The sequence below is a fragment of the Pagrus pagrus genome (genome assembly GCF_965226575.1).
Source record: "Pagrus pagrus genome assembly, chromosome: 9".
Classification (NCBI taxonomy): Eukaryota; Metazoa; Chordata; class Actinopteri; order Spariformes; family Sparidae; genus Pagrus; species Pagrus pagrus.
This window is the reverse complement of record NC_140193.1, coordinates 18,857,490-18,929,328: the sequence shown is the minus strand read 5'-3', so window position 1 is coordinate 18,929,328 and position 71,839 is coordinate 18,857,490. Positions and strand designations below refer to the sequence as shown.

Here is a 71,839-nt window from a genome sequence, read left to right as displayed (position 1 = left end):
ATTCAGTTTATTCAGTCATGAAAACAAAGAGAGCTTGTTTGTTTAGTTTGTTTCGGCATATAAATCAGTAAAGATCAATGAAGATCTTTCTCTTCTGATCAAAATGTATTCCCCAAATCTACATAGTGGCCCTTTAAAGGTAGAAACACTACGGCATCAAACACTGCATAGTTCATTGACTTACCTATGCGCCTCTGTGCTCCGAGAGGAGACGTGGAGCAGGAGAAAAAGAGCACCGACAAAGGTGAACGGTTGCATGTCTGTGACCGCGAGCAGCCGGAGAGCTTTGTTTCCCACGGGGGGCTGACTTTGGTTTGCTGAGAGCTTCGACTATTCCTCCTGGGGGCTTATACGCTCATTAAAGTGCTTAGACAGGAACGGGTCTTAGTTTCACAAAGCACACCGGATTTCATGTAATTTCAGAGCACAAAGTCAGAGTCTCCTTCAGGGAAAAAAAAATCTCTCTCTCTCTCTCTCTCTCTCTCTCTCTCTTTCTCTCTCTCTCTCACTCTTTTCACTTATACTCTACGTCCCATAATCTTGCTTCCTCTTCTTCTTCTCTGAAATTCCAGACACTTAAGTGACACACGGTGCATGGTGAGGGATAGGTTGCGACTTTTGGAGGTAGGAGTGGGTTTGCACAGGGGGTGGAGATTATGTTTAGGGGTGCTCCTCTCTTCGCTGAAACCCTATACAAGACCACATGGAAGTCTTCCTGTGGATCACTAGCTGGAAAAAGGAAAAATCATACTGTTGATGTCAAATGCAGTGTAGCCTATTGATCTTATTTTGAGTCTTTTCTGAGATAACATGAGCTTTACGTGCACATTTGTTGCTTGATGGTGGGCCCATGTTGTATTTTCTTGGGGGGGGGGATAATTAGGTATATCAGCTAATTGCTGAACTCAGACATGCTAAGGCCTGTCATTAGCAGCTCCGGTCGGCTTTGATGTCTTTCTCACAGGTAGCATATAAAGCTTTGCTCTCTCACACATGCTAACTCCAAGTTCAGCCGTAAAAACTTTTAATGAGTTTTCACGCTTTCAAAGTCAGCTCCAACATCTGGTCCTGGTCCTCTGTACCCTTACACAGGGACAGGTGATGTTGTGGGAGCTCTCATGTTTGTGCAGTATGACAGAGTCATTTAATATCATTTACACATTTACAGACTGCATGTCTGCCCACTGACGCATTGTTCAAGGAGGCTTAAAGGAAAAGTTCACCCACATATGTAAATTCAGTCATTACTGATGCTTATGCAGTTAGAAAGTCTGGTGAAGTTTCGTAGTCCACATAGCATTTCTGGAGCTTCACAGCAAAACAGGGTTGCAACAGAAGTAGCTGCAAAAAAACATAAAAAAGCTCCATAGAGCTCGTCCGGCTCCATCCAAGTCTCTGGAAGTATCGAGAATCTCATGGCTTCCAAATACATGGATTACGCTGAACATGCTGTGTGGAGCCATTTTATATTTTTTTCAGTTGTTTTTTTTACATTTTAAAACAAGTCCCCATCTACTTTAGTTGTTCAGGAGAATGCTGCAACACTATTTTGCTGTGAAGCTCCAAAATGTTTTATGGACTTTCAAAACGGCTTTCAGATGAGAAGGAAGTCTGCAGTTAAACACTGTAGTTGAGGTCAACATACAAGTCTGTGATTATTTAGCCAGACATTCATTACTCATGTCAGGAAGCACAAACTTTACAAAAGCTCGCTAAATGTTGGTTATATTTCATTTTGTTTACACAGCGTGAGGTCAAAGCAGATTAAGTCCGGACATTCCCATTGTTGCACCCATTTATTGAAAAGATAATACACATTTGAGTTTGCTGTGCCACATCAAATCAGTAAGGCATGGACCTGATTCTGGGCTCTCAAACACTCCTCAGCAGAGGTGGGGAGATACACAACAGCAATTAAGATGATCCTGAACTCATATCGGTGAATCCGCATGCAGCAGCTCCTCAGTGCTTATCCAGGAGGATGCTAAGGAGGTAGAAGTTTGGTTGCTGGGAAGAAAGCAGTGGTTGTAGCACTGCTGCATAGTAGTGGTAGTAGTGGACAGGGCCAATTAGTAAGATATTATGAAGTCTGTTAGGAGCTTAACTGATAGTTTAGTTGTCATGGCCACAATCCAAGTAGTTTTACTGGTTCCAAGTGGTTTGTCCACGAGGACCACCTAGTTGTTATGTTGTAGTTGAATACAGCATAATTGAAAGGTGTTTGGGACAAATTGAAAGGTGTTTTGAACATGTGACATCGGAAACCAAAACAATGTTTTCTTTAATTGTAAGTGTGGTGGATAAGCCTGGTCGGATAATTGTCTACTTTAAGAGGTGAATATGAAAAACACTTGAGTGCATTGAGAGGATAATTTTTAGATTTAGCTGACTTTTACAGGCCCTTTCCACTGCAGACATCTTAACTTGTCATAGCAGGAGAAACACAGGTGTTACTTATAACATTAATTTAGGCTCTGTTGTATTTAATGAGTCATGACAGTGGGCCAGCATGCACAAAAGCAGGACCCTGAAACTGAAGCAGCTGAATATAATTCAGCCATTATATGTTTATTATTTCACTCTGGTGCTTTACCTGCTGTGACCTCCCCCCGAAAAAATCTATTTTAGCAGGATCACCATGTATTTTTAAAGAAATGTAATCAAGAATTATTTCAACCAAAAGAAAAACAAAAACCGTCACCACGTAACAGAACGTTCAGTGTATTTTCTTCTGGACAGAAGCAATGTTCTTTAATACTCTGACTCTGATTATTCTTCCTCATGACAGATAGCGATTTATTTTGGTTCACAGTGAAATTTATAAAACGTGACAGAATGATAATCTAGGGAATGAAATAAGAACTGCTTTCTCACAAAACAATGCCCCGTTGTGTTGTTTTCTGTACAGTGTCAGGCTCCAATCTGTGATACTTCTTTAAACAATAAAGTAATTGTTCACATACACCACTGTACATGACATTATGTACAGCAACTACATTCTTGCATCAACTAGTACTTTTTTATAGTACTACATTTGATGCTATCTTGGGAAGAGTTCTTGTGCTATATAATAACGCACACAAATATATGCACACATTTTCCTGTGTGTCCCATTTCTAGTCTGCAACCTGAGTCTATATGACTGACATCTCAAGCATGTGGGCCATGCGTACTATCAGAGCTGTTTCCTTGGTGCTGCCATGTCAGGCTGTGTGGGCTCTGTGTTTGGGTCGGTGTCGGGTGAACCTGCTGGAGCCATTATTCTCACTGCAACAGCACCATCTTCTGTCCAGAAGGAAGCCCTGGCATTTGAGACCAAGGCTGTAACTTTAATCTAATGGGATTTCTATGTACCTTAGTCTTATGTGTATATATTTTAAACTAATGAAAACACATAAGGATTGTTTAATTTGTGTTAGTTATAAAGCATTCCACACTGTTGGTTTGTACAGTTGTTATACAGTATAAAAATTAGTTTTACAAAAGTCTGGACAAACAAATTTAGCTTTGTAGCACTAGTATTAAACTATACTACACTAGATGTGGCACCCGTCAACATGTTCACGGTCTGACCCATGACTATTTTGTTTTGCGGTTTTCAGCGGTGATTCACAATGAAAATGTTGGAAGTGGAATTCAGCAGAATGTTTCCTTACTTGTAAAGTCCTAGACAAATAATCAATTAAGATAATAGTTTTTGACCAAAAATAAACATAATACATTAAAACAGCCTAAAATTATCTCAAGCAGGTTGAAATGAATATTTAGTACTTAGTTCATCAACAGTAAATCTGATTTTTGACATATTGTCACAATGCACCACTAACTTTGATCTTAACACCAACTGTATGACACATTACTGTCCCACAAAATCACAAGAGGGTGGAGATGTGTTAATGATCAAAGTTTTCTAAGCAGCCACTTTACTCAAAGTTTACTCAGATTACTCAGTACTCATCAGGTGGACCACGGCCATCTTCAAACTCACCATTTATTTTGATCTCAACGACACACGTGAAGTTTAATGACTGCAACAGACCTACTGAGGGCCAGGGCCGTAAAATGTGAGGGGACAAACACCCACAACATGCCCACCTTCGAACTTGGCCTTCATTTTCATCTCAATTACACAACTAATAAGTATAAAGTAAAGTAAAGTACATGTAAATATACTGTATTATGATACTGTAGTATTAATTTAGCGTCTGATTTGCACCTAGTGTAAATAAATCATGTCTTAAAGTGATTGTTCAGGTCTTTTGATGGGGGTTGTATGGGGTGCTTATCCCTAGTCAGTGTATTACCTGCAGTGGATGACTGTCTGCTCTCCCCCTATGTGGAGAAGCAGCACGTAGCACCGACAGCAAGATGTATTTTAGCCACCTAAAAAAAGGCCCACCCATAAAGAATATATATCCTTTTAGGTGTACACTATATTTTGAACATTTTTGGCACTTTACACTGCCATCAGACAGCTGCACTTGTGCATAGGAATATGGGCTTGTGGACTGTGCGGTTGAGGGAATGTAGTGCCAAAGGAAAAGACTATCTGAAAATATAGTGTGCACTTAAACGGATATATATTTGTTTTAGGTGTGCCTTCTTTAAGTTGACTACAATACGTCTTGCTGTCGGTGCCGTTTATCAGTACAATGCTCTGCTTCCCTGTGCTACATGCTGACTCTTTACTTTTCTTCGATTCTCTTTTCTTCCAGGAGAGGGCAACACAGGTTAGCACTTGCCAACACATGTAAAGAGCCTGGAGATAGACAAAAGGCCATATGTTGCTGCTAAATACTTAGCTGCTTTGTCACCTGGAATGCAGATGTATTTAAACACTGCAGGTTTGGCTTGTGGTTAAATGGCTACAAAGATCTGAACAGAAACCTGAAAACCAGAAAACTGTTTGTGAGTGGAATTTGAGCAGTGGCGGTGCTTCGTCTTTTTTTCTCTCCCCAGAGGTCCCTGTCTGTCAGACTATCACAGACTTCTTTGTGTTCTGAGTGAGAGTACAGTTTCAGACACATTATAAAGAGAGGTGGTTATTGATGCATGAATGTTTCACTTTGCTGTTTCCTGTAGCTATTAACATGCAGTTCTGAACGGTAAAGGGTTTGATTCATCATGTTTTATTTACAGTATGTTTTAAATTTAGAAACAACTCACATTATTTCACGTATTGACTTTTGTTTCTTTCTCCCTTATGTTTTAAAACTGGCTGCAAGTAGTGCAGCACTTTGTTGAGGCAGCTTCAGGAAGTGTGCCTCCCCACTTCCTGGCATGCACTCAGGCCAATACTCTCCCTTCATTTAAATCGACTCCAGGCTTGCAGGCACAAGTCGATAAAGTTATAATTTGATAATGCAGCTGATACCGGGATTAGCAGACTCCAGTAACCCCGTTTTACCCTCACCCCCTCCACCCAGCTGCAAGATGCACGCGCCTCTTTAAAGAAGTCAGTGGCCCCTACGTGGGCACACATATTCATTCACTTAGAGGCCCTTACCGTGGCCCTTGGCACACTGAGCAAGGCTTTTACTATAAAAGGAGAGACATGGCTGTTGAGAAGTTATTTTGAAAGTGATGTGTGTACACAACCACATCCTGCCCTGAGTGGGAGACGAAATGAGCAATGAATGCTCTGCAGAGAACACTGACTGCAGTGAAAATGGGCCACTGCTCATCAGACACATTCGAACACTGCTATCTCATCTGACAGATGTTTATCTAACAGTCACATTTGAAAAGGCTATTATTGGTGCCCTCTAGCCATCTTGCTTCAAAGCTTCAATCTCCAAAATAAGACATTTTCTGTTCCATTACAGTTACTTGATCAATTGTGAAATACTTTTCGGGAAAGATCTGTGCAATAGAGCCGGGGGAGCTGCGACTTCCTCCTGCAATTATAGATGTGACCTTGAGAAAGTTTTTTTACTACAACTCTAACTGGAGTATCTGTCGTGCACACTCGAGGACAGAAAATCTACTTTTATACAGGGTAACATACAGATATTTATATTTCTCACATTAGGTGTCCAAAGAAGCCTCACCTCTGATACTTCAAGGTTCATTTGTGTGCTTTTGTCCTTTCCTTGACCCAAAAGAAAGCTCCTGTAATTTGGATTCAAGAGTCCAGGTGCTCCTCCTGGAACATCTGCTGCCCACACATTACACAATGACAGGCTGCTGCTAAGTGAGGTTGAACCCAATGCAACCAGAGAGTCATACCTTGGGGGATTCAGGCAGAGATCACAGAGACACTTTCACCCCTTAATGTGACGGGTGTGACAGGCTTAAACGCAGGCTTCGGCCTCAGCTGGACGCCTCCTCGCTCTCCTCACATTAATAATATAGCAGCGGCAGCAGACACAGTCGTGCCATGCTGTGAGGGTGGCTTGATGGGGAAGCACCAGACATCTCAAGAGGGTTGATGTGTGGCTCGCCGTTATTTATTAATGGGCTTGCCTGGTCAGAGGCATTACAGTGGCCTATTAAATCTGTCACAGTCGCAGCAAAGCTCCCATGCTGCCCACTCTGCTGCTGCTGCAGAGCTGATGATATTGCTTCACTGAATTATATCCGTTGTACCACAGTCTTCCTGTATTACAGCGGGAGACCAGCCTTTGTCTGATGCAATAATGCTGACTTTAAAATATTCTGATTGATGATTCATTCTCCTCAGTGGATCCTGACCAGACCTTAGACACCATCACAAATACTGTATACATAACATGTCTGTAGATGTTTCAGTGTGTTTGTTGACTTCCATTTCTTCAATTCTGTGGCTAGTTAATGGGGAACTTCCCCAGTGCACGCACCTGCCACATGACTAAATTTAAGTCCATGTCCCTTTTAAACAGCCTGTTTTGTTAACCTCCTTTGCAGATGAGCTTTAAAGGAGACATATTATGCTCATTTTTAGGGTTAATAATTTTATTTTGGGTTACTACTAGAATAGGTTTACATGCTTTAGTGCTCAAAAAACACATCAGTTTTCTCACACTGTCCAGTTCTGCAGCATTGTATCTCTGAAATACTCTGTTTTAGCTCCTCTCTCTTTAAGCCCCCCTCCTGAATACCCAGTCTGATCTGATTGGTCAGCTCACGCACGTATGAACCAACATCGCTAACAACAACAGAGCAGCTGTGCTAAATCAATTCTTCCGTGCCAAACTAGTTGCCTGCCACAATTTATGCAAACATGTGACATGGTGACGTAGTGTGATGTCACAAAGTCACAGAATTAAAGGCGTTTCAGGAGCAGTGTTTTCTGTTGGAGATAGGAGCTTCTGTTGGTGCAGACTTTGACCTGAAGGAAAGGGAAAAAAGCATAAAAGGTCTCCTTTAAATACCGTCGATGGCACGACTCACCAACTCAAAGCCTTGGCATTTGAAGACATGGGAATGAGACTCAACCGCCAACTATCTTTCTCCAGAATCACTTATTATACCTAACCTACCTAACATTTTTTAAACTTTTCTTTTCTCAGGTCCTAATCCTTTACTTTTTTGTCACTAATGCTCCTTCCTGCTTTAACCTTTATGTTTGCTGCATTCTCCTCATGCTACACATGCCAGGAGATCGTAGTTAAAGCCATCATTTGTTCAATTACCTCTGGGAACCGTCACAGGCTTTGTATATTCTCTCTTCCTAATGCAAAACAAACTTTTCCATGCTGCTATTATCAAAGCTATAATTAAGGAGCATGTTATTGTGATTATGAGGCCTCTTGCATAGTGATACAGTTTTATACTGTGGCTACAGTTTGCAACGTTCATTGATGTCTGCAGGGGTTCAATTTGCCATGTAACCTTTTTAAAGTAGTAAAACCCAAAGGTCAGAGTTTAAAAAACGTCCCTTTATTCTTCCTAAATGGTGATGTGCATGCTGGGTATAATTACACAACTATGTACTCTCTGAGCATTCTATACATCACCTTAGTGGAGTGAGCATGCATATGCGTGCCTAACAGGATAAGACATGCTGCAGTATCACTTTTAACCTTCACCGTGTGAGTGCACAAGAGTTTTAATGTCCCTGCTCTATTGCAGGGGTTATAGGCTCCAGAAATATAAATGTCTGTGCTGTTATTATAGACCTTTGTGGTCATCAGCACAATGAAAACAACCAGATTTCATTTCCTGTTTCTTGTTAGAATAAGCTTTGTAGCCTTAGCTGCAGGGATACACAAAGACAGGGATAAAAAAAAGAAAAGCTCTAGTAATGAACTGTGGTTTGTATACAATATATTAGTAAGCTGTGAGGTATGAGCAGATTGTATGTTTTGGTGTTATATACATACACAATTATGTAACTTAAAGGGACAGTTCACCCCAAAATCAAAAATACATATTTTTGTTTTACATGTATTGCTATTTATCTGTATAGATTATATTGGTGTAGGTGACGAGAAATGCAACAGCGACAAAGACAGGAAGGAGAAAAGTCACAACAAGACACATAAGGATGTAATCTACAAAATTAAACAGAAAATGTCTAAACCAAACCATGATACTATCAAATTGAGTGGAACTAGATGTGAACTCTTTCGACCAAACTACACCATATGGCTGCACAGAAGTGAGCATGTATCTACTCATGGTGGCGAGGCTCATGCTCATGACAGTGATGGATCTAAACATGCATATAGGCATACTCCTGAGCTAAGCTGTACTGCAAGCTAGCTTAGTTGGTCTATAAGCCAGCCTCTCGTCCATGAGCAGAGGCACACTTCCTCCTGTTCAGTGATACGGTTGATGGGTGTACTTTGGGGGAAAGGAAATAATCCCTACATGAAACTGTTCACAACAAGGTCTGTGGATTATCCTGAGTAACCGGGTCATAATTTCTGGAAAGATTTTCAAATATAATTCTTTGTTGCTTTGAGCACCACAAGCTGAGTGCCATCTAGTTCCATTGTATTCCACAGAAGGCAGTTTTTCTGGATTTTTTGGGGGTGAACTGTTTCTTTAACATGCATTTCTGTTTGGCTCATATTTGCATAATGTTTCAGATGTGAGCAGACAAGAATAAGTCTTGTATGTGACACCTACATGTTCCTCTGTAGCCGTGCACAGCATGAAGCAGAAACAGCCTGCCGCAAAAGGAAGAGAGAAAATGTCAGAAATAGCAGAAGTCGGAAGTTACGGTTCAAAAAAACAGAAACAGGCTTTGTCTCGATGGCTTCCACGGACCCACTTTGAGCTGTTCACACACACACACACACACACACACACACACACACACACACACACACACACAACCACACACAATCTCCAAGTGCTTATCCACATTAATTAAGGGGAGATCAAACCATTCTCAGACCTGATCTAAATGCCATAGCCTTAGTCGGCTTGTTTCACAACAAGCTCTCTAGACAACTGCAAACACTGAACAACCACAGACCACATTAGATGTAACTGGAGTTTGCCTGCTTTTATGAAGATATCACAAACGAAAACATGGCTGCAGGCGTTTGCGAAGGATACACGCTGTATGTGGCCAGGCCTATTGGAGCAGTGATAGCTAAGCACATTCCTCAGACGGTTTTCATCAAGCTGTCTCAATCCAGGTTTTGTGTCTACTTTCAGTTAACTTTGCTCTAGACCATTGCATAGTATTGAATAACAGCAGTATTGCACATGCTTGCACAACACAAACAACAAACAAAGAACCTGCTTAACGCATAGTCATACATGTTACCTAAAATAAGTTTTGTCAGCATCGCAAGTTCTCAAATTACACAAATAGACTCCTGCACCACAGTTTCGAACATCAGAAGTACAATGGGCGCTTCTTCTGGTTCACTTACACATTAAGCATGCTGTTCTGTACATTGTGCAACTGGTACACAATGTTCTTTACCTCTGCTGACATTTCAGCCAGTTCATACTGATGATCATATGACAAGCCGTGTAAAATCCTGGCAAACAAAGCAACACCCCGCTGACATCTTTGTAAGTTACTTAAAGTCTCTACAAACACTTCTTTATTTACCTGCAGCTTATCTGATCTGATCTGATGACACTTATCTGCATCTTCAGTTCAATTTATGAGCAACACGATGAACAAGTTCCTCTTCCTTGACATTGCAAATTCAGCAATGAGGAATCAGATCAGCAAAATCTTAAGTTTTATTCAAATACTATTTTAGTCTGTATATGCTGTAAGGCCTCCAGTATAGTTACTTTGTTAGTTTTGCTTCTACAGTATGGCCCTGCAGCTTTTTAACCACATCCTGTTACACACCTTTGAAACTTCTGCGTTCCGAGCTCACACAAACATGCTCATGTATCATACAGAAACTCTGTAAATCGGTGAGATGTGAAGGAAATTTACCAGATACAGACACATTATAACGAGACCGGTGTACTAAGGAGTGATAATAATCTGTTTTTAATGCCATCTTAAAGTTCCCATGAAGTCAAAATCCCTTTTTGAATGTTTTTTGTTGTTTTTTTTTATGTTTTTTTTTTTTGTTTGTTTTACATATCTTGCACCATATCTCACCTGTACATCAGTATCAGGCCCAACAGTGGCAAAGCTGCCAAGCTGTTTTGTAGGTATTCTTAATGGTATTTTAGAGTTTGTAACTTCCTGGAAACACACAATGCGCATTATGGATGTATAAAAAGAAGAAGGACGCTAGAGGAGTGTGTTTCTCGTGACCAGACTTCATGGATTACTGCACAAAAATACAACTTTATAACTTTATTCAGTGATTTGGGTGAAACTGGCTCATGTTTTATGCAGACAATATCTGCTGGTTTTCCCTCTGCTGCCCTCGAGTTGCTCTGTCTGTTAGCTTGTTGCTAAAGTAACTGCTAACAAACGTACTAATAAGCAGCAGCTACTCATTAAGCGCCTACACCAGGGCTGTACGTGGCCTCCTAGAACGAAGACAGAAGCCACTTACAGTACTGAGGTGATGTATGGATTTTCCTGGTAGACAGATAGCTTTGTTGCTAAAGTAAACGCTAACTGCTACTAAATGTAGTTAGCTGCTGTTAGCCCAGTAAGCTATCCTTGTTGACACAGCCCCGGGTTGCCAGGAGCCAAACCTGGCAAGAAAACCACCTCAGTACTATATTCACTTTGCCCAGTTTGCTGTTCTGTCCTGGTTCAGCTGTGTGTTAGGGGGTGGGGTGGGGCCTAATGTACATTCTTACAAAACTTTACCTAGCACATTGTAAGAGCTCAAAAATGTCTTAAACATCATCTCAGCGAGCAGATAATCCTGTGCAGACAGGGTAATAAGCAGTCTAGAGAGCCGTACTGCAAGTTAGAGAGACATCAATGTGACTGCGCAAGTGGGAGGAGGAGAGGTTGACACATTGTCGAGCTCTGAGGATTTGTCAAGAGCATTTTCCTGCTCTGGTATGATGATGTGTACACATGGTCTTAACTGCAGGGCAACATCATTAGCAGAGCTTTGGTTCTTTGTGACCAATAACAACAATCACAACAATGATGTATCAAAGCCCTGTCCTATTATTCATGGGAAATACTGGCAGAGGTCTGTCATGTGATTACTAAGACAATATATGACAGTGAAAAACAAAACTGGAGTGTTGTTTTTATGAGATGCTGCAGAGGTCTGACTCAACGTGTGATGTTCTTGTCACTGCTTCAAGCTCAACTTTAGTCTACACTACTGGACAGACAGAGACACTTCCTGAAGAGGAAACCGCTTTGTTTCCTCTGACTAAAAGTTGTGACTGTGACTATGACAAAGCATCATCCACACAAACTAATGTGGTAAACAAAGGGTAGATCAAAAAAGACACCACAGAGGAGACAGCTGCACAAGATGAAAGCCATAAAATGCATCTGCCTATTTACTTAATAACTGGATGTCCCTGCAGAGGACGTTCATTCATGTATATGATCGTGTGCAGCCCGCAATGCCAAATCAAAGGACCATTTACTCAGCATCTGCGACAGAAGGACAAAGCCTGAAATTACTGCATATGCACCTCAGCGTTTTTTGAGTTCTGCCTTTCAAGCATTTCTCTCAGCTTGAACTAATGTCAAGACAAGGATATTCATTGTGCAGATTTATCACAGGACTGATTTTTATAGTTCTGTCTAAAAATGTATCTAAACGTGAATCAGTCACTCCGCTGATGAATATGACTTGAAAGCTCATCTCAAGAGTCTACTTCTCTCTAAATCTGTTGTCAGTCTTGGCTGCAGATGTCAGATACTTCACTCAGCTGCCAGCCTTAAGGCAGCATGTCCGAGTATCTGCTCTTTCTCCAAACTTTTTCTGCACAACGACCTAAAACACTCACTTCCAGTGCTAATATCACATGATTACTGCCACACTGTCCCCCCCCTTCAAACACATGCACACTGGCCTCTCACTTCACACTTATTCTTCTCACTTCCTGTCTCTTTTTTACACATGATCACTGTTATCGTTCCAGCTCAGACCTTCATTTTGTTCTTTGTATTCAGTGTGTGCGACACAGGTTGTAGCACTGAAGTTATTCCAACTTGCGCAATGTAGGGTGACGTATACCGTTTACTTCCTCTCAACGCTACAGCAGCATTACCTTGGCCTCCAACCTTAGTGATCACAGTGCTTTTTCCATCTTCAGTTAGTAACTTCACTTTTAACACTTAGCTTGTAATAACAGTACTTACCATTTGTTTTTGTATATAGTGCTTTAGTATTTTTGATCATTTTTATACTCTACACTAGTGAGGTTAGCCAGCCAGCTAGCCTAGCTGCTGAAATGAAGAAAAGCACAGTCATGGTCATAAGCACTTACTGCTTGCTTTTGCAAGACAGTGTACGTCAGTCACTTTAATTTTGGCCAGCTGGTGAGCCATCTTGGTGTCTTTATGAGGTTATAATGAGAAAAATGTATTGATATAACAAGATGTTTTTCTTCCTATAACAATTAACTATTTATTTCATTACAACGTGAAATGTTTAAGCTTATAACGTGATAACTTACTGTTCTACCATAACATTTCACATTATGACTGAACTCTGTTTAAAATATCCATGACTGTAAATGTTGTTAGCTTGTTAGCTGAGTTAGCCGTGCAGCTAGCCAGACTACCAGGGGATAGTTGTGCCGTTTTTTGTCACATTCATCACATCCATCACATTTTTAGATACTGATCCACTTTTCTTTTTCTGGTGTGGCATTATGCTTCTATAATAAACACATAGTAACCTAAAGTTAGCAAAGCTATGAAATCCATCTAACGTTAGTGCTACACTGAGTGACTAGCTAACACTGCTAACTGTTATCTGAGAAAAAACAATACTGTTACAAAGTTCTTATTCAAAGCTAACTTTGAAAATGAAGTAACTAACTTCAGGATGAAAAAAGCACTGTGATCACTAAGGTTGGAGATGAGATGATACCAGAGACGGTACTTTGGAGTTGACAGGAAGTAAACAGATTGTGCAGGTTGTAAAACGGATGTAGGCCACTCTACAAGTAGAGAAATCTCCCTGCTCATACGTACATACACAATGTACATGAGTCTGTCGTGCTGAAAAGGGGGGTATTTGGGTTGCCAGCCTCACAGCTGGTGAGCTAGTGAGCTCACCAGGGTGACTCTTGCAGCTGAGGGGTTGCATGCACATGTCACATTGAATCACGCTATGCTGCGTCTCCGTCATAGCGCTCGGGCCACATCTGCCCAGCTAAGCAGACTGCAGAAAAATCAACGGCAGCGAGGCAAAGAAGGAGCCAGCTCTTTCTTCTTGGAATACGTTGTCTTTGTGTAACTGTGGTTTGGTTGTTGACGTCTGTCTGATGTCACAGTGTAGAGAACAAATTAAAACATTTACTGCACAAGGGAGATAAAAAACAGTTGAATAAAAGAATAAAAGATAAAGTTTTTTAAAATGTATTTATTCTTTTCATTTTTGAGTTTGTTTTAAGACTACTCAAATATTTCAGGTAGGTGTGCTACAAAGGAATTTTGATTCCTGACCTCAGTGTTTCTAAAATCCAGGCCACTCACCAGCATGTAGTTTCACTAGTTGTGCTCTTTCCTCTTTTTCACTTCAGTTTGTCTGTGTCTCACATATGTTGTCACATGCCTTTCAAGTTTTTCTGCTTTGCATCATTATGAAGTAAATGCTGCTTGCACAATGTAATGGATGTAGATTAATGAAACCATCTGCTTTTACGTTGGTCACCGAGGGAAAGGAAGGATAACTGTCGATCCATTTTAAATATATTATAGACCAAGTGATTGAATAAACTTGTGTTTTGTCCATTTGTTCTTGTTATTTGCGACTCTGAGGAAAACGGAAATGCTCCAGTTGTCTTTTCAACTGCGGAGACAACAATAAGGCCACTTGGAAATGCTAGGGGGGGAAAGTAAAACTTATCCGTTGCCACTTTAAGTCAGGTAGTTCTTATGTTTCACATTATGACCTATGAGCCTTTTTGGCTACCTCCCTTGTCATGTAATTCTGTAGGACCTACACCATGAAATGCAAGGTGCATTCTCCACTAAGTAGGTATTTACTCTTCACTACTCTGAGTAAAGGTTAACAGCCCTCGGAGAATTAGAAACAGGTCAGGCTACTCTGCCTTTGTGTTTGCTCTTTTAATCAGGTTTCAAATGGCCGTCTTAGATTTTAAACAGCTGCAAAGATTTTCCATTTTCTATTAAAATCTGCACAAGATAAATATTTGTGTGTCTCTGCGAACTGATCAGATTGTAAATATCTCCCCTCTGCCACAAATCTCAAGTATTGCACAAGGCACGTTTCTGGGAGTTTCTTTGTCACACATAGCAACCATTATGGTGTGTCACTGGATTGGCCGGCTCACACCCTCAGCTTTTGTGTCTACCTATCACACAATAGCTGCACTGCTTTTTCCCACCGTGGCTATGATAAAGAAGACAAAGATGAATTGTCCTTTCCTCGGTGCGCTCTGAAACGAGAACATAAAGACGCTGAAATTCCTCAAACAGATGAATGAACATATTTGTCCCAGCTCCAGCTTCTTACCACACCCATGATTAATGGTGAAAATGGAGTAAAACTTGGATACAAGGAAAGATTTTATCACCACATAATATTTAACCCCGTGAATACATGATAATGTGCATTTGATAAACTCCAAAGCAGTTTTTTTCTGCTTTTGTACTATGACCGACCTATATATGTTCATGAAAGTCTTGTCTTGTATTATTCCTCTTCTTCATGTAAATATTCCTGAATACTCTGTTATTCTGCTATTATTCTGTTCTGTTTCTCTATGCCAGTGAACAAAACAAATAACTAGACACACCCATTTGATGTGATGAATTATGTATATCTTGTCCTATGTTGTATTTTTAGGAAAAAGAGGTTCTCCTCCTAGGGTGAACTGTAGTTTTCTGGCAGACAGACACACAACAAGAAAAAAAGTCAAGAAATACTCGAGATAGTGCTCGATGTCAGCTAAAAATGGAAACCTGTGAATCCTCCTTTTCCTGTTGCACATTTACAAGCATGTCACAAATGTCATTTTATGTGATTTTACACACAACAGTGCACTCTTGGCTGTCTGTAATGAGCATGCTGAAGCTGTGATTTAGTCACAGTAATGCATTAGATGTTCCATTAGAGCAGAGCATACAATATTTGCTACATTGCACACCTTCAAAAATGCAAAGCTTGACATGAGAGACATGCCTGGGCAGGTAGACTATTTTCCCAGGGGGTTTCATGAGTCTCAAGCATTCTTCTGACCTGCACAGACTGAAGCAAACTAGCAGAAAAACATTCTTTGGGGAGTTTTTCTTGTTCCACTTCACAGCCCCTCATTTTCACACCTGAATATATGTTTCTGACAACAAAATACCAATTCATTTTATAGCATGCTCGGGTAAAGACACTGAAACTGTGAGGAGATGGAGGGACAGTATGTTCTGCCAAGTGTTATGAAAGAACCTGAATTATCACATGAGGAAGAAAATCTATACATACAGCAAAGCCACCATCAAGAGAGAAGCAGAGGCTCAATATTGGGGCTCGTTTCTGAAATCACTGCTCCTTGCACCAATTTAGTGATTCTAGTCAACAACTGCTTGCATGGATACCAAATTATTTTTATCTTGGAAGTCATTGAACGCACTTAGAGCTCTGAACAATACCACAGTCTCTCTCTCTGATCATGTGTCTAAAATCCCCTGTCTGCTACCATGGAAACAAGGTGGGAGTAAGACAGTCCAGGCGCACATGTGTTAGCTTGAACATGAGGAAGGAGCAGAGATGCAGAGATGAGTTTCACTGTGCTGCTGTGAGCTGCTGTGAGATCCTGTCACTTCCTCCTGCATGTAAAAATAATGACCAGTAGCAACAAGCCTTGTTTTTGCCCCTGTAGCATTTCCTGTTGAAAAAAAAAAAAAAAAGCACAACGTCCCTTGTTACGTGAATTTACTGCTGTCATAAAGGCTTGTTTATTAAAGGTGCACCATGTAGATATGGGGAAGGAACTTCACTTAGAAGTCAAATTTCTTCATTGACTGAATTTTTGTTTATGTCTAAACAAACTAAAAAAACAAATGCTCTTTGTTTTCATGACTCAATAAACAAACTGGCCTTAAAGGACAACACAATTTCATACTGTTTTACTTTGTTTACATGTGGCGGACCCTGCCACCTTTCTAGCTTCAAACAGTGTTCTGGGGACCTCATTTTCCTCTGAGAACAGCTTGTTTATTCAGTCATGGAAACATTTATGAATCAATATTTCTGAGTTTCTATTATTACCTCATTAATATCGTAATAATTTAGTTCAGAGTTTGAGGATTTCTTCTCCAAAACTACATAGTGACCCTTAAAGATTTATTGTATTTTGTTAGTTGTATTCGTTTTTTGCATTATCATATCGATCTCACTTTTGTTTACACTGTACCCTCCATCCAAACTCAGCCAAATTAAGTGCATTGTTTTTGTTGATATACAGTATGGCCTCGTCTGGGGAGCATTACTCCCAGTGTGGTTTCATTTTCAAAGCGCATTACGTATGTAGCCATAGGCAGTCTCAGAGGCATCTGTGTTCTTCGTAGTAGGCTGCAGTCAGTCAGAGCCACAGCTGGTCCAGAGGGTGCCCGTCACAACACTGGCAGATGGCCTCTTGGTGCGTCAAGCCAAGTTCACCACAATCAGCCCTTAGTGTCATTTCAGAGCCATTTGCATCACTATTCCTGGACAGTTATCGGGTCTCGACTGGGAACACCCATATGAGCAGCACCGATAGAAACTACAGTAAATATCTGAATATTTGAATGTTCTGCTTCTCACACGCACAAGGATCAGGTTTGATTTTTTTTTCTTTTCTTGCCGTGTCGTTGAGGAAGAAGCTGAACCCTCAGGCTGCATTCACGTTGTGAAGTTGTCAGGATAAATCTGTCATTTATCAGCATGAAAACATGTGGAGAGGGTGTAACAGGAGATAGCAGTGTCTTGTAATGTGTAGTATTGGCTGCTGTTTTCTCCAAAGCACACATTGTTAGGGGACACTGAGGAGCTGTTGTGAGAGCAGACTGCATGTAAGAATGGTAGAGGACTGGAGGAGGGTGGGGGCTGCATGGCTTTACAGATGTGTGTAAAAGTATAAATGTTTTGGCCTTTTTGGTGCTTCTTAAAAGGGCAAATGAAAATCAAAATAAACTAGCATGTCCTCTTTCCCATGCTAAAAATGAGATTAAATGCAGCCTCATGGGAAAGAGGATGAACGTGAACTTGTGCCAATCCCTCAGCAGAGCCTATTGTTGTTACAGCACAGCTGCTACAGTCTAAAGACCCATTACAGTTACGTAATCTCTCTCTCTCTCCCCCTCTTCCCCACATGAGATACAGCTGTTGTCGCTGAGCAGCAGAATGAGGTAGAGCAGGTTCTCTTTTTTTTGTAGCAGCCTCGTCAGTGCCTTGGTTAACACAATGACAGCACACAAAAATGAAGGCTTTGGTCAACTCAAAGCACTCACATTGTTACCCACTTTACTACAGTATGTTCACAGTCCTGGACGGGCAAATTAGTTCATACCTTTTTTAGTTTTTAAAGCTACACTGTCGTTTTGGGGGCCTACATCATTTTCTACCGACATAGACTAAATAAATAAACTCTTTGTTTTCATGACTCAATAAACAAACTGGCCTTAGAGGACAACACAGTTTCATACTGTTTTACTTTGTTTATATTTGGCGGACCCTGCCACCTTTCTAGCTTCGAACAGTGTTCTGGAGACCTTTTTTTCCTCTGAGAACAGCTTGTTTAATCAGTTATGGAAAAAATATATATATTATTACCTAATTTATATTGTAAATATTAAAATTTAATTTATTCTACAAAACTAAATAGTGCCCCTTTAAAAAAAACTTTTCAGCACCACAGCAACAGGCTCTTGCTGTGCTTGTTCTGTTCCTGTTTGTGTATGAGAACATACGACCTCAGCTCAACCAGGTACAGGCTGTTCAGTATGTACCTATCACCATATTACAGTAAAAGGCATCTGAGGACACCCAGTTGACAGCAGACACGGTTCATTCTCACCATTCATTTATCCTAGCATTACGTTTATGCTGTTCTACCAGCAGAGCATTTCTGAATGAAAACTGATACACACCACTAAACTCTAATCAACACCTGAGATCTATTCGAGGAGTTGTCTCGTTTCATCTGGCAGGAGAGATTTCTCAATTGCCTCTTTGCAGTTTGACAGTGGGAGACTGCTGTAGCTACAGCTGGAGGCAAAGTTCAGTGATGCTTCTGCTAAGGGTTAGCTGAGCATGGACCTGGTGCAACTACAAGGAAGTGCACTAAACAGGATTCAACAGGACTTTGAGGCCAGTCCAGTTTTAAGCATTTTCTTCACAGCATGGTGCAAATGATAGTTTGCCTCTGGAGTCAGTTGATGCTTAGAAACAGCTCAACTTTTTTCCCCTCAGATAGTCATTCCAGGAAGTAACACCTGTGTGGGTGGAAAGTCTATTGTAAGACACAATAGCTACCCGTGCAGACACAGCTAAAACTGCAAGTCAGTTTCTGATCTGTAAGGGTTCATGTTCCCCTTTGTAAAACTCAAATGTTGCCGTTAACTTAAAAATCCTGAAGTGTGCAATCCAAATGCACAAGATTTAGAAATTTATACTCCGGCTTGTCTGTGGGATCAAGCTGCTCAAGCTTTAGCAGTGAGGATTGTCAGCACTTTCTAGGTCAGTTAGTTACTTCACTGTGCCAGCACCAAAGACTGCTGCGTCGCCTACGAAATGTTCCCATGCTGTCACAGCCGCTTCATATTAAAAGCAGAATTTGCTGCTCAAAAGTAGCTCCAATAACCAGTCTAGGAGGAGCACACATAACTGACAAAATATCAACCACAAGGACACATTAAAGTCAATTTACATTTTTTATTTTGCATATTTAACAAACTGGTGCATTCCAGATTTTACAAAAACCCTTAAACACTGCTTGTTTTTAGCATTCACAAGTGGCTGGAGCAGGGCTACAAATCACAAAGTGTAGGTCCCGTAGTTGTTTCATGGCACGACTGCTCTTCACCACCACCCTGGAGATGCAGCCAAAGCAACAGATGACCAGAAACCCATGCCGACGTCGCGCCACACTTCCTTACTGTACAGAGGGACATCTTGACAAAAGAGTCGGTGGCGAGGGTCGAACAGCCACCGTTCTGTCAATTAGTCAGCTTGAGATACAGGTTGGAAAAAAAGAAGAAAAAAAAAAAGGCAGGTCTTGTGGAATGTACAGAGCATAGGAGTGCCGATCTGCATTATGCCGACTTCTCCTGTTCGATGGCTGCAAAGGAGGAAGTAAAGTTTGCATCGTTAGTTCCAAAAGTTGTGATCGTACCAACTCAAATGTTCTGGATTAAGGTCATTAGGTGCAACACGTACTTTCTTTGGTTGGCAGTGTGTTTTTCTCCGAAGTCTCTGTCTTCTTCAGCTTGGTCTTGTCGAAGGATTCGACTTCTGAGATGTCAGGCTTGTCACCCATGTCTGCGGAGGCTCTAAAGAAAAAAAAAAAGAATATATAAGAAAATTAAGCAATTTGGTTTACACTGATCACGTGGAGGTCACAATTAACAGCGTGATTGGCTAACATGAGTTAGGATGAGGACATTAAGGCAAAATAAACGGTGCATCTGCGCCTGACTAGAGAACAGCTTTGTGTCAGTTAGTGGGAGTGTGCAGTTCACGGACCACCGCCCTTTTTAAGCAATCTTAGATGAGCGTACCATCTTAATACCAACCCCCCTATGGACAAACCTCGACTTAAGGAAAAGTGAGAGCACATGTAATATTAAGTTTTATTTGAGCTAAATGACACAGCATGTAGCCCAATTAACTTTTAAGTTTCACAGACTACAAAGCAACAATGTTACACCCTTCAGTCATTCTGCAGCACGTCTTTGTTTAAACGCGTCACACTTTCGGCATTTTCTGATTTATTCGGGCAGTTTTGAACGCATCCTGCGCAGCTGAGACCGTTTGATGTCGAGGACAGGAAGGACATAGCGAGACGATGACTTCAGAGGTAATAAAGTCAAAAACCGCCATTTAGTTATTCACACAGCAGGGCTAAAATAAAAGCAGCCTCGAAACACACTATAATATATATATAAATAAACATAAAAAAGGCACTCACCGGGGTTTCAGTCACAGAGAGAGAGACAACAGGGTACACGTCGCGTCGGCGCAGGATCGCAGTGATGAGTCTGGTGTCAATCACACCTTAAATACTGCGCAGTATGCAAATAGTCCCCTGACGTCACGCCCACCGTCTCGGAAAACTCGCTTTTCTGCTACAAACATTGAGTGATAAGCGCCAAATGTGAAATATACCTTCGCCATATTGTACATTAAGCCTGCGAGTCTGAGTCTGAGCTCTTATCTCAGGAAAATTATCTGAGTTTAATCAGCTGCGACCACCTGCGTCAGATTAGATAAGCGATACATTTGAATGATCCATTTTCTCCTGTCTTTAGTGAAGTGTTTTTGCAGTCACATCGGTTCAAAGTGTTTGTTTATGACACAAAATGATCTAAATGTAGGCTACAAGGAGATTTAGGAGTAAAGCATTGAGTTCACTGAGTCCATTTACACACACTATTAAAACTGGATCAGGGCGACACCGTGCGGCCAAACAATGTAATAACAGGGAAGTAATGTACTGGGGAAAACAAGGAAGTGAAGATGAGGACCTGTAGGTTTATAAAAGTGACATAAGTATGAATAAATGCAGAAATAAATGATTACATACATAAATGTATAAAAACATAATGAAATAAATGTGTACACACATCAAATCAGTTGTATTTATATAGCACAAAATCACAATCAGAATTCCTTTATCACATTACCTCAGTGAGCTTAACAATCTGTACAGCAAGCAACATCCTCTGTCCTTAGACCCTCGACTTGAGTGAGGAAAAACTTAAAGCGATATAGGAAAAAAAAACTTTTAACGGGTTAAAAAAAATGGAAGAAACCTCAGGAGGAGCCACAGAGGAGGGGTCCCTCCCCCAGGACGGACAGACATGCAAAAGATGTTGCATGTACAGAACAGAACAACAAAATCACAGTTTACAAATTGCACTGAGAAACGATCTGATACAAGTAAATTATATAAAATATATGTGAAGAGTGTGGATCCAGGATACAAGAGAGCAGGCCGAGGCATCGCCAAGTGGTGTCTTCACTCCACCATTGTGACCTGAAGAGGGCAGACCATAAAAAAGAAAAACAATTTTACAGAAGTACATACAAGGAGATAGTGAAACAGAAGAGAGAAATGATCCATCGGAGCCCAGGGTATGGCAATCGAGATCTATCAATATGAAATGTGATTTATACGTAAATAAAAAAATGTATAAATAAATGCAGAAATGAATGAAAAAACACATTTATTTCTGCACTAATTCATTTATGTATTAATTTATACATAATGCACCATATTTGTTTGTATGCCTTACAATATGACGTGGCATGCTGTATCGTCCCCATAGGGAAATTTGTCTTGGACTCAAAAACTGTGCGCATGTACAGTCCTGTAGCTGGAGGGGGCGTCTATGTGACCATAAATGTCTGTCGTTTCCACATGATTTTGCACAGCAGCGGTAAATCAATGAGTGGCAGCCACACAGCAGATCCATGTCACACACACTAGTTAGCTAACAGTTAACTGTTACTGCAACTTTTTCTTCTTATCCTGTTGTAAGGCGGTTGGCAACCAGTGTTAAGGCTCATCACCGACATCTATTATTACGAAGTGAGAACAGAAAGAAACAGAAAAGATTTACAAGACGCTGGAATATTGACATGATAATATAGTATGTCTATTGTCAACTCGATCACAGTTATTGCCAATACCAGTTGTTGCAGACACCCCTCTATTGCACATATTAAACATATTACACAACCAGTAATGATAAGACCACCACAAGTTATTGCACAATCCCTGCAGTCTAAAGCAGCATTATGTCAAATCTTAATTGAGGTAGACACAAATGAGTTTTCATAGCAGTTAAATTTACACTGGTTTGTTCTATATCTTCTGCCAGAAGGCAAGAGCTAATACTCTCCATGGAGAATTATGTGGTGGGTCAGACGGTATCTTCTGTGCTTGCCTGAAAACAGACTGCTCATATGTTGACTGAAGGGACTGATTTTTTCCACATAGCCTTCATGGCAGTCTGTACCAGACGAGCAAGCTTATTTTTCAACTACATGGTAATATTGCCATCCATGCTGACATCCCATACCTGCTCTCTAGAACAGCCTGGTAGAATAAAAACATGACTACTGTAACAGCATCCTCCATGGCTCACCATCTAAACTTCTCAAGAAACTGCAATACATGCAGAACTCAGCCGCACGCCTGCTCACCCATACCCGCTCCAGAGACCACATCACCCCCGTCCTCCGTGACCTACACTGGCTGCCCATCACTCACCGCATACAGTTCAAAATCATCCTCCTCACTCACAAAGCACTTAATAACCTAGCCCCCCCTTACCTCACAGACCTACTTCATAACCACACCCCCTCCCGCGACCTCCGCTCATCCGAAGGAAACATCCTCTCCCCACCTACACGGACCAAGCACCGAACCTGGGGAGACAGAGCCTTCTCCATCGCTGCCCCCTCCCTCTGGAACTCACTCCCCATACCGATCCGTACCTGCACACACCTCCCAACATTTAAAACCATGCTCAAAACGCACCTTTTTAAATTAGCTTTTAATTTATAATCTTGATGTGCTTGTTTTATACTGTTCTCTGTGTTTTTACTGTATCTTACTGTTTTTAACTGCATATTTCATGATTTTTTTTTAAAAGTGTAAAGTGTCTTTGAGCATCTGTAAAAGCGCTTACAAATAAAATTTATTATTATTATTATTATTATTATCCTCTGGTCCACAACCAACCAACCAACCAACCAGTAAACCAACATACACCCTGGTTTACTGGTTGGTTGGTATGCATAAAAAACCCAATCTCTGTTGTAAACAAAGCACACGCTGTCAGCAAGCTGTTATCCAAGTGGAGAACAAGGTTCATAAAGGAGCACGCCTGACTGATTCTTCTTCATGTATGACCACAGAGCTATGATCCCTCACTGAGCAAGGGTCCAGAACCATCTCTCTTCAGTTTTCCTGAGATTTATAATGAGATGGTTGGTATCACGCCACTGTACAAAATGCTCTATTACAGTGACATAGGCTAATGTGATTACTATTGTCAGTAGAGATTGAATTTATAAAAAGTTAGGAGTATACATCAGATAAATGTTCAGGGTGGATTCAGAATTTGTATAATTGTGGAGGTTGTGCAAGGTTTCTTTAGATTCTTTAAATTCTCTTTTTACAAACTTGAAGGGGCAGTGTGTAGTTTTGGAGAAGAAATTCAAACTCTGAACTTTAATTATTACGATAAAATCGAGGTAATAATACAAACTCAGAAATATTTCTTTTTCCCATAACTGAATAAACAAGCTGTTCTCAGAGGAAAATAAGGTCCCCAGAAGCTTTGAAGCTTGAAAGGTGGCAGGGTCCGCCACATATAAACAAAATAAAACAGTATGAAATTGTGTTGTCCCTTAAGGTCAGTTTGTTTATTTCATCTACAAAATGACACAGATTGAAAATGGATTGATTTATTCATGCATTAATACTTGCACACAAAACACAATCAAATTCAGTAATTCACATGTTTAATTATCAGCAAATAATTATGAAGTTAGTCTTTTTTTATGTTCTTTTCAAGAGTGATAAAAGTCTTGATGGACCACATCAGTGTTGATATAGAACGATAGTTTCAGAGCAAGGTTCCAGATGTTAAGCAGGGCTCAAATTTATACAAAATATGAAAATGGCTGGTAGACATGCCTCACTCACCAGCCAAAAAGGCAACGGTAATCTACTGAGCGGCTGGTACATTTTGAACATTCACTAGACATTTGGCCCGTGGACAAAACAATTATTTGAGAACCGTGATAATAAAGTTATAAATTAATCCCAGTCTGTTGGTCTTGTTTCAGCGGCTGGTGAAGTACTTTGAGTAAGTCTTGTTGTACATCACCTGATTGTCTACTCTGACCACATTCCTCAGGTTTTGCCAAAACCAGGGCTCTGCGGCAGCTGTTCTCGGCCACTCCACCACACTTTCCCCACACAGCCTCCTCCTCAGACGCAGGAAGTGAGAGTGCTGCAGCACGGGCTCCAGCATCAGCACCACGATCACATCCATATTCTCATCCAGCAGTCTTTGGTGGGCCAGATACATCGCCAGCTTGAAAACACCGGTCTTAACGTAGCCCTCTGTCAAGACAAAAAGAGTCTTGCGACTGTATTGGATGCTCTGACTGAGGTTATCCACCAGCGGGACACCCGGGGGCCAATCCCTCTCCTCCAGACACAGAGGAAGATGCTTCTCTCCTTCTTCTTCCAGTTTCACTCGCAGATCCCTCATCACCCACTCAGAGACATGAGGATCTGAGGTGTCGTAAGTCACAAAGACATCATAAACACCATGTGATGAGTTCAAGGAGCTGTATCCCTTCAGCTTAGCTTTCACATAGTGCGAGACGTAGGAAGCATCCCAGTAAAATAAATGAGCAATCGTTGCCACAAACATGAAAACGATAATGAAGGCGCTTGTGAGAAGGTAGATCAAGAACGCCAGACTGTCATTTACACACTGGTTTATGTCAAACTTTATCAGAGGTTTATCCCTCTGGTTTGCTGGTGTGTCACACGTCACCTCAGTGATCAGTCTAGGGATTTTTATGCCGCTGTTTTCAATCCACAGAATGAAATCTAATGAATCGCAGGTACACTGGAAGGGATTTTTCTGCAAGTACAAAGTATCAATCTGACTCTCAGGTCTTGGCTGGAAGGTGGATTCATTGATGGTCGTCAGTTTGTTGTAGCCAAGTTTAAGAATCTTAAGGCTTTTCACACCGTTTAGAAATCCATTGTCCAAGTGGAAAATTTTATTATGACTCAAGTCGAGGACAGTCAAATTGTAGGTGCCGTTTGAGTTTATACCCGTCACATTCGTTAAAACATTGTAGCTCAGGTCTAAAACTTCAAGCTGATGGAAAAACTGCAGATTGTCCCACACAAAATCGTTCAGTTTGTTGTGATTTATGTGCAGTCTGATGAGTTTCTGTGGCAAATATCCATAAACATCATCTGGAATCTTTGCAATTTTGTTGTAGGATATATCTAAGATTGTCAAATTAGTAAGATTGGTAAACAGCTTCTTATATGTGCCATCTTTTTCTTTCCAAAGAGTTCCAAGATAGTTACGCGTGAACTGAAGTTCTGTTAATGATTTGCTGTGCATCTGTTTCGTCGTTAATGTGTTAATGCTGTTAAAACTCATATTCAGCACTCTTAAGGCAGGCAGATATTTTGTAAAGTTCAAATTATGCGTTATCCCGAACACTTTAAAGTAGTGTTCGTTGTGGCTGAGGTCTAGCACTTCTAGCTTTTGTAGTTCACTGAAGGCGTAGTCGTAGGCCAGATCAATCTTATTGAATGACAGGTCCAGATATGTCAAATTAACCAGCCCTTTGAACTCTGTTCCATTAAGTGCTGCTGATAATCCGTTTCTCGAGAGGTTGAGACATGCGATATCTCCGTAGCCCTCGAATTGCTCTGGAGAAATGAAAAACAGATTATTTGAGCTGAGAACTACTACTCGTCCAGAGTCAAAGCACTCTTGCTTGATAAGGCTGTGTGTTAACTCAATATCGAAATCTCTCGCATGGGGTTTCACAAACGGTGAAATCGAAAAGTCCGGCCTCTGATTGTATCCCTTATTTGGATGTGGGGGGTTTTTCACTGGAATGGGGTACAGCCTGTTTTCTGCGAGGTATATCATTTTCAGGTGGGGGAAATTGCTGAATATGGTGGAGTCGGAGTAAATAATGAAGTTAGTCCCTAAGTTCAACGCAGACAGATTTTTGAGCTGGTACAAAGGTTTGAGTGTCCCTGGTCCAATATTCTGGAAGACCAAGCCCTCCAAATGCAAAGTTCGAAGTAACTTAAGATTTGAAAACTCTGTTGAAAGATTTATAGTCTGAGGATAGTACTTAAGATCGAAGTTGAATGAGAAATCAAGTCTTTCTAGCTTGGGAATGTGTCTTAGAAACGTTGCCTCCTCAGTCATTGGTTTTAGCAAGAAGTTAAATGACACGAACAATTGTTTAAGACTGTTCAGCTTCTTAAACCAGGACGGATTCAGTTCAGTCAGTGAGTTTCCTCCAAGGTTCAGCAGCTTAAGCTGTGTCAAATCGTCAAATGCATTAGGGTGGATGCCAAGAGAACCGTTTTTGCAGGGAACGCAGGGGTATGGAGCATTTTGACATCTTGGACAATTCCCTTGTATTTTTAGGGTTTCTAAATGATTTAACCCGCGGAAATCATCTTCAGATATGCTCTGTATTTGGTTCGGACCCAACTTTAACAGGAGTAACGATTGGGGTAATCCTTTGGGAACTTTAGTTAAGTTGTTAAAGGACAAGTCCAGACCCTGCAGTATGGTCAAATTCTCAAAGCTGTCGTCCTCAATCATAAAAGACTGCCCACAAGGATGCCAGCTGTAGCAGTTTTTTGATAACCATAACTTTGTCACATTCGTTAAACCGGCAAGACTCGTCTTATTCAATGACACAATCTTGTTAACGTTTAGCTCAAGGGTTTTCACGCTGGGGGGGAGATTTCTGGGAATATGTGTCTGACAAGTGCCACTCAGGCTCAGTACACGTAGTTTTGTCAGATTTTTGAAAGCATTCGCATCAATGTTCACTTCTTCTTTCTTGTTTGCCCAGTTGAGATTAAGTTGAGTCAGATTCAGCAGTTTGGAAAAGGAATCAGCCGAAATATTCTTGATAAAATTTTCCGATAAGTCCAGCTGAGTTGCGTTACTAGTTATCCCCTCGGGTATTTCATGCAGATGACGCCCTCTGCAGTCAAAGATGACCTCAGAGGTGTTGTCGGCTGGGACATCACAAGGGAACTTCGGCGACATCCATGAAAGTTTACATGCAGCAGGCTGGATCTCATGATGGCAACAGAGACAGAAGAACAGCAGGCGTATCCAACATGTGACGGTCTGTAGATAAACAATAAAATGAGTCAAATGAAGTTACTTTAACTTAAACAGTATGTCATCATGAATTATATCATGCATTTGCGTTATTTTAAATATAGTATAGTTAGTCACAATATTCAGCTTAAGTAAAGTTAGGTGCCCATATGAGTCATTACATTGTTGTCTGCTGTTCTGTCCCTCCTCACTCCACCTGTTCCTCGTCCTGTCATTAGTGTGTCTGTATTTAGTGTTTGTGCTCCCTCATGTCTTCGTCAGATTGTTTTCGTTTCCCTCCGTCGTGGTCCGTGTAACTTCAGTGTCCCTCCGTGATTTCCCGTTCCCGACTTTCTCCGTGTTAGCCTGTGTCCGTCTTGTCTTCCTCTGTGTTCTTCCGTGTTTCCCTGTGACGTCACCCTGTGTTCTCCACCAGCTTCTTCTCCAGTGTTTCCTCCAGTGACTCCTCGTGTCTCTCGTTTTGGTATGTCTGTTGTTTTGGTTTCTGGGTTGTCTTTTGATTTGTACTTTGCTTTTGTTTGCACTTTGTTTTAGCCTTTAGTTGTTACTTTGTTTCTGTCTATGTGTCTCATTTTAGTTTTTCTGTATTTCCTCATTTTTTGTATTCAGCTTTGGTTATTAAAAGCTCGCCCTTTGTTTCCCACAATACTGCCTCCTGTGTGTGCGCCTGTGTGTCTGCACTTGGGTCCTCTTCTAGTATAACCTTAAAACATAACAGTAATCACTGGTGTTTATTGGCTCCAGCGCCAATCAGCTATGATGGGAACGCTACATTTGGGTGGACATGCTAAACAAGCAGCGCTCCAATATCATTCAGTTGGCACTTAGTTAGAAAGAGATGCAAGTAAAAGATATTTAAAAAGTAACTTTTGTTAGTGGCTTCTGTGCTTGTCAGTTGCCCGAACGGTACTGTGCTGTATGATCAAACATGTACAGTGACCTCACTATTGCTTTAAGGCAGACTTGACAATTTGTGAACCTATACATTTAAACATGCTGCAAGGAACATGTAACTGGTTATGAAACACTTTTTAAACACGTTTAATATAGATGTCTCTATGACCTACATAAGCAAAAGAGACCGTCAGTGAGAAGATGGGTTATTTCTATAAAGTTATTATATTTAATCTTAATGCCTGTCATCGGGTTGATTTCTGACTTATCCAGGTCGGATAAGTCAGAAAATGATAAGTATACTTTGTGGCAGAGTGCTGTGGATGTATTGAGGGGTCTCAAAGCTGCGGCACTAAAACTAAGTTTACTTTGTTTCACCATCTTTATATCACAATTATTAGTCTTTCATAGTCACTAATAGAAACACTTTATTTGTGAGTTTCTTTTCAGAATGATACCACTTGTTCCCAGCAGGTGGCAGTAGTTTGCAAGTTAAATAGAACTCAACTAGAATAAGTGCTCTGCATTTTGTTAGAATTATTTATTCAGTAAACCCCTTACAGCAAGACTATGTAACTTTTGCTCAACAATGGCGATTATTGGATAATGGTAAATACAAAACACTGTACTGCAACAGTAGCACAGGAAAAGAAAAGCTGACTTGCCTCAATAATGTCTGAAAAACAACAATATATATCTGAATTGTACTCAGATCAGACCAATTAAGGCTGTAGCAGCAAAACCCCTGAGTAACCTGAACTAAGTAACGCTGTGCATATTTAACTTGTATAGATTCAAAATTTTAAACAGAGTAAGTTATTTCTTCCTCTTAAAGCCATACACCCTCCCTTTGTCATCCAATTTCCCCATAAGTAGCTCTTCCACACTGAGACACAGTGTCACCTATGTAGATCGATGTATATCGCTACCAACTTGTTCCTGCTTGCCATTAAGGGGGCACAATGTAGTTTTGGAGAAGAAATTTAAACTCAGAATTTATATATTTACAATGTTAATGGAGTAATAATACAAATGCAGAAATATTTAATTGTTTATTTAGTTTGTTTAGGCATAATAAATTAGTCAATGACGATTCAAATTTCTTCCCATTAACTACATAGTCCACCTTTTTAAAGCTGTATGATCTTTACATTTTCTGCTACTCTATTTTTCCTCTCCGCTACGTTTTTGGAGGCAAGAATACTTTTTACTCACTACATATATTTAATAACTGTAGTTACTAGTTATTTTGCAGATTACATGCTGCATCAGGGCCAAAGCCGTGCAGTTTAAAATGTATTTATTTTATCTGGACACAGATGTTTTTAAAAATGACTCCAATAATCAGAAAAGTGCTAAATATGAGATCTGATAATTGGCAGGGTGGGTGATCAGTCTACCTACAGTATACACTGTATACATACATGTAAATATATTTATAATATACTTTTACACATACACTTTTGATAATCACGCACATTTATCCCTATAAAATTACTTTTAATATCTGAACTTAAAGGCGTTTACTCAAGTGCTATACGTATGGGTGACTTTCACTTTTACCAAAGTAATATTTTACAGGAAATATCTAATTTGACTCAACATTCACAACATTTCAGACTGAAACATGGTACCTTTGGAAACTAGAATTTAAAACAATGTTCTTTGGGTTTGACAAAGTTTGGCTGCACAACATGACTTTGTGAGTCCACCGGCAGACTAATGCTTCGTGGTTGACAGGCACTCTCTAAAAAAGGAAGGTGGTACTGACAAAACAAGCTTTAGTTGTGAATTAACTTTAATGAACTGTATTTACTGTAGAACACTTCATTATCAAAAAAAGAATCGGTAATACATTTGTACACAGTTGGTCAATGTTTTATCTTCTTTACACAGAAGCACAACATCATGAACGATTATATTACAGAAACATCCAGTTAAAAAGCACATGCAGGTAAATAGTAAATTCATAACACATGATTTTGAGGAAATCTAATGACTAAACAGTTTGATCATGAGGGGTATCTATACATAGAGCACATCTTAAAAGCATACAGAGAAACTTGTATCAGTAAAACTCACCATCGTGCATGTGTTGTATTGATTCCTTATGATCCTTAAATGACTTTCTGGCACTTGAAAGTCATTGTCAAAGCTATGGCCGTCTTGTGTGTCATCAAGTCAACACAAATGAAAATGTCCTACTTCATCTCTGTGTTCTTTATCTTTAGTATACAACACACAACAAATCAATCATAGCAGTAACAGACTGACTACTGTAGATCTGGGACAGATGTAGCGTGTGAATTGAGGAAGTGCATCTGTATCACTTCCCCATTTCCTGGCATGTTGGCAGTTTTGTTAACATCTTAAAATAAAAGAATTAAAAATATAGTCCTCTGCTGAGATGGCACCAGCCACTTCTCTAAAGAGTGAATGGGGTATTTGAAATAAGCACGCTATCATTTTACCATAGCCTTCTTCTTTGTTCATTTATGTAAGAAAATACACATTACATTGTTATTCACATGCAGAAGTACATTTAGAGGAATCTAAAATGAAAGAACTGTGTATGACAGTTTATTATTCTATTCACAGTGTCTCTTTGAAGAGGTTGTTGTATTGCTTGTGGCTTTCAGTTGCCAATACGCTTCTCAGGCTGAACCAGAAGTACGGCTGGGCCTGAGGGTTTGTTGGCCACTCCAGCACAGACCTCTTATACAGCCTCTTCCTTAATCTCAGGTACTTCGAATTGCATTGCACTTTCTCCAGGAAGATCAGTACGATGACATCATCTTTTTCATCCATTAGCCTTTGGTGGGCCATGTAGAAAGCTGTCTTGAAGTTGCCACTTTTAATATATTTGCTGGTCAGAATGAACACGGTCCTCTTGCTCTTGTGGATGCTTTGGGAGAGGTTGTCGATCAGGGGGCATCCAGGGATCCAGTCCCGTTCCTCCAGGCACAGCGTCAGGCAACGGTCTCCGCGTTCCTCCAGATGAACGCACATTTCTTTAAACACCCACTCCGTCACTGCAGAATCCTCCTTGTCGTATATCACAAAGGCATCATAGACGGAGCTTTGGGAGTCTAGGCGGATATAGCCTTTCAGCTTGGCCCTGCAGAAGTGGTAGATGTACCAGACATCCCACAGGAAGAGGTGGCTGGAAATGGACAGGGTGAGGAAGCCGAGGATGAGAGAAGTCGTGAGGGTGTAGAGGATGATCGTCAGGTAGTTGTGCTGGCAGGCCAGCAGGTCCACTGAGACCACAGGATGGCCTTTTTGCGCCCCCGGAGAGGCACAGGTTACTTCTGTGGCCAGTCTCGGGATGGTCACGTTGGTACTGTTGAGCCACATGACAAACCAAGTGGCATTGCAGCTGCACTGGAAATTGTTTTTGTGCAGAAGCAGCTTGTCCATCTTCTTAACAACATTGTCTGGGAAGCTAGATTGTTCAATCTGCTTTATGATATTGTTACTGAGGTCCAGATGTTTTAAGCTGTAGGCGTCCTTGAGAAAATCTGGGGTTAGTTTTAGGATGTGGTTGTGGTGTATAATGAACTTCACTAGAGATGTGGTGCAGTTTGACAGCATGCGTGGGACAGTAGTTAGGCAGTTTCCACTGAGATCTAAGACTTTCAAAGAATGTAGAAGTTGTAGTTGCCCCCAAGAAAAGTAGTTTAGTCTGTTGTTTTTAATGTAGAGCTCAGATAGTTTGTCTGGCAGACCGTTGAACACTTCTTTTGGAATGAAATTGAGGTTGTTACTAGAGATGTCGAGGACACTCAGATTAATTAATTTCTTGAAATAATTGAAATATTTGTCGTTCCCATCTCTCCACAAAATATCTAACCGGTTATCTATGAACTCTAACCTCTCTAGTGATTGACTCTCCATCTCCGTGTTAGTGGAGGTAGAAATCTTGTTGTTGTTTATCAACAATATCTTGAGATTTTTCAGATTTCTAGTGAAATTAAGCATGTGAGTCAAGCCCTCCGACTCAAAATAATGGTTGTTGTTGCTTATATCCAAGACTACCAGACTCTTTAGCTCTTGAAATGCAGTGGAGTGGAGCAGGTCCAGCCGATTAAAGGAGAAGTCCAGATATTTTAAATTAGTCAGATAGGTGAATTCGGAGCCATTCAGACTTTGGCTCATTGCATTTCCTGACAGATTGAGGCATCTCAGCTCTCTAAGGTTTAAAAATTTTGAATTCAAGAAGAAGATGTTGTTTCCGCTCACATCCAGGGTTTTGCCAAATTGGCTGCATTTCTTCTTGACAAGGGATGAAATAACTCCAAGTTCTTTCTCTTTGTATTTGCAGCTGCGTGCATATTCATCATATCTGAAGTAATGAATCTCTCTCGCTTCCCCATTTTGGTACTGATCAGCAGGCGACATGGGAGACCAGTCCAGGGGCTCTCCTCCAGAGAAACCAACAGGGTCTTGGCTGTCAGAAGGGGAGGATATTTTGTTGCCAGACAGATTGATTATTTTAAAGCTTTTTAATTCCATCAGAATACTAAGGTTTGCCATTTTAATGAAGTTTGTGCCCAAATCTACAACCTCTAAGTCTCTGAGAGGCTTTAAATGAACAATGCTTACTGGCTCTAGCTGCTGAAACACGAAGCCCTTTAGCCTGAGAATTTTAAGTGATTTGAGGTGGGAGAAACTGCTGCTTAGTTTCAGTGTTTGGGGGTACCTCTGCAGATCATAGTTGAAGGAAAGGTCGAGTTCTTCCAGTTTGCCCAGGGAACATGGGAAGGTGGTGTCTCCTATCGCTCTCGCTAAAAAGTTTGATGAGAGATCAAGCTGTTTGAGCTCCGTTGTGCTCGCAAACCACTCAGCCGGCACAAATGTCAGAGAGTTGCTGTGCATGCGGAGCGTCTTTAGTTTTGTCAACATTTTGAAGGCGTTCTTGCTGACGTTCTGCGGTGAATCATTTGGGCAGGGGTTGCATGGGAAAGGTGCATTGTAACATCGAGGACAGTTTCCGCTGATGTCCAGAATCTCAAGGTTCGTTAGGTTTTTGAAATCCTCATCAGTGACAGTCAAAATGTTATTATTGTAGAGATACAACTCCTTCAGACTTGTGGGTAGGTGCGGTGGAATAAAGGATAAGTTATTTGACTTAAGACTTAACAATGTCAAATTGTTAAGCTGAAAAAAGGCACCCTCCTCTACAGAATAGGAATAATTACATGGGTTACGAAAATAGCAGTTTTGGCCGAGGTAAAGTATCTCAACATTTCTGATCTCAGAGAGGTTTGCTTTAGAAATAGAGCTAATGTGATTCACTTCCAGACTCAGCAGGATCAGGTTTGAAGGCAGGCCTTTGGGTATGCTTTCGAGTTGATTGCCATCTAGATACAGCACTTGCAGATTCCTCAGGCTGGTAAAGGTATTATCCTCTATTTTCACACTCTGAAGGCACATGCGGTCCTTGGGGCCGATTTTGATTGGCACACAGTTGCACCTCATGTCAATCTCAGTAAGGTTCTCCATACCTTGGAAGGAGGTGGAGTTTAATTTATGAATGTGATTGATGGTGAGCGTCAGATTAGTGGTGTCTCTGGGGATGTCGCGGGGAATATCTTTGAGGCTTTTCTCAGTGCAGTCCACCGTCACCGTGCTCCCATTGTTGGTCTCACTAACATCACATGGCAGAGTTTTTGGGTAGGAAACGCTGGCCGTCGACAGGGAGAGGAAACACCACAGGCCCAGCAGTGGCACACACATCTGCAGAAAAACACAAGGAGGTTCACTGAGAAATGTGTGCAAGTGGAAAGCTAATAACGCAGTCTAAGACACATAAGACACGTATCAAGCATAATCACCTGCTAAAATCAACAAGGTATGTACAGGATGTGCTTCTTCATGATAATAATAACAATAATAATAATAATTACATAGCACTTTTCAAAAACAAGTTACAAAGTGCTTTACAAAGACATAAAACAACTGTACAAATCATGCAATAATAAAACAAGCAATACTCAAACATATAAAAAACAAAATAAAAAGGGAAGTGTGTTTTTCAGAGAGATTTAAAAAGAAGAAACCGAGCTTGTCTGCCTCATCTCCTCCGGCAGCTCGTTCCAAAGACTTTAAAAGCTCGCTCTCCCCTGGTTTTTAGCCTCGACCTTGGAATAGCCAACAGTCCTCTGCCAGAGGATCTCAGGCTGCATTCAGGCTCATAATGGGTTTTTAAGTCTGTGATGTAATCACGCCCTACCCCTGACGTGCTTTAAAAGTGATTATTACAATTTTAATAATCTAACAATCAGTAATCTAACCAGGATGTAAAGAAGGTGTGTAAGACGATTTCCAGATTTTTTTGTGACAAAAAGGATCACATTTTTTAGATATTGCGTAGTTGAAGAAGCACGACTGAATGGCTGATTTCAGCTGTTGATCAAAGTTAAGTTTGTTGTCAAGGACAACCAAGGTTTCTACACTGGGATTTGATGAGTGAGAAGTGCTTGCTGGAGGGGTCTGAACCTATGATAATGGCTTCTGATTTATCTGTGTTAAGCCGAAGAAAGGTCTGAGAGAGCCAGTTTTTTTTTTTTTTTTACATCTGTAAGACAGGATTGTATGTTAACTATTCATGTTGTGTCATTGGAATCAAATGAGGAATAAATCTGGGAGTCATCTGCATAAAAATGGAAACCCCTTGTGCATAAAAGATCTGACCTAGCGGTAGCATATAAATGGAGAATAATAATGGGCCAAGGACTGAGCCATGAAGTACACTACAGGAAAATGGAGATCTAAAATCGCCAGTGGCCACACAGAATTTCCAATGAGATAATTAGGAATAAAACCAATCTAAAACCGTACCAGATATGCCAACCAAGTGCCTAATTAAAATCACATGGTCAACTGTATCAAAAACTGCTTTGAAATGGCGATTGAAGAAGCGACAATTACAGCTGGATTTTTGGGCCTCACTGCTTCTCGGGATCCAGTGTTGCCTGTGTGACGTCTGTCAGTTGCCAGCTTTGCCACGCCTCCATAACAACACCACATGAATGCAAAAAGGGAACATAACACATACTACTTACTGAATAAAAATGGTTGCTATAAAAGTAACGTTATGTACATAGGGTTGGGCGATGTCTGCTGAATTGGCATTTGACGATGTCTACAGTGAAACATCGTGATGGATGATGACATCGTTGTTTATGAATTTGAGGCAGCGTATCCCCTCAGTGTTATCACAAACAACAACAACTCTTGCCCTACAGCAACTCTGAGGGGACACACGACTTAATTGTGCTCTCTGGTGAGGAGCCTTTTAAATCACGATGTTAGGATGGTCAAGGATTAGTAGTCCATGGCTGTCAGCCATCGGCCAAACACTAGTATATGCTTATTCACTGTCAACTTATTCTTGTCATTATGATGCGAAACACCTACTTCTCTGGCCGACCAACTACTGCTGGGTGCTGCTACTGTGCGCCACTTATGATATTTTCCAGGAAAGTCACCACCGACACCCAGTGTACAACTTTCATCAGTGGGCCATAGGCTCAATCATCGTTGCGTTACCTCTTTCGGCAATAGATAGTGACTTAACAGATATTTGTTTACGCGGAAATCTCTGAGATTATTACTTTAAGATCTAAAAGTGATAAAACTGATGTTTGGCTGATCAAATAATGTCATTAAGAATTCTCCCCGCTTTAAAACCAGATTGAAATTTATCAAAGAGCCCGTTGCCACTCATATGGTCATAGTAAAACTAGGACCTGGTACAAGCTAGCGTTTCATTTTCCACCTCTGCATGTGGTTTACTGCCCCTCTGATCAAAGTCAACCTGCCATTCCCCTACTTCCAGTATGAATGTGATTATAATTCAACATAGTGAATGAATACAGGTAACTGACACTCACCAGGTGGGAGATCATTGTTGACTTGGGAGATTGAAAAGAGGTCCTGCTGTGAGTCCTGTTGTCAAGATGGATCTGACAACTGTAACATTGATGTTCGGTGATGGGCTGAAAGTAACAGGTGCCTGGGGTAGCCCATTGAGTGTATAATTAGCCAGAATCACTTCCCTATTGTCACAAACAACAGGCGCCATCCAAGTCTTCTATCTTTTACAATGTCTGTGTGATGATGGTCGACTGATTGCTGTTTGTTATATAATGCTGCAAACATCTGTGTCATGCTTGTGTAACTATGAAGAGGTTTTCTTGAGGACAGAATGTCATAGTCTCTGGTTGTTATCGGGCAGTATAATGGCACAGCTGGAGGAGTTGTGGGTTATTAAGTGGCCACCATCCATGGAAAGTGCTTTCATTTCCGACTAGCCTGCAGAGGAAAGTGAAACCTATGCTTCGGTTGGGGCTTCCCAGTTTAGCCTACATGATAAACATGCTATTCTTGCACCAGGCAAAATCTTATCACGTTCTACGTGGCTTCTTTCTTGCTCTACAGATGAGTAACATTCACTCTCCCCTGTGTATGTTGGCCCTCCATTTGAGAAACCCAAAACAGGACTGTAGTTTTTCATAGCATCTACCTGATCAACCTTGCGAGGCAACTAATGTCCCCCACAGAACTGAACTAACTTTTCATATAGCGCCATTATCAAGTCAAATCTTGAATTTTAGCAAAACTTTAGATCCGAATAGCTGCAGAACTAATGACATTCCCATTATTGACTGTACTTTTGCACTAATGAGCAAAGGTTAGCGTACTAACAGGCTAGACTAAGATTGTGAACATAGCAAACATTACCTGCTAAACATCAGCACATTAGCAGGAGTACAGGATGGTGCAGCATGGCTCTCAGATGAATAAGCATCATGCAGCATAACACTGTACAAACACTCTCCTGCACCGTAAGTGAAATGGGCCATCATCATCATTAATGCAAAAAGCATTACCAACACTCAAGCATGAGTAAATAGTAAAATCCTGAATTATTAAATACAGTTATAAAACTAAACATGGGTCAAGCAGCTTTTCTGTATGAATAATGCAATCTTAGGAGCCAACTTGATTAATCTAGAAAAGTCATTCTGTTTGTTTTTATGCTGCTTTTAATGCTTCAAAGATCAACTGATTTAATGATGATGAAGACTTTCCATGTACCGCTGCATTATTAAATAAAACAAAAATGTTTTATCTGCGAGAGGTTGGCGATAAACAGCAACAAACTCGTGTTTATTCAAACACAAACAGACAAAAATTGAGATACAAACTTTTAAAAGTTTTAATCTTTTTAATGATCTTGACAAAAAAGTAACAGGAAAGTACTCAGTGTTCATGTGTAAAGTATCCATTAAATTAAGGTGAATCCAGCAAATGAAAAAGTTATAGTCATTACTTTTATTTGATCATGTCTTGTCCTGTGCAATGATTTGTCTAGAGCTGTATATAGTGTATGCATTTCTCCAACATAATATATATTTTTACAATTTATAAACAAGGTACTAACAAGGTGGTAATAATCTACGTGTTATGCCCCTAATATAACCAATAAATCATTCAAACAATCTCTATTATGTCATATTAGATAATATAGTTGAGAGGAGGGCCATATGCTTCTTCATATAGGGCCTTAATATAATCTATTTAAAACTTTAATGATTCATATAATTTTACTTTTACTTTACATAATAAAATATTGTATACACAAGGCAAGTTTTTTTTTCTTTCACAGCAGTTCACATTGGTTTGTTAAACCCATGTCTCTTATGTATGGCTTTAAAATCAATAATCAGGACAAAATAACGACAGTTTATTTGTCGAGCAGTGTTTTCAGTGAGTGAGTTAGTGTGTTTATAATAGCAGACATGGTGGCAGAGTGATGTGTCAATGCATTCACACTTTGGTCACTGGGGGAGCTTCCCGAAGCCACCTCAGCAGCTTTCAGCAGACACACGTAGTTCATGACGACCTCATCCACCTTGGCTACCACCGAGCGGCGCTCACTCTCCCTGCTCAGGCCTTCCACGAGTGACATGCAGGCTTGCGTCAGGCAGCAGAGCGTGTGGAAGCTGTGCGTCAGAGTGAGCAGTAACTCCTCTGGGCTGCCATACTCCGCGGCCATCTGACTGCAGGCGCTGCTCAGCACCTTGGCCTGCATTAAGAGCAGCTGGGAGAACGCATCCATGTCGGCCTCGTTCACCTCCTGCCTCTCACCTCTGCACGAGTGACAGACGCTGGAACGCAACACGCTGGCTATCTCTAAGGCATCCTTCCGTGCAAGTGCAAAGCCTGTGTGAAGGCTGTAGGTTTTTCCCTTCATGGAATTGACACGAGCTAGCCTTGCTTTAAGGCTCGTGTCATTCATCACCGTGTGACTCTGCTCAGCTTTACAGTCAGCTTTCGTGTTTTCCCTGCGACTGAAAGAAACCGAGCTGACAGAGAACAGAGCGTGTGAGGGAATCTCTCTGTTTTCATCAGCGTTTGTCTTTCTCCGCAGGAAACAGTCACTGAACGGTCCACGGCACCTCCACGTACCTGCATCCAGCCTCGGTGCTGGGGACAGCAAGAGGGAGGGTCCTCTTAGCAGCTTTCTATCAGATGAACTAGACGCGACTGAACCCTGGGACAAGCTTTTGGGCAAGGTTTTGGCAGAGAATATCCTCTGTACTTTTGGGGGATTTTGAGACTGGAAATTCTGACCGCGACTCCTCCCACTAAGTGTGGCTTTGGTCTTATCTATCAGTGCTTCTAAGCTCCTGGAACCTGGCATTATGGTGCTCCAGCTCCTCCTGAGCAACGGGACCCTGCGTGGCTTCCTGAGGCTGCCTGATGTAGGGTCGCATGAAGATCCGCTTGAAGGGAATGCCAGGGCGTGTGGGTCGGGCTCGGGGCTGGCCTGTGTTAGCCCGGCGGGCTCTGTGCTACTTCTTAATGATGATGGTGACATGGTTGTGGTGGTGGTCTCAGTACAGAGAGCTAAAGATGACTCTTCCCCAACCTTCTTCAGCTGTGTGCAAGCTACACTAGGGGTAGTAGGAGAACAAAGGGAACTGTTAAGCATCACAGCACATATTCATCTACAATAAACTGTTTCATACTAACAACACTTACATACCTGCATTTGCATAATTGTAAAAAATACATTTTAATTCCTTAACTCTGTGTTTTTCAGTTCTGGTCCCCAGGGCCCGCCTGCCCTGCATGTTTTAGATGTTTTCCTGCTCCAACACACCAGACATCAAGCTCTGCTGAAGGCATTCATTTGAATCAGTTGTGTTGGGAGCAGGGAAACATCGAAAACATTCAGGGCAGGGGGGCCCAGGACCAGGATTGAAACCATTATCTTAATTTCTAAAGGCTCAAATGGAAAGAAAGGTGACATTTAAAGAAATCTCCCAATTTCAGTTACATAAGGGCAGGAATATATTTTGAAGTAATGGTTCCCAATATTTTTGGCCCGTTAAAACATCAGTGTGTACTTCCAAACCCCTGACACAGATTGTTTTGTTCAAATGGTTTCTCAGAGGCGTGAAGGGATAAGGTATAATACACTATTTTAGTTTATAGCAATATACCTGCAAAACCTAATGACATTATGATCAACCTCAGCCGTCCTGTGTTTAGATCCAGTTAGCAAATGGTATCGTGCTAACATTCTACGCCAGGATGGTAAACATGGTAAACATTACACCTACTTAACATCAGCATGTTAGCATTGTCATTGTGAGCATCCAGGTGTTAGCATTTAGTTGAAAGTACTGCTGTGCCTAAAGGTGCCATGCTATTACTCCTAAGGCCCATTTTTCCCAAACTCAAGTAGTTTGAAAAATGTCCCACTGGATGTATTTTCTTCAAACAGCCCTAATTTTTAAGTTGGGTTCAATGAAGTCTCCCAAGTTGGCATATGACAATGTCCACTGTTAAATATTGCAATTGACCATATTCACATGGCGGCCATTTTCCTCTGCCACCACGCTCAAGGTGGGAAGCACAAATGTCATACTGTTGTGTTCTAGGTTGCAAGTCGTATAAACGTAGACAATCTGACACATTGTTATCTTCAAAGCTTTCTGAATGATCATCAATAGAAAAGACAATGGAAAGTCAAGATCCGACAGGACATCAGGCCATATCTCGAAGTAAACAACATATTTGATAACTTTTTAGCTTCAATTAGACAACAGCTAACCTTAACATTCAACCACTTCCTAGTTATGATGTTATTGAGTCATGGTGTTGGATGATCCGATAGGAAAGGAGTAAATTAATTCTAAAATATCATCGCACATCTTGGACACGTTTATTTAAGGCTGGAAGTGAATCACACTGGAGGTAATCAAACAGTAACATTAGCTAGGGAGTGGTTGAATGCTAATGTTACCTATTGGGTTATCAAGTCCCTCCAGATTTTCACTATCCATCGTCTTTTCAGTTGCTGATCAATCAGGAAGCGGTAAAACGATATCAATTTGTCAGATTCCTTACCTTTAAACAACACAACATTATCCCAGCATTCAAGCTTCTCACCCTGAGCGTGACATCAGGGGAAAATGGCAGCTGTGTGGTTTATGGAGGAGGGCAGTTAGAGGTTGCTGACAAAACTGTCTCCCTTCTCCAGCAAAGGTAGCTAGATCAACTCTCAGATCCCTGCCTGGAGGTCGTCCCACATACGTCCCCGTGCCGGGTTTAAAAGCATCTTCATCGCCGCACCACATGTCTGTTACTGAGCTGTGTTGAGCCTCAGAAGCTTGAAACCAAGTTAGTTCAGCTATACTGAGGAAGCTCCCTCACTGCAACTCTGAGGGGACACACTACTTTTTAGTGCTCTCTGGTGGGCCAAACCTTACTTCTAAGTGACCATTTAAAATGTATCCCTGCCTTTATTTGCCTGAAGTGAGTAACATCAATATATGTCCCTTTTGTTCCTTTCATGCTCTTACACAGACACAGATAAAGAGAGCACCCTCCTGTTTAGTTTTACCTGTGGTTTCTTTAATCTTGGGCATTCTGTGACTGCCGTCCCGTGTAATCGTGAACCCGGGCTCAGCACTGGTGGCTGCATGGATCTTCCTCAGCAGGGTGGGGTCCATTGGATGGCCAACCTTCCCCTGGCTGGTGGGCCCAGAAGCTCTCTCCTCAGCTGTTACGTAACTCAGCCCCTTGAGCGAAGACTCGGACAGTACATGCATATTGTCTGTGGCACAAAGGGGAGAATCCATGGGAGTGACACAGCTGCTGCTGCCTGTGCTACAACCGGCGTCGATAGAGGAACACTGTGAGCTTTGGAGAGAATGAACGCCTTCACTCTGTATCGACGACATGCGCTTGCTCACGTGGTATTCATACAACCGTGTGACGTCTTGCTCGGATGGCGGGATCTTAATTTGCTGCTGCTGATTATCTTGTGAAGCGGCGTCTCCCTCTGCAGAGATGGGACCTTTGGACGGCGAGCGCAGGTTTAAGTGTTGGCTTCTTTCATCCGAGTCCTGTTTCTCTCCCTTTACGGTCAACCTGTCTGCGTGGGAAGCCTGTGAGTCATTCACACAATCTGGAGGGAGATTTTCTGCCATTTTGTTTCCAGGCACTCTCTGCTGGCATTTTTGATGCCTGTCTTTCAAGTGAGTTCGCCCCAGATCGAGTTGATTCATGTAATAGGAATCTCTCACGGTGAACGCGTTATACTTCCCAACAAGGTGAGGGGGCTCCTCTTTAGCCAATTCGTGAGGCGTCGCATGAGATCTGTCGGAGGATTCACAGGTATCTCCTTGGATCCCTTGCTTCCCTCTCTGCCTGCTCATTACTGAGCCCATGTGCATCTTAGTGAAGTATTCGCTCACCGATTTTATTTCCATCGTCTCCGGCTCCATCTCACCGCCATCTGAGTGAAAAATCTGGGAGGAGGCGACGGCTGATTTTGCCTCCTCCTCCTGATGCTCCTGTGGATTGTACTGCATAGCTGCCGCGCCGCCATCACTAGTCGCGGTGACCTCTGTCTTGTCTTCACTCACGGCGTGGTACCCCTCTGTCATGGCTACATGCATCCTCAGGTGGTTCTCAGAGTGTCTCTGAGCAGTGGCTAGCTCGGAGCTCTCCGTCATCTCGGAGGAATTTGTCTCGTTGCCAGAATCTGAGGACTCGGGGCTAAACGCTCGTGATATTTCTACACCTGTGTGCCACAGAAAGACAAACATCTCATTAATAACTTAATCTGAGACAAATCAAAAATATCACAGATTAGGGAATGAGTCAAATAAAGTTCATGGTAGTGAGTTAGCTTGTGGGGGGAAAAGGCGTGAATGACTACTTTGGAATAACACAGAACTTAAATTAGCATGCTGTGATGACTATCTTAATGGATTTGCTTTCATTTTTCTGTAATAGCAACAGGCCCTCTGATATCGTGCAGTGTGTAATTGCGATAACCAACAAAAATGATCCACAAAACAATAACAAATCATGACAAAATGAATGACCCTTTGATGAACACAACTCTTTGTATGCGCAAATGAATGAAGAAATACTCACACAAATGGAAACATAGAACAAAATGGGCTTTATTGAAAAAGAAAAAATCAACAACAACAAATCAAAAGTGAATGGCTGGAACATGTACGGTGTTAATGGATGAACGTTACAATAGTGAAAGGAGAACCTGTGCTACTCTCGGACTGTGCTGGACTCTGTTCCTCAGACGCAGCAAGGGCCTCGAGTGCCTGTAAGGTGGACACCACTGCATCGTTCAGCGGCTCTCCATGGCCCTCTGCCCTGTGAGTGGGCACTGAATCTATGAGAGACACTGGGATATCATTGCGGGCCGCCTGGGGCCGACCCCCAGCCCCTTGCTGCTGCTCCTCCTCGTCTGAGCTGTCCCTGAAGCCGGGAGGAGGAGCAGCGATGGCCAGGTTAAGCGAGTGCAGCAGTACGTCATTGTCCTCCTCGTCATTCCCCTCCGGCGGGGGAGGGAGGGAGGTCAAGTCAATGATGTCATCGCTGGACCCTGAGAGCGAGAGCAGCATAGGCTTGTCAATGTCACTCATCACCATGTCCTCCTCGCAGCTGATGTCATCCTCATCCTCTGCGTCATCCGTCGTCTCGGCGTAGCAGATGTCGTGCAGCAGCGGCTCCTCGATGCACTCGGTAGGACCAAAGATTTTGGTGGAGTACTGATACCCGTCGCCATCTTCTATGGCATCCATCATCTTATAGTCCTCCTCAAGACGCCTGTACATGGGGCTGTGATTGTCTAGAATCTCTGGGCCCTCATCCATCAGTCGCTGGTAGCCCAGATTCTGGGGGTTTACACTGTCTAAGGGGGGATCTCCAAAAATGAAGGAGACCTTTGCACTCCTGGAAGAGTCTTGGGGTTTGGTTCTCGGGATGTTGAGGTAAGTTTGGGAGCAAGGGATTCTGCAGCACTCCACTCTCTCCGCCATGTGCATCGAGTGGGCCTGGTGGATCTCAGTCACGTAGACCGGCTGGCCTTCATATCTCCCGTGGTCGAGGTATTCACACTCCTGATCAGAATAGTCTTGGCTGCACCTCTGGTTGTTTCTGTCTTCACATCCTTTATTGGGTGTGCTGTATGTGCACTCGATGGCCTGGTAGTTCTGCTTTACTCTCGCAGCATGGCCTGCAAAGAGGAACCAAAATTGAAACACTTAAACACAACACTTTTCTGATGAGTCATTTTGTGATCTTTTCAGTTCAGACGTACTTGTTTCCAGGCTGTCTGTGTTTTTGGCCACGTTGAAGATGGAGCGCCGGGAATCCACCAGTAATCTATAGTAGCCAGCAGTCAAACAGGCCAGATTCATTGCATCAACAGACTCCATTAAGAGAGTGATGGGCTGTGAAAGAGGCAGATAAGCAGATGACAATGGGCGCAAAGTAAATGGGAGAGCTGGGCTGTAGAATGAGGTTATAATGACTGCAGAACAGACTTAATGTTGTCGGGGGAAAAACCATAGAAAACAATCACAAACCCTGTCAGCACATGCTTATTTGTAATAGAAGGTTTATTAACCTTTACGTCCAGAACGTGTAATTCCACTCTGACCCTGTTCTCATCCTCTGTGTACATCTCAATGCGGTTGACGTGGCTGAAATCAGCCAGAAGGGCTACTAGGTTTGTTTTGGTGTTAATCACATGGCTGATGCCGTATTTGGGCCCAACCAGCAGCGTCACCTCTGTGTGCTTCTCGCCTTGCTGCGAAGAGGAAGAGAGAATCAGCGCACGTATCACCTTCCGAAATGAACAGCATGTGACTCGCCATGTTTTTGCTGCATAAACGGCAAGATGGCTTCACTCACAATTAGTGTGGATTTAAACACCCGTCCTCCGTACAGCCTCAAGTCACTGAGATACTTCAGATAATGGACTTTTGCCTGCAAGGCGGTCAGCTGGAAGAGAGAGGAAACAAGAGATATAGGATGAAATATAAGTTTGAATGTGGCATTTAACTGAGGGGCAAAATCAGATTTTATTTTGAAACTGAACTGGCCACTAGGTGGTAGTCAAGAGCCCATTCACATGTAGTGCAAGGCAAAGAGGACGAGATAGAGAGAGAGAGAGAGAAAAAGGAAGCAGCAGCACGCTCTACCTTTTTACCAGGTGGCACCAGGTTCTGGTTGGTTTTGAGGATGTGAGTGAGGGCTTTTTTGATGTTCTTCTCTTTCATGCTAGAGAGCACAGCAGGAGGCAGGAACAATGCCAGACCCCACTCCTTCCTGCAGAAGCACAATTCACATAGATTAGAGAAGGTCAGTCAGGCGCGGTGATAAACGGTCGAGTCATCATTCTCCGCCGGCGATCAATTTACTTCACCCACAAGTGGTGCATTGATTCACTGACGGGGTACAATCAAAATCATTCACTAACCAGCAGGGATGTATCTTCTGGCACCGAAGTAGAACAATAATAGTGGGACTGTTATTGTTTTATTGTTTAACAGCATTCTGGACTCAGTAGTATCCTCTACACCTGGGAACAAATGACTTCCAGCCCACATGGCAAAATGTGAAATCCAGTCTACTTACTCAATGTACTTGAGGGAAACTTTCTGGGAGTGCTTGGTATTGATGGTTAGAATATACATTTGCAGGGCAGCCAGATGGAGGGCCGTGTCGTATTTCAGCTCTGACCCAAATCTCTCCAATACCACATCGTTACAGCTCTGGAGGAGCCGGAGAAGGAGAGGAAAGGAGGAGGTTACACTGGAGCTGATCTTCTCGTCAAGAAATTCAAGACAACACTCTTACAGCAACCATGCGTTTGTTTAAGTCATTATTATCGAGTAAAACTAGAGCAGGTCCTATTTAAAAAACTTTCATTATAAACTATACTGTTTGTTTTATCGTCATCTGCTGATATTCACCTGAACATAGAGGTACTCAAATGCTACTGCGTCTCTCCTAAGCAGGTCCACAGGATCCTTTGGGACAAAAGTGATGCGGAAAAAGCACTTCATCTTGTGTGACCCTGGCCTCTGTGTCACCTAGACCACAAGTCGGAAGATAAGATGGCACCCATTAGTCAAATGTCTTCTAACAAGTCATTGCAAAAAAATGTGTTTCCAGATAAACAAGGACGGTACATGAACTAAAATCATGGGATCTCTAAGGAGAAATATAGAATATTGATCAAATATTGACTCATCGCTTTCTTTCAGTTAAAGACAAAATAATCCAACATTTCTGCACTTAAATTACAAAAATTTTGTTACATAAATTGTTGAGTTGTATTACACTATCATAAATGTTTCAAACAATGTTTACACCCAAAGAAATCCATCATTTTATTCAAGGTAACGGTGCATTTCATTTGCTCGCCTGTTGCTATAATTTCCAGGGAAACATCACTTGAGGAAATACGTGAACAGGAACAAAAACAAAACTTTAAAGGAGACACATTATGCTTATTTTTTCCTAGTTTTATAACACACTGAGGGAAAGGAACAACATGAAAAAGCATCATAGGTCTCCTTTAAAACATTACCTGGTCCATGAACACATCAGACATATTTTCATCGGCAATGGTGGTTATTTAATAATGAAGACAACAACTCCCATGATCCTGTGCTATTTCATGAAATCATCAAATTATGTCTTTAGTTTTATTGTTTTGATTGAGGGACCCCTAGCAGCAGTAATGACATACTGTGTGTTTATATATGTAGCTGGAGCCTAGCCTAGCAAAAAGACAGAAAACAGGGAGAAACAGCTAGCCTGGCTCTGATCCACCTAGCAGCAAATCTAAAGATCACAAATTAAAGGAGCTGTATGTAACAATTAGTAGTAATTTACATGTATTAATCACTTTTTATTGGTCATATCTCATACCTTTCCTGTCTCTCTCAGTTGACTATACAAGCCTGTGTACAGTTTGTTTAAGTTGTTTAATGCTGCAAGACTTTGGATTTCTTTGTGAAGGACTCAGGTCAGATTTTCTGCAACAGTCCAAAGGATGTGACGTTATGTACGTTCTCGAGTGCCTCGTCTCAGTGCCTCTCTCTGCTTCGCTAACAGAAAGCAACAGCAGCTAATATTTCACAGAGCCCCTTAAAGTGTAGAAACAAGAAGTAGTGGTTTTCTTAAGGGACTATTTCAAGGACCCTCTTAATGTTTGGCAAGAAAGCGAATATTTCCCCAAAACTATTCCATTAAAATCTTCCATGTATAACCTGTCATACTGATAACTACAGTTTTGCTCCTGTTGGACTATGGTTTGAATACAATAATACTTTACTGTACCCTGAAGATGAGGGTGTTATCCTCCATCTGTTTTGCCATCAAGTCTATTATTTAACTCTTTCCTGTTTAGCGACGCCCCAGAGAGCCGTCTCACCTGAGTTAGCATCTCCTGCTCATGCAGGAGCATGAGTTTGCTGGCAGTTCCCTCAGCTCTGTGCTCCAGCATCAGAGAGAAGTGCTCGATGCTCTTAATGGATAGCTTTTCTTGCAGGGTCAAGATGACATCCTTTCACACAGATAAAGTTGTGGTTAATACAATCTGAGAAGCGTGCAGATGCAGCAGCCTGCTCATGCTCAGCTCAATGCCACGACCATAAATCATTTTCACGGCTGAACACACACACAGAAACGTGACTGATACTGAACATGCGAACAGAATTTCAACTAAGAAAGGAAATGTGTAGTGCTGACCAAGTATTTCCCACGCCACAGTTAATTAGGTTTAAAATGATTTTGTATGAATCATAATCTAAATTCAGATGAGGCCAGAGTAGAGAGAGGAGTTTATAATGTACAGTGCAACTGTGAACAACATTCAACATTTAAACTGAACAGCACTTTAGATTACATAACTGCATTTCATAGCACCTACCTTAATGGATGTGTTGCTGTCGAATTTAAATGATTTAGTCTGCCCGTTCTCCAGGTACACCTTCAGAACATTTGGCATAAAAAGAAGAGAGTTGTCCTTCACCGTTTCCTGAGGATGGGATGAGAGGTATCGATCAACAAATCTGATTTTTCCTAATTGAAAGGTGTTTATATACTGTTGTTAAAATGCACTGGAGTCGGGTTTGAAAAGTCTGCAATTAGAGGACCCCTGCTAGAAAACGATTGCCCATTCAAGAGCTCAAGATGAAAGTGGAAGACACTTATCTGCTTTCTTGCTGGGATGATAGGACTCATACCACTCTCATGTCTGTACTGTAATCAAGAAGCTGCAGCCAGTAGACGCTTAGCTTAGCATAGAGTCATTTTTACACACAGACAATATATAACATGTTCATAAGTGGCATTTTAAAGGTGCTGGTAGGCAGATTTTTATCCTGCTTCCAGTCTTGAAGCTAAGATAAGATCTCTTGACTGTAGCTTACGGCAGATACGGATACTATATGGTATTGATTTTCTTATCGAACTCAAGGTTCAAGCTACAAGGTTCAAGATCATTTATTTGTCATTATAAATCACAGGGTTGCCAAAGTCCTCCATGTTACACAAAGATAGAACATATATACATTTATTTAGGCAATAAACATGTACTATATGCAAACAAGTTTACACCCAGGAAATAATTATGTTGTGCATTTGTCTAAATTTGTGTCAGGTAAATTAGTGTATTTCCCAAAATGTCTATTTCTTTAAACGTGAATGTGACTTATAGGGTGCTGCAGGAATGAGTCCTAAAACCTGGAAATAAGTTCATATTTTTGTATTTCCGTTCCCCTTGTCTCAAAGTCAATGGGTTTTTGAATGCATTTTTGGTTAAATGTCTGAAATAAGGTCTGTTGTTAACACAAGCTGACACAAGTTATTTTCATGATTTGTTCTACGACATTAAATGCATTAGTAAATACCCTAATTGTGAATTTGAAACTGTTTACGTATCTTTGAAAAGGCAGTTGCTCACAAGTGGCTAAATGAGGCCACAGGTTTTCGGGGACATCATCTACTTACTAGTCAAAACTAACAAGCTACTAAGAAGGTTTGTCAGCCAATACTATAATGCTCTTGATAATTCGAACAACAGCAATAGTGTGACATGAACACAATGGAAGGGGGAGATGGATGTTATCAACACCACCTTCAAAGTAGAGTGTGTATAGTATAATGCAGTAGGATGTTTAGTGAGGCTGTTGCGATCTCAATGTAGTACGTTTACACTTGGCTTTTACCTTTTAGCTTTTCAGAAATCATAAAAGTGGTGTTCATCTGTGACGATTATCTTGCTGAACAAAAGAATCATAAACTTCTGTTTGCCACAGAGCTTATTTTCTGCATTAATCCAAAATCCAATTTACAAATCCCATAGGCCTATTGTCAAGTGAACCAGCCTCCAAAGCCTTAAAAAATACGTCATCCCTGCCACTCGTTACTGTGATTCCTTTTTACCTTTTCATCTAATTTCCGTGGCATGTTTTGAGCAAAAGTAGCTGTGAAAGTAATACAAAGTAACACAATGATGCATCTGCCTCAGTAATCACTGTCTGGTTTTATGTGTGATGCTGTCCTTCTGCTCAGTGGATATGACTCCCCGATAGTCTTTTAAATTTGTGATTGCTCTCTAAAAATCCTCTTCTCTTCTGTGTGACACATCCGACAAATCAGGGAAGCTCTCTTCGTGAGAGGCACACGCTCTCTATTTCATCCCAGCGATGGTAGTGTGATGAAAAGAAATAAGCAGAGGAGGTGTATCTCTTGCTCATGCGTGTCTTCATTTTACAGTTAGCGATTTCTAATATTTTCTCTCTTCTCTGTGCCAGCTTTTATAGTTCAAGTCTGCTGCTGCCTCTTGCTCAGAACCTCGATGTGTACTCAATGAATCAGTGTCCAGTGTGACTTACGGGGACCTGGCCATTGATGATGACCTCCTCAGCGAAGCGCACTTTAACAGGATTAGTCTTTAACTTGGCCTTTTTGGCTGCGCTGATGAATGCCGATTTGGGCGACTTTTGAAGGGAAAGAAGAAAGAGAGAGAGAGAAAAAAAAGACAGTTTAAAGGACGATCAGTTAGTGTAAAGATGAGACATGCATGTTTTCAGCTTCACACAATTCAAGGACATGTTCCCTTTTTGAAAACATGGCAACAGCCCATGTCTCCACTCCGTGCCGATGCAATTGAGGTGGCTCTGTGTAAGGGCACAAGAGGGAGGACACCCTCACTGCCGGTGTGTCACTGGGGCTGCAAAGAAAACGAATAGTAAATGGAAGCAATTACAGGCTGGATTATAAGACCTGCTTGGCCCTCTGAGTATTGTAGAATAATACTCCCGTGTTTTTCTGCAAATCACATCCTTATTCAAGTTAAGCCACTTGTTAAGTGGCTGTTTTTAAAGACTCAACACTCATCGTGCTGAACCTCCGAAACACTTTGAACAAAACGATTAATGAAATGCACGATGAATGGATGTATTCACACAGTACATTTTCACATTTTAGGAAGTGTTGTGTGCTATAACACTCTTTAATTACTGTCACGGTTTTCATCACAAGACATTTATTTTGTTTTCAAGGTGCAACAGATACTTTATTTAATGCTTTTAAAACTTTTCAAGATCGTTTTTAACCGAATTTAGGTATATAGTTTATATCAGATAGGAGATATAATTTTTATGTATGACTATGGTTATTAGAGTGAGTTAAGTTAACGTGCATTGTGCCAACAGGTCAGTACAAGTCTAAAGTAAAAGACAGTATTAGGTTCAGCATTAGGTTTAAAGATTAGTAACATCAGAAATTTGGACTTTCAAGAGGAAGATCTTGACTCAGTTTGACAAAGAGAAATAAAAAGATGGATACATGAAATTAGATAAAAGGTTTGTAGCAATCAAGACCTCACAAATTCAACTTTAAGACTATGAAATGTCCATTAAGACCTCGTAATTCTTGAATTGAAGACATTTTAAATGAGACAAATTATGCTAATTTTCAGGTTCATCATTTTATTTTGGGTTACTACTAGAATAGGTTTACATGCTTTAATGCACCAAAACAAATCAGTTACCTCATACTGTCCAGTACTGCAGCACTGTATCCCCCTCTGTCTGAAACACACACTGTTTTAGCTCCTGTCTCTTTAAGGCCCCTCCTCCTGAATACCCACTCTCCTCTGATTGGTCGGCTCACACATGCCTGACCCAGCACTGCTAACAACAACAGAGCAGCTGTGCTAAATCAATTCTTATGTGCCAATTTAGCTTCAAGGCATACATTATGCAAATGTGTGACATGGTGGCGTAGTGTGATGTCACAAAGTCACAGGATTAAAGGTGGGACGAGGCTTTTCAAGAGCAGTGTTTTCTGTGGGAGAGAGCAGCTTCTGTTGGTGTGGACATTGACCTTTCTAACTTTCACGATCTTTTACATGCACAGGAATATATGTAACACACTGAAGGAAAGGAAAAAAAAAAAAAAAGCATAATATGTCCCCTTTAAGACTTAATAAAGACCTGCAGACATCCTGGTTTTCTGTGAGCATGCATCGATGATTTGTCTATTTTTGGAGGGGATTCAAGCATAATTCCATTCCCACCGACTGATTATGTGAGCTGTAAACAAAGCCTGAATATATGCTCATGGCACTGTGTACACCACCATCTGGTGCTCTGTTACTGGTGGTAAATGTTGATGTGGCAGGTTCATCTGAGGTCTTGCGAGGATCTGACGCTACAACATGAGAAGCCCGGGAAAGACTGCAGCCATTGGACTCCCTTTGAGTTAGCGGGGCTCTAACACTCTGATATAGTGCCAGCGCAAACATATGGCATGATTAATGACTTGCTTTCATAGAGGCGACAAAAAGATCAGCTCCACAAACACACAAAGAGCCTACTGGGATGAGCTCAATTTCATTCATAGAGGATGGAGAAACTTACTGGGTACGGCTGAACAACGGTCAACAATATGGACTCCTTGCAGCTCCTGCAAGACACAAAAATATTTTTAACGATTAAAGATTCATTTTCAACTCTAATAAAAAAAAAGAAAAGAAACAAAACGTGGTGAGGGAAATCTGGAAATATGTCTTGTTATTTTTGAGACACCATAGTGGACGGTAGCAGGAGGAACATTGTGTCCCAGCGATGCTCCTGGCGGCCCTGTCTTGCCTCCATAGTGCAGAGTTTTTACTGCAGAGACTGAGCTCATTCAAGGCCACAGGAGCGGTGAAGGAGTGGCCACATGGGCACTTTTCCCTGTGCTAATGTACTGTTTACAGACTGCCGCACAGGTCATATGAGGACCAAACGCTCACAGCCAGCCACTCAGCTGTGTCAGTGATATTAATCAAATGAGACGCATGAAGAAACATCAACACCAGCATACAGCTAAGTCACAGTGAATGGACCAGGTGGCTACAAAAATATCCACCTAAAAAAGATGGTTTCATAACAACATAGTGAATAAAAACACAAAAATATAATAACAAAATTAAATAAAAAAAAAAAACAACAAACAAAATAAAGTGTGGGACTAGTTCCAGTGCTTAAAATATTCAGCGCCCTTGGAAATTTTATGTATTATTGTTTAACAGCACTGAATCATGGGGGATTTAAAGGGATTTAAACTACGTAGTTTTGAAAACTCAGCGAGGTAACATTCAAATAAAATATTACATGTATTTATCAAACAAAAATGTATATATCAAATATTTATTTGATATATTTCCATAACTCAATAAACAAGCTGTCTTCAGTGGACAATAAATGCCCCAGGACGCTGTTTGAAGCTAGAAAGGTCGATACTTGGAAGGTTCCTGCAAATATAAGCAAAGTAAAACAGTAAGAAATTGTGTTTGTATATTCAGTTTTTTCAAATGCGAATGAGTGAACATATTTCTTTTCCCCCCAAAACTACACAGTGCACCTTTAATGTGACTTTTTTGACACTCATATTTTTTTGTATCTATCCCCTTACTTTTCCGTCGCCTTTTTACCGAGTGGCATAGAGTGGCCCTTTGTTGTCGTGGTGTACTTCACAAAACTGACTCACAAAAGAAAAGCTAGACCTTCCAGATACAGATACATTCAAGTGATCTTAAACTTATACATATTTTGAACATTAAAATAGCAGCAAAATAGTATTTGATATGTAAAGATATACTATGTATGTATCTGCTCAAGCAGAGAACTGTTCTTTGTTTTGGTAGTCAGTCCGGCTATTAGTGTGAATGTAAGCCTACCATGTTAGTGCATGTGAGTCTGTCCCTCAAATTGTCTAAATAGGATATGATGTGATAAATAGGCTATACAGTTACATAATCTTGACTCATATTTAATCAGCACAGCCATATTCAGCTAATTTTCAGGCTCATAGTTTATTTTGGGTTACTACTAGAATAGATTTACATGCTTTAATGCTCCAAAAACACTTCAGTTTTCTCATACTGTCCAGTGCTGCAGCACTGTGTTCCCTGAAACGCTCTGTTTTAGCTCCTGTCTCTTTAAGCCCCCCCCTCCAGAATACCCAGTTTACCCTCTTTGATTGGTCAGTTAACACACGCCTGAGCCAGCACCGCTCACAACGTCAGAGCAGCTCAATTCTTACATGCCAAACTGGCTGATAGGCATAAATTACGCAAATGTGTGACTTAGTGACATAGTGTGATGTCACAAAGTCATGGAATTAAAGGTAGGACTAATGATGAGGCGTTTCAGGAGCAGTGCTTTCTGTGGGAGAGAGGAGCTTCTGTTGGTGTGGACTTTAACATTCAAGATCTTTTGCATGCACAAGAACACTGAAGGATGTGAAAAAGCACAATGGGTCTCCTTTAATTTAACACTTTCGACAGTGTGTATTTTTAATTTTTTCCCCTGAGCTTTATGGAGGGAAAGACACGCTTTTGTTCTTGTCCGATATGCTGGTGCGATATCTAGAGGCATTGAGCATTGTATATTTTACCTTTATATAATTATGTGACTTCTTAAACAAACTGGCTGCATGGGCAATTATTTCTCCTATGAAAACCGATGCCAACATGTATTTTTTATTATATTTGTGATTAAGATCATTTTGTACAGTTCAATCAATCAATCAAGTCTTTTTCTGTTGATCGGTGTCAAAAAAGCCACATTAAATCGACTTTGGTTCCATGTTGTAAGACGATAAAACATAATTACTTCCAGGGAGTGTGAATCATTTTTAGAGCACTGCACAATTATAGACAACAGGTTTAACAGCAGGCAAATGGCATCTCACCTTAGTGTGTTGTCATACCTGACAAGGTCAATAACCCTCTCCCTGGGTGCTGAACTGACTGGCTCATCATTAATCATGATGATCTCGTCCCCTGGGATCAGCTTCCCTTCTGATGGGCCCCCTGCCGACACACAATAAACAAGAGTTAAGTGGTATAAACTGCGCACAGTCGTGCCATTTTTCTTGATGTTCTTGCTTTCCTGTCTTTTAGCTCAAGGCTCTAATGAATGCTTACTCACTGAGTGCTGTTAAAATCAATGAATCATCGACGTAAGCCACTGAGTGAGCGGGTTTCCCTCTCTCCTTTCTCGCTACATTTGAGGTGGGTTACACCTCCTTCAGGGATTGTGTTGATAATGGCCATGGATCGAGTGAGTCACCGTTGTACGTATGAGAGCTCACCGTACAGCTGAGCCACTTTACCTGGTGTTACTGAGCGGACCACCACAGGTTTCTCACTGCCAGCCACAAATCCAAAGCCAAGCACTGGGTCTCGTCTCATCTCCACCTTCCGGGGCGCTGGTGGCACAAACTTGTCCCCTTCCAGACGAACCTCCTCCAGGGAGCTGCTCTGGGAGACGTGGCTGTAAGAGGAAAAAAACAAACAATGTTTCCTGTTTCTGTCATCCCTGCTAGATGATTTTGTTTCAGTATGACACACTGGTCTTGTGTTGCAAAACCACCATCAGTGTTTGCAGGAAAATGTTACATTTTAACAAATTTCCACGTGTTTGCTGTACTGAAAATGTCTTCAGTCATTAAACCATCACCAACTGATTTGATTTTGCGTAAACTGTCGGGGACATAAAAAGAAATATGTAGTCATTTTGCATCTAAAATTAATAGTTGATTAATCAGCAGAAATGTTTTACTGACATTTTGAATTTGTTCCCAGTGAGATATTGTTGAGTTTACATGGTGACTTTGCTGTTGTAAACATTACCGTAGAAACAACATTTAATTACATTTAAAATATGAATCAATTACTTTCCTGCTGTGATTTTATTCTTTGAGAGAGAATATTAGTGGGAAAAAAATAAATAAGAGATTATATTTTTGGCCTCACACACATAGAGGAGCTAAACAAACAAAAAAATCACATGTTGATGAAGGTTCTCAGTCATCCAGGTTATGGTAAATCTAGGTGCTGTATCGTAGGCAACTGGACATGTTTCAGTTTTCTTGAAGACGTTTCACCTCTCATCCAAGAGGCTTCTTCAGTTCTAACTAACTGGAGGAGTTGGCAGGCTTTTTAAACTCTGTGTGGGTGTGTTCTTTCAGAGTCGTTAAGGACATGTATGAGCTCTGAGTGTCTCAAGGTAGCCATGAGCTAAATAATACTTTGCTTTATCGTCTGTTTTTCTCTAAATTGGAACATAATTTACACAACAAACATCATGCTGTTTTGAAAAAGGCTTGAAAGTAGCGATTGAGACCATAAACTAGGAACTAGGAATTAGAAATAGGATAATTTTCCCATAAGCCTACATACAATTGGAACCAGGGGTAGCCCCCTGCTGGCTGTTAGAAGGAATGCTAGTTTAATGCACTTCCCAGGGAGCTGCAAAAAAAAAGTCAAAAAATGTGTTTTATGAGGTCACAGTGTCTTTGACCTCTGACCTTTGGCCACTAAATTCTAACCAGTCCAAGTGGACATTTGGGACTTTGAAGAAAGTCCCTCAAAGTACCGTTGAGATACCGCATTCACAAGAATGGTTCGGACGGCTGGACAGACGTATGCATGTACAGACCGACGGTGCCTCCTGCCACGACATAACAACAAGTGAACGTTGGAGTGCTAATTTCAAAACATGAATGCTGATCATCTTGAAGAAACTGACAAGTGATGCTCAGACTGGTGAAAGCTGTTAAAAAAATGTCAGTAAAGGTGGCAGTAATAAATGTAACTGCTAACTGTGCAGAGTCTAAATCCTCTAAATGTCTGGAGACAAGATGCCAGATGATATTGTTTTGAAATAAGGAGCGATGCTGCAAAAATAGAACATGTGGGCGATGGTAATCAAGCTCCAATGTTTGTATTCTCACATTGCAGCTATCCACTGTGTGTTTCACCAAGAGGCAGTTACAGGTTTCTGTAGTACTCACACTGTTATATGTGTCACAGAATAGGCTAATAAAGATGCAGGGCAGGTATGCTGTAGAGTGTCATGCTGTTGAAACCTCCTGACTGCCAGAGTTTAAGATTTGCTATCTCGATGACAGTGAGAACCTGCCCTCGATAGCTGGCAGCAAACCTAGACTGTACAGTTTGAACCTAATGTACCCTGATCTATGCAGTTTCCTTCGTCCAGGCAATGCAGTTATTATTGCTTTAGACATGCAAAATGTATGTAGCTTTCACATATCCTGTGATCAGAGTTTATACAGTGTTTCTCTACCCTCTCTGACTGCATAAGCAGCAGCAGAGGCAGCACCGTATGGTGCCAACAGTGTTGGTTAATTAAAGCCGTGGGCAGACAGTGTGTAATTCACAGTTATTCTTGACACATGTACTGTTCACCACTAAATACTAACAATTAATCTTTCACGGCACAAAGACACAGTGAGATCTGTCAATCGCAAATCCAATACTATGAAAAAAAGAACAACGGCAACAAGATGTTCAAAGCGAGATGATTGTCAACTGATATTTTCGAGGAGGATTCAGCGATTCTTTCCCAGAGCTGCAAACCAGAAAAAACCTGAACATGTGGTCTGTCATTAGGATGTAAAATGGAGCCGCTAGACAGACAGGAGATAAAGGGGGGTGGAAAGAAAGTCTGTATCGGGTTTTTTTCAACCTCTATCTGAACTAAAAGTGAACCCACTCTTCTTTGATGCCCTCCCGTTCACCTTTACAGACTTAAAATATTGATTTTATATACATACACCAAATGCTCAGCCCTAACCAGTCAGTAAACATTGACTTTACAAGCCAGTTCTAGTAAAACAGGGTCTTTATTGTTGGGCCGCAGCATGTAGCTAAAGCTACAATGATCTATAGGAGATAAAAACATGTTTTGTCGTCTCCTCTCAGCTGAAGGTCCAAACATTTTGCTGCTGTTCTCTTTAATTTGAGGAACTATTACTGCACCGTCTTCGCGAAGGTTTCTCTAAATTAAGACGTTTTAAATAAATCCGACTGCTTACTATTACAAGGACGATGCTGTCGTCCCTCCTCCCCCTCCCTTGTTTTGCTCTGTATGCTTTTGTCATGTAAAAGGGAGAAAAAATGAGTAAGAGACCTTTGTGGCAGCAATACATCTGCAGTAAGACTAAACTTGTGCATTGCTTAGAAAGTAGCAAAAACACCTTCATGGAAGAGCTTGTCTCTTTTATCAGAAGGAAATGTGTTGTTCAAGAAACCAGCAGATAATGTGCAAAATATGCTGCAGATGCTGGTAATTAAAGAAATGGCACTAAAGTGTTGTGTTACTGATTATATTGAAATGATAATAGAAGCTAATATATTATAAACTGCGTGACTATTATGCAGAGGCAATAATAAAAGTATTAAGATATTATCCTCTTTGTTTCAATTAAAAATTACATAACCACGAGGCATCCGCTGAGTTGAGGAACACATTTTTATTGAGGTGTAATGAAAAGATAAAGTCAGCGTCCTCTCTCTTTCTCTTTCCTGCATACAAATTTAGGTAAAGAACCACATTGTCAGATTAAGAAATCAAACAAATTAAAACCACAATTCCACATATTTAAATTGGGACACTCAACATGCTTCAACTACTTTTGTTTTTTACTGTACATAGAGCAGTCTTAGTGCTTGCTAATTGTACGCCAATATTGTAAAAGTAAGTATGGGAAAAGTAAGCTAAAGGCAAAACACATTAACCGCCTTTCAAGTGTTTTAATCACTTGATCTATTAGTCACTAAATGTGGGCGATTTGCCCAGATAACTTTGTGTATCATCACAACAACAGCTCACAAACTGCTTAATCATTCTTACACCAACACAAGTACACACTGATTGATAGATTCAAATACATGCACCCATTGTGTCTCACTTAAAATTAAAATGTGAAAAAACATTACATACTTATTTTTTAAATATAATATAAATATATTACTTTACGTATATCAGCGGAAAAGGTACAGTATGTGAGAGGAAGACAAAATGTAAGAGTAACAAAAAGTTACATTTCAAAATAAAATGTATTTGGAAAATGCATTGATTAATAAGTGTCTGGTTTCTGTGTGGTTCAGTGGTATGGGCAGGCAGAGAGCCTGGCGATGGTATGTGCAAAGCCCACAGTAACAAAACTGAAAAGGTGGTGGTGGAATCGAAAATAATGAGGTGAGTGGGTTGTCCCTGTACTATACCTGAGGTGATCTACAGAGAAACACTCAATCTTAAAAATAAGATTGCATCCATTGCATTCCCGTTACAACACTGCTGTTGATTGAATCATCTGCCCAGTGGTTGTCAGTTTGTGCACTCGCCAACATTGCTAACGTTAGCTAGAAAATGCTAGCTAAAGTTGCTGACCTTTTTTCACAAATTGGCAACTACCAAGACTGTTGATCACTGACAAGACACAAATACCATGAGATACCAACGGAGTTATACTATCGTCTGACAAACCTTGTTAGAAGCTGGAACCAACTGTCAGAATTCTTACACAGAGATGAAAAAAACAATCATTTTGGACCCAACAAAGTTTTTTAAATAATTAATTCACAATCACAGTAATGACCTTTCAATAAAAAACAAGCATTATTTGACTAACTTAATTATTTAAGGCCCTTATAGGTCTTATATATGTATATTTGTGTGTCTTTTGACTTTATTTTTCTCATATAACACATTGCATATATATATATATATATATATATATATATAACATTATAGGGATTTTCCACATAACATAGGAAAGTAGGCAAAATGTTCATAACACACAATGTGGGACAGCATAAACACAATATATTTTTATTGTATAATTTAGAAAGTGTTTTCTAAATATATCTGTAAAATTTTATAAATAACCATAGTAAATATTTTCGTGGCACACTCGAGCCTCCATACAAAGAGTCAGATAGCATTTATCTTTTATCTCTGTTTCCCCTACAATGTCTTTAATTATAATAAAGTTTATTGTAATGCCTCTTAAAGTGACACGTTTTGTTCTCAACCTCGTCACACCAACAATAAAACAAGGAATTGGTTTCATGGTATTTTGACAGTCATTATGCAGCAGCTCATAACAACAACAATAACTGCATGGTGAGCTCTTTCGCCTCACATTTCTCAGATACATTTACTTTTGTGTTCTGCGTCAGTCTTATTTCTCATCTCAACAGATTGTGCACAAACCAAAACCATATGGACCTGTGCATTCAGGAAGAGTGCCGTCTCCTCCCCTCCAAGGCCACCTGCTAAACATGGCTGGATTCCCATTGTGCAGACAGCCATGCATCTAATGGCCCCTAATCATACTCATTAGCTGCGAGTGTAGCACCACAACGCTCTACACGGCAATCAGAAGGCGCACTGTGAGCTATAAGGTTAACAAGATGAAGGAAAATGAGCTGGGAGACTGTCACTGTTCAAAGACTATTTTCATAAAGCATGTTTTGGAAAAAGTGGCTTGAGCTCATTACTAAAAGCAATATCCTGCTACTCTCACTGTGAATTTGCTCTGACACGGCTCACAGTTTGTTGGTGCTGAGGCGGTTATATTTGTCCTGTTTTTCAAATTATGCAATCACAGCCAGTGTGTATTGGCATAATGTTTTTTTTTTCTGCTGTGTCACTCCTCCTTTTAGGGGACTAGCAACTGTGAATTTTCTAAACCTCCCATATGGAACCTAACTTTGTCTATTAAATGGGATAAATGCTTTGATTGGGTTGATTTAAGTACTTGTGCTGCCACCTAGTCTCATTTCAGTCTCTGTTGAATCTGTCATTTTGAGGAATCTGTTGAAGAATCCTCCGTAATACAGACGCAGCACTCTCCAAACTACATCACATCTATGTTAAATACCGTGAGTCACACTGTAAATATTAAATGACTACTGCCTTATTCATGTGCTCCCGTCACGCAGGCTAGACATGTGTTCCACTGAGAGATACGACAATTTAGCATCGGCCCCCCGTAGCCTTGACAAACTCAGATGGCCACGGACAATTACAGACACAGACATTTGTTTATTCATGAGTGTTACTCAAACCTAAAAAAAAGAAGAAAAAAAAAAAAGAAGAAGCTAAAGCTGGAACCATAACAGCCTCTGTGATCTGCCTCATCCAGGCACACTCTGCATCCAGGCACTTTCACTGCTCCTCACTTCTTATATAACTCCTCTGACATCACGCTTCTCATGCTATAACCCATGTGTGACAAGTGCCTCACCTCATATTCCACAAAGCATGCAAATGTACAGATTTTCTCACGTTACAAAGATGCATCTAGGATGCAAAGACTGCGATGCATGTCTTTTAATTATAATGAATATTTGGATTAGAAGAAGTGACAACATTGTGAACGAATAAAAGGAGCAACATTTTTTCCAAAATCAGTCACAATCTGGTATGCACAGGGGTTCATAAATGCAGCAATATTTTTAGATCTAGTGTGAATTCATGTTGCACGTCTCTGGTGTGCAAAACAGAGCAAAGAGCAGCCGCATCAACAGCACAGATGAAACAAGCAGCACACTCACTTGTTGGAACATGTGCACACAAACATATAAAGAGCCAGTAGAGAGTTTCTTTTTACCTGCCTGCGCAGATATCCAAAAGTGCCAATTACCGAGGATCAATTATGGCACTACAGCCCGGCATCCTCCGAGGGGAGTGCAGACTCTCAGATTAAAACAAAGTCCCCGCACAGGTGAATTTCTTCATCAGCGGCAGCACCGCGTCGTGCATACTCTCCAAAGCCCTCTCCTTGCGTTTTGGGAGACGGCACGAGGAGTGTGGTGGGTGCGTGAGAGTGCGAGAGAGAGTGAGAGGAGGCAGGGGCAGAGTGTGCGCAGCAGTGGAGGGAACAGAGAATCAGTATTCTGAATGCACAGATGGAGACAGTGTGGAGGCAGTGACGTGGCTGGAATAATCACAGGTTGGCAGAGCATCTGAAACATCTGGGACAGCAGAGAGCTCCCCCTCTGTTTCTTTAAACACAGGGCACTTACTTGATGTAGCAGTCACGCCCCTCTCTACTGGTGCCCATGTCCCAGCCATTGGGGGGTCCCTGCGAAGAGCTCCAGGTCCCTGACGGGGGCGGCCAGCCGGAGGATTTGGTCCTGTGGCTGCAAGAGATTTTCAACGTAAATCAACTTTATATCATAATGTGTATTTTTAGTAAAAAATCTTCTTGCATAACACCTGTCGTATCAAACCGCAAGGATGTCTGGAAATCCAGTTAATCTAATCTTTCAAAAAATAAAACTTGTCATAGAAAATAATAATAGAAATAGCTGATGTGAAGCGATTCAACCCGAGTGATAAGAGAGCGATTCCAGCGTGACAAACAATGTTCCACAGCCGCACAGTTCACTCAGTGAATACAAATCAAATTAATTACGTAAGCTAGACACAGGCGGAGTTGTCATGCCTCACTCTTACGCTTTGAGAGCCATGAAATTGCTATTATTTCTAGATGTCAGCACGTTCTTTAGTAAAAGAAAGCCCAGAGGAACTCTCTTATAAAGTGGTTATTCGATTTGCATAATGCCGTGAAGATTTGATCAAGTTTATCACAGAATACAACCAGCTATGACCATCTTTTCACACACAAAAAAACAATTATTGTAGGCTTTTGTATGCAAGGCGGCGCCTGGCTAAATCTCAATTTCAGCTGATTTTTCTGATTTTACCAACAAAACACAATTCTGCGTGCAACAATCCCCCCCACTGTGCTACAAGTTGGCAGAGTGCAGGTATTTAGAAGAACTGTAATTGGTTAAAATGTTTTCATCTCTCTTTTTGTCTGCACCCCAGCACCCACCCCCTCTATCCTCGTCCTTCCTTTATCTCTGTCTTTGTGTCTGCACACTGGTGATGCTATGAAAGCGGTGGCAGTAAGTTATGTCACTTCAAAGGCTTGTCTGCCGTGTAACAGGGCTCTTCGCATTCATTATTCAAAGCTCCTCTTTCTTCCCCTCTAAATGTTTCCCCAGTTACTGTACCGGCGATAATAAATTGTGTGCAGGGTGTGTGCTTGTATCTGTGTGTGTCTTCATGTGGGGTGTGCCTGTGAGCGCAGTCTGCATTGGCGCACGTGCCCATTTCATGAGATATGAATAAAATACCGTCAACACAAGCCGAGAGAAAGAAAATATTGTAAAGCGAGAGTTGGCTACAAAATGAAGTACATCCTAGGGTCACTTCAGCTAATTAACAAAACACACCTACTACTACTGGCTGCATTAAACCATAATTAATTCATAAAAGAGTCCTTACTGTAGCTGAACATGGTGTTTTTCTTTTGTGCACTAAATTTTTTAGTCAACACAGGAAGCAATGTGATTTCTTTCCCAATACAGTGCTGCGTTTGGGGGATATTAGCATTTCCACACAGATATGGATTTATTTGACCCACAGTACATTAGCTGGGAGCAGGCCTCGAGTATGGTGTATATTTAGAAACACATTTCCTGCAGCTCAAATGATGTGTGTAGACAAAACTGGATACTGTCTGACACTGTCAGAGCCATGTTTGCCTCATCGATGAGTCCTACTTGTTAGCCTACATTTCAGCTTCTGGGATAACAGCCATGTTAAAGGGGCTCTGTGTAGTTTTGGAGAAGACATTTTTAATATTTACAATATTATTGAGGTTATAATATGAACTCAGAAATATTTATTTTTCCATAACTGAATAAAAACAAGCTGTTCTCAGAGGAAAATAAGGTCCCCAAAACACTGTTTGAAGCTAGAAAGGTGGCAGGGTCCGCCAAATATAAACAAAGTTTAACAGGAGCAGAATGACATGTTTTAGTCGAGAGATGCGACAAATAAAAAGTCAATGAATTGGTATTTTCCCAGGATTACACCTCTGGCGAGGGTACGTTTGACACTTTCCAAGTGTCTACAACACAATAAAGCGCATTGTACTCACAGTTTCAGATGCTGTGCCCTCAAAATATGTTCCTGAGCTGACAAATTCTTCCACAAAATCCATTTACTGTCCCTCAGCCACAGTGTCTCTGCATTAACGCTACAGTCATGGATACTGCGATCTTTGATTTCTTTTGTCTGCAGGCAGGAGGTGCATTATGCCATTGAGTTGCTGCACTCCGGCTTCACAGAGAAGGCTGAAAAGGTTCACCCACACTGGCGGACAGTGAAACTGATCTTCCTCAGCCGGCATTAATAAATAATGCCTGCACAGTCACATCGGACTAAGTAATCGAGCGCCAAGTGGGCAAGCCATGCTGCACAATTCATGAACAGGTTACCCAAGAGTCAGAGCGAGGACAATTAGAAGAAGAAGCTGGAAGCGAATGTGGAATTCTCTCAGGACAAATTGCACCAAAACAGCAAAATGCATGGCAAAGTGTCTGTGTTTATCCTTGGATGCGGCTTACGTTACTATTCAGTAGCAAACAAAAAGTCATCTTTAACAGACATTACAAGAAAAATGACTCATAGCTTGTGAAAATCAATACAATACAATGCAACTATGAAAGCCTTTGCAACCACAGCAAATAAACATCAGGGTTTCATCATCTAGATTCGAAGATTTTGTGCATCTTATGAAGATGAAAAGTGGCAAAAGTCTGTCACACAACTTTGTCATTTAGAATTTGGAAGATATTATTGCGATTGTCCTGCCTGAGAGATGAGGAAAAGATCACTTTTCAGTCCCTCATAAAACTTGCATGATCAACGTGATCCTCGCTTTATCACAGCCGTTCACTTTCACTTTCATCTCTCCGAGCGCAAGCCGGTTGTGACGAAGCATTCGGGCACGTTCTCCGAGGCTGAAATCCTGTTAATGTTGGGAGTAACTATGCATTATGGACAAGGCACAGCTAAGGAGAGCACATTCCAACACAGACACTCAAGTTAGTTTGAATAATTTACACCAACAATCTCCATGTGGGCTGGCTATATGAGACCACACTCTGGTGCCACATGCCTGCCATTATGTATATTGAGAATTTAAGAAGTGTGTTTCTTCATGGGGTGTTCAGAAAGTTATCTTCTCTGCATCTGCTCATGGTTTTGCTTACATTTTCTGCACATGCTCATTGCCTGAAGATGAAACTCAACAGCTTTCCCAGCATGCACTGGTTGAGAGAAAAGGAAGTATCCAGGGCCGGTCCAGAGAGGCTTATTAATCTCCATTTTCCTTTGCATACGCCATCGTCAATTAGGCATCACATTATTCTCTTCCAGTGCAGCCAGTTTAGTTTGTGATTGAATACAAGACCCAGTCTCATAGGATCGACTGTACAGTTAATGTCTTATGTATGAGCAACATTTTGACAGCATACATCAAATGCACGTACACACAGACGCACACTTATTACAGTCATGTTGCTGCAGCTACATTATTTAAAGATAGAACTAGAATGGCACTCAGTAGAGCGCAAAGTTCCTGGATCCCTTCCCTTTGTTCAGATCTGCGCCAAAACTTAATGGTCCGAAACCCGTCCGCCACAGACCTTCAAATCTTTATCAATTCTCTAAAAAAAACTATACATGTTCCATCTAATTTGATTTCATAAGTTTGAAAGTGTCACATATAACCAGTGGTGGAAAGAGTGCTGAAAATCTATTCTCAAGTACAGTTACGTTACTTAGATATTATTTGGTTACAAGTAAAACTATTACTATTTTAACCATTGATGTTTAATGCATTATCAATAGCAGCAACGAGATTTGTTTCTCGAAATCTTCAGTCTAAATTACTCCCAACTCCTGCTGTGTTCTGTTCAGTGGTCATGATCACCTCTCCAGACCTGCACCTGCTGCAGAGTTTTTTGTCTTTTGTCGAGTTTTGGCCTGATTGTGATCAGACAAAATTGGAGATGAAAGGTTTAGATGTTATTTCCAATTGTACCATAATGTAATACTTTGTACTATTGTTATTGTACTAAATTCTTATTTTAAAATAACTAAGTAGATAACTACGTATAAGTACAAGTACCCCAAAAATGACTTAATTGCAGTAATTTGAGTAGTTGTAATTAGTGACATCCAAAGTGTTTCTACATGTTGAGTCAATCTGAATAAATCTGGTTAATGCCAACGTTACCTTATGTCTTTATTCGGTTATTACTTACACAGGTGAGGAGGATTCTACATAAACATAATGAGCTTTTCAAATGTTTATTGTTCTATTATTATACATTAAAGTAATGCATTTCAAATTGGTTATTCTGTCACCTGTAATAAATCACACGTGTAGTTATTTAATTAATTGATGGCTCAACATGACTGGAAAACCCTTTCATTTGAACTTATGTAATGAAATTAGATTAATAATTAGGTATCACTTTCTAGGACACACATGTCAATAATACATTATAATGCATTATTGTAATTATTGTAATGAATCAGAATGTGTAATAATCTGTAATCACATCACTCATGAATATTTACAATGCTTTATAACAATAATGATAAGTCATTATGACGCTGATGTCTCTAGACATCAGCGTATATATATAATCTAGAGATTATATTATAAACACATTTACGAAGCGTGCCTATAGTCATATGCAATTATCAATATTCAGAATGCTTTTAAATAATAATAACAACACATTTTACAGCATTATGTAATGACTTGTAAGGTCATGTATCAATTCTTTATAATTGCTGGTCACTCACTGTTGAAAGAAATCATTGTTGTAATACATTACAACAACAGTGAAGTAGTGAAATCCCTGTTGCAGGAAGATGTAATCCATTAAAAACAGGTTATAAATTACAAACTTACTAAGTGTTTGCTTTCTGAAATGCAAGAACAGCATACAAAACGCTGTAACATGTATTTTTTAACAGGTTTACAATGAAAGGATTGCCCCTATTTTGCACAATTCTGTTGTTTCTATTACATTATAAACATTGCAGTAATAATGAGTTATGATTATTGTTTTCAAACATCATGTAAAATGCCTTATAATGCCGTATAAACATGGGCCTTTCAAAAAAGTGTTACCAAGAGGTTAAGTCGGGCACGTTTTCTTCTGAGCCTTTCTTGAATCCACTGCATGCTGCGGATCTGAAATCACCTCCACTCCACTGCTACCACCAATCACTTCACAACACATATACACCAAACTCTCTGCAAAGTCGAGTAAAAACAAATGCTATTTCCTCTCCCTCCTTGAGTGACAGGAGGTGAAGTGCTACGAGCATGACTTGAGACACACGGTGAATAGGTGGTGACGCTGCTTACTCTGCGCTCTTGAATTAAACAGAGACACTTACGCAGAGCGAGCCCACTGATGTGATTCTGTTTGGATATGAAATCTGCAGAGAGACAGATGAGATGACCATCTCCTGGGAGGAGGCCCGGGGAGCGGAGCGGAGAAGTGGCTCAGACAGAGAGGAACCTCTCTGATTAAAGGCCCTGTTCCTTCGCTGCCTCCATTCTGTTCAGGGCACAAACGCACCGCCTTTTGTTTCAGAAAACAGCTGCCCTCCGCTTGACTTCTGAAACCACCAGCACGGCTCTAATCCTTTGGTCAATACGGTAGCACAGTAGAACATATCTGCTATTTATTCCACTCAATTTGTGGATTTCATGTTGCTGCTCTCGCTTATTCGGTGACGTACAAATCACAGTTTTTATCCACTTCAGACAAGAAAACACCTGATATGCAAGAAACAACTTGCAAACAAAGATGATATGACATCAGCAAAACCAATGTGTGTGAAATCTTCTGCACAGTAACACTTCAGAATGAGAGTGTCTGTTTTCCAGCTGAATATTGTATTTCTGTGTTTGTCTTTGCAAGCACTGATATTGTTGCCATGGGAAACTGCACTATCCTGAGCTGCTCTCTGGTGCCTCTATATAGAAAGGTTTTTTGGTTAGTTAATCTCCTCTGGGTGGGAATAGAACTGCATCTGGGAAACAGCCCACCCACTACGATCCTCCTGCTATTTCACTGCGAGTGAGTGAGTGAGTGAGTGAGTGAGTGAGTGAGTCTCAGGTTTACCTGTCAAACAGCAAAACAAAAAGACAGTGCTGCATCAGCCTGGCATCTACTCTTCACATTAGACTACAAAGAGATGGACACAAAAATAAAGACATCTGTGTTTTTATGACTCGTCTTCCCAAGGCGTGCTTTGCACTGCATGCAAAGCACTGACCAAATATAGTGGTGAACTTACCCTGCGGGCACCTAGACTTGAGTTCTCCTGCACCTCATTGTGCTACTCGCTGCTTTTATGCTAAAAGCTCTAAAGGACAGATCAAAATAAATGGTTGCCTGAGACCTCTTCCACCACGCAGCCAGCTGGCTTCCATTTCTGACCCTCAGCCATTTCTGATCCACTCACTCCCCCGAGAGCTTCTCATTCGAACAGCCACAAATGACAGATCTTTTGGTCTTTGTGTACTCTGATGAACATTTAGGCTAATCAATTTGTCTCCAGACCAGTGATTTCCTGTGCAAAAACTTTGCAGTCAAAACATCCTGAACAATGGCACGCATAATGGATTTTCTATTTTTTCTATTTTGTAAGAAACACAGCCAGGAGTCAAGTCGCGCAGTCCAACTAAATTTGCTTTAACTGTCTTCCATATTATTCATGTGGAGGAAAAATCACGCCAACGCCATCCACATAAACAAATCCACTCGCACATTAAATGAATGCATCCATCTGTTATATAAGAATGACTAAAAATACCATACACTAACAAATAAACTGAGAGCTTCTTTAAAGCACGCCATGCAAGCATGCCCCGCAATCACCTACACACATTTTAGCAACCCCACTGAGTCAGGCAATCACAGCGATTGAGTGATAATTGACACTTTCTACATTAAAACGTGAAGCTCATGCTCATTATCTCCACAGCACCGTTGCCAACACCCCATTCATAACACCCACGGGGTGTATTAAAAGTGTAACAGCGCCTCCGGCTAAGTTAAGCCAAAGTTCGACATTGAAAGATCAAAACAGTAGCAGCTAAAACTCCTTTTGGTCGAAAGGCCCAAACTTGCTTTTTAAGACACAAGTGTGACAGTTCTTTCAATAACAGAACATGAAACGTGTGGAAAGGTTTGTTAGATTTAAACTCAGCAAAGAATGGAAGAGAAATGAAAGCAAGGGCGTGCTTTTGTTGCTGACAGCAGACACATCTGGGGGCGTCGCGAGGCTGGAGGAAGAGACTACGGGGGGGGGGACACTCTCTTTCTTGTACTGTAAGCCTGCACATATATATACATACAGTGTGGTTTCCTCTGTAAAGTGTTCTATCAGCCTTAGCACAACAGCATCCCGCTGACTTAAATTCTGGCTGGCAGCTGAGCGGGAGGAAACAAAACAGAAAAAAAGCCAGTGTAGCAGTGGTAACTCATAATCAGGGATAGCACTGTGTGGCGTTATTAACAGTGACAGGATGCAGTGACATTGGCGTTCCACTGGGAGCCGCATCATAAATGCTGCCACGGAGGGATACTAAGTGGAAAACAACGGTGCTATCATCTGCTGTAAAATCCCTGCTACTATACCTGCCTGCTCTGCTGTGGGAATGAAAAATGCATGTAAAAAAAGAAATTGCTGTGATTTTCATACAGAGAAAAAACATGATGTTAAATGCTGTAATTCTTTCTCCAACATAATTATCTGATCTATTAAGAAAAAAAAAAAAACTGATGAAGAAATGTGTCATGTGCAGTCTGTTGATGACTCATACGTGAAATGAAATGGCCATCCTTGTGACAAATAACAGCCCTCTGATTTTATATCGCACATTTATGATCAGCTGTTCCCACCGCTAGTGGTCTGTGGTGTCTCTGATGGAGCCAAATCCCCTAGGAGGATTACTGTCCACTGGGGCAGATCAACTCAATCTAGCAGACCCATGGGTGCATAAGGTGAGATGTCAGCGCTGGCGATGAATGAATTCCTCGTGACTGTTGGTTTTACACTTCAAATATCACGAACTTCCCGTGACTTCTATTTTCACTTCTCTCTTACACAGAAATGAAGAAAAAAAGAGAATAAAAGAGTAAGAATAGGTTTGTTTTATTTCTATTATATTGTTTTAATCGTAAACCAGCGAGGTTTTAACTGCTCTACATCATCTTTAAGTGTAATATTCTGGCCATAGGTATGTGAACTTGACCACTTAGTCAGTATTAAATCACCACTGATATTCAATGGTTGTAATGACCAGAGATAGATCATGCACAATTATTTAAATACAGAAGATGATTCTATTAAACTCCCACAAATGACTTACAACTCTAATATGAATTGGTAACCATTATCCATGGTAACTGAAGTGAAATGCGGTTGATTTTCCAGAACATTCATGCTTCCATGGCATCACGAAACACGCAAAGCAACAGACCACGAACACTGTCCGCAATCTAAGGAATTTACTAACTTACATGCAGACAGTTTAGATACATGAGCCGCATCGGCTCCTGCATCCACCCCCACTCCCATCCACCTCACTTGCTCATTCTCTTCACATCATACATGACTGCACAACTTGCTCTCTTGAGCAATCAATAACTCAGCATTTTTAATCGCCCCGGTCCATGTGTGATCACCGTGTTGCTCCCTGAATCTATACGAGAGTACATGACACAACCTACTAGAGAATGAACTGGCACATTTAACACAGACAAGCAAAACAGCAGCAGCATCCAGCGGACTCACCCTGACAGCTTTGGCATCTTCACAAAGCTGAACACATCCATGTGTGCTGCAGACTGCAGTCAAGGCTACAAATTTTTACATCTACTTCACTCCGGCTCCATTGTCCCACAGTGTCTTTGGCGGCGAGGAATAAATAATTCAGGAGAAAAAAAAGTGGAGCTCCCACAAGTCAGGTGGAGAGATTAGTCCTGTTGTCTGGGCTTCTGCATGGCTGAGTGATTGCTGTGTCCTCGCCTCAGCAGCGCAAATCCACAGCCCATGGAAAAGGATCTGGCAGAGCAGCTTCCCCCGGTTACATCCTTCAAAGCATGCCTCTGTTAGCTGCGTTAAGCCACCTTCATTTAATTTCCATCGCGGTGGAATGATGTGCGGGAGCCGCACAGTAACAACAGCTTTGGAAAGAGAGGCAGAGAGAGCCAGGGGCAGAGGGAGAGAGAGGGAGGGACAGGGGTGGTGGCGGCGGTGGGAGATGAGAGTGGAAGAGAGAGGAATGTGAGAGGATGTTGTGTGTGTGCGTATGGCAGCGAGGGCCACAAGAATCACCACTGAAGGATGCAGCCAGCTTCCAAGAATTCCCCAAAGGCTCGCCTCATCAATCCTCAAGACGCGAGGTGTGTTTCCAGAGAGCGGGAACAGGTTGGAAAGGATGAGAGAGATGAAATGACAAGGACACACACACACACACACACACACACGCACACTGCATGATGTGCTCATAATGTGAGTGCAACAGAGGAGCAGCTGGAGGGACAGGAGGACCTAATGTGTCCCCTCCCCAGCTGAGGTCTCTGCCTCACAGCTGCACATTAGGATGCCCATACTGTACACTGCATTTGTTTTGACCTTTCCAAACAGTTCAGCTGTGAAACGCTTGCTCTCAATGAGGCCATTCATTTATGAGAGGGCCTCCAAACATTTTAGCAATCAGCCCGACACAAACAAACAGACACGGAGCCGACGCAAGAAGATCAGGATTGTAGAACTCCAATGTGGAGAATAAGAGGTGGGTTTGTGTGATTAATCAATGCCCAGAGGGGAGAAGATGAAGGCTGTTGTGATTCACGGTGCTTCATGTTAACAAATGCTTCAAGCGTCTCATTTTCTCTCTGATATTCCTTCAGATCAAAACACATCTCCGTGAATTTTCATATCTTGCTCCATCTCGTTCAGGGTGTGAAGCAATTCCAGCGTTTTTGGGCATTCCTATTTCATGTCAGGGTGCGAATGCTGATAAATTGAGCAGGAGAGGAGAGGACTGCGGTTTTAAAACCAGCTATAGGATAACATCACATTTTGGTCCGGATGAAGAATCACCGCGCGATCATTTCCCCAAACAGGAAGAGCCACCCTTCATAAATCAAGCTCCGCAGACGAGGCGCCCCTGTACCTCCGTCGAAAAAAACGCCAAGAGCCAATTAGCCTCGTCTCTGATCCGGAGAGGTTTGATACTTCTTCATGTGGCGCAGACAGTTTTGATAAAAAGGAACTTCTCAAGGAAAATGCAGTAAATTTGCTCTCTTATCCTGATCGCATAAAGCTGACATTAAATAGATCCTATGAAAGGCATCTGCTTCACTTTCATGTGCTTGAACACAGCATCAACAAGTCAATAAAGTCTGAAAAACCTGCGTAATACTCATTTATACCACAGTGTTGTCAAAATTAACTTAAAGGGTAAAAAGAGGACCTTCCCCCATACCTAATTATATTCCGCTTGAATCTCCGCCGGGAGCTTGACAGAATAATAAACACTGCGATCGATAAAAGCGTCAGGTAGTAATGGATAAATAAATTCAAAAACGTAGGATGCAAATTGAGGAATTTCAAGCCACGATTTGTTAGTGCCTCCACAGTCAAGTAGCAGGCATCCTATATTAAAATGCCACAACTTGTAAGGCTCTGCAGGGTG

The 71,839-nt window shown here is 41.1% G+C and overlaps 5 protein-coding genes across 11 annotated transcripts in view; all 5 read right to left on the bottom strand.

The window, feature by feature from the left end:
- The window catches only part of egfl6 (EGF-like-domain, multiple 6), a 10,586-nt gene extending 10,039 nt beyond the window's left edge, over positions 1-547 (bottom strand). For 2 of the 3 annotated variants that reach the window (XM_084362071.1, XM_084362072.1), the window contains exon 1: positions 185-547. In XM_084362071.1, the coding sequence (XP_084218197.1) occupies positions 185-258 (74 nt within the window). In that variant the 5' untranslated portion in view covers positions 259-547. The remainder of the gene's footprint in view (positions 1-184) is intronic. The other variant, XM_084362073.1, reaches the window with a different exon arrangement.
- Positions 548-19,374: 18,827 nt separating this feature from the next.
- Positions 19,375-20,750, bottom strand: tmsb4x (thymosin beta 4 X-linked). Its single transcript, XM_084361535.1, has 3 exons — positions 20,644-20,750; positions 19,893-20,005; positions 19,375-19,794 (listed from the first exon to the last, which is right to left on the bottom strand). The coding sequence occupies exons 2-3, from the start codon at positions 19,990-19,992 to the stop codon at positions 19,769-19,771; spliced, it is 126 nt and encodes a 41-aa protein (XP_084217661.1). The 5' UTR covers positions 19,993-20,005; positions 20,644-20,750; the 3' UTR covers positions 19,375-19,768.
- A 608-nt stretch (positions 20,751-21,358) lies between these two features.
- Positions 21,359-34,246, bottom strand: LOC311262566 (toll-like receptor 7; the record flags this gene model as incomplete). 2 transcript variants are annotated; one of them, XR_014623277.1, is made up of 3 exons in its annotated part: positions 21,359-21,431; positions 21,659-21,711; positions 22,826-23,261. XR_014623277.1 is itself a non-coding variant. In XM_084362069.1 (3 exons), one exon carries the CDS (start codon positions 34,244-34,246, stop codon positions 31,100-31,102), a length of 3,147 nt encoding a protein of 1,048 aa, XP_084218195.1. In that variant the 3' UTR covers positions 21,359-21,431; positions 21,659-21,711; positions 30,590-31,099. The 2 variants fall into 2 exon arrangements, 1 of the variants encoding a protein (XP_084218195.1); XM_084362069.1 differs by lacking the exon at positions 22,826-23,261 and adding an exon at positions 30,590-34,246.
- Positions 24,182-28,165, bottom strand: tlr8a (toll-like receptor 8a). Its single transcript, XM_084362070.1, has one exon. It carries the CDS (start codon positions 27,533-27,535, stop codon positions 24,533-24,535), a length of 3,003 nt encoding a protein of 1,000 aa, XP_084218196.1. The 5' UTR covers positions 27,536-28,165; the 3' UTR covers positions 24,182-24,532.
- Positions 34,247-37,722: 3,476 nt separating the features above from the next.
- Positions 37,723-70,358, bottom strand: LOC311262401 (FERM and PDZ domain-containing protein 4-like). 4 transcript variants are annotated; one of them, XM_084361741.1, is made up of 17 exons: positions 69,931-70,354; positions 61,263-61,379; positions 54,536-54,696; positions 54,113-54,233; positions 51,793-51,838; positions 49,762-49,866; positions 47,793-47,900; positions 47,295-47,426; positions 45,826-45,945; positions 45,488-45,624; positions 45,052-45,178; positions 44,762-44,851; positions 44,475-44,657; positions 44,166-44,298; positions 43,104-44,081; positions 41,433-42,617; positions 37,723-39,469 (listed from the first exon to the last, which is right to left on the bottom strand). In XM_084361741.1, exons 1-17 carry the CDS (start codon positions 69,969-69,971, stop codon positions 38,262-38,264), a joined length of 4,992 nt encoding a protein of 1,663 aa, XP_084217867.1. In that variant the 5' UTR covers positions 69,972-70,354; the 3' UTR covers positions 37,723-38,261. The 4 variants fall into 4 exon arrangements, with proteins under 4 accessions (XP_084217867.1, XP_084217868.1, XP_084217869.1 ...); XM_084361742.1 differs by having other exon boundaries at positions 54,131-54,233; XM_084361744.1 differs by having other exon boundaries at positions 39,386-39,474; positions 69,931-70,358.
- Positions 70,359-71,839: the final 1,481 nt, after the last annotated feature.

What these genes read in the sequence shown, in the direction of transcription:
- tlr8a (XM_084362070.1), bottom strand. Translation starts at nt 27,535, where the DNA reads ATGTCGCCGAAGTTCCCTTGTGATGTCCCAGCCGACAACACCTCTGAG.
- tmsb4x (XM_084361535.1), bottom strand. Translation starts at nt 19,992, where the DNA reads ATGGGTGACAAGCCTGACATCTCAGAAGTCGAATCCTTCGACAAGACC. An exon ending in CACACTGCCAACCAAAGAAA is followed by an intron (nt 19,795 to 19,892) that starts GTACGTGTTGCA and finishes CCTCCTTTGCAG; the next exon opens with CCATCGAACAGGAGAAGTCG.
- LOC311262401 (XM_084361741.1), bottom strand. Translation starts at nt 69,971, where the DNA reads ATGGATGTGTTCAGCTTTGTGAAGATGCCAAAGCTGTCAGG. An exon ending in CACAGACAGCCTGGAAACAA is followed by an intron (nt 44,082 to 44,165) that starts GTACGTCTGAAC and finishes TCCTCTTTGCAG; the next exon opens with GCCATGCTGCGAGAGTAAAG. An exon ending in ACAGTCCGAGAGTAGCACAG is followed by an intron (nt 42,618 to 43,103) that starts GTTCTCCTTTCA and finishes TGTGGCACACAG; the next exon opens with GTGTAGAAATATCACGAGCG.